The 71,848-nt window shown below is 37.5% G+C and overlaps 6 protein-coding genes across 9 annotated transcripts in view; 2 read left to right on the top strand and 4 right to left on the bottom strand.

Moving 5' to 3' along the window:
- The window catches only part of LOC127792808 (9-cis-epoxycarotenoid dioxygenase NCED2, chloroplastic), a 2,214-nt gene extending 795 nt beyond the window's left edge, over nucleotides 1-1,419 (bottom strand). Inside the window, exons 1-2 of the mRNA XM_052323408.1 lie at nucleotides 447-1,419; nucleotides 1-314 (exon numbers count right to left, since the gene is read on the bottom strand). The exon at nucleotides 1-314 is cut by the window's left edge and continues 795 nt beyond it. Coding sequence (XP_052179368.1) covers nucleotides 1-314; nucleotides 447-1,306 — 1,174 coding nt within the window. The 5' untranslated portion in view covers nucleotides 1,307-1,419. The remainder of the gene's footprint in view (nucleotides 315-446) is intronic.
- A 13,171-nt stretch (nucleotides 1,420-14,590) lies between these two features.
- On the bottom strand, nucleotides 14,591-17,787 carry LOC127793158 (uncharacterized). The gene is made up of 9 exons (XM_052323941.1): nucleotides 17,056-17,787; nucleotides 16,783-16,923; nucleotides 16,423-16,710; nucleotides 16,281-16,355; nucleotides 15,957-16,208; nucleotides 15,643-15,881; nucleotides 15,387-15,566; nucleotides 14,824-15,027; nucleotides 14,591-14,741 (listed from the first exon to the last, which is right to left on the bottom strand). The coding sequence occupies exons 1-9, from the start codon at nucleotides 17,785-17,787 to the stop codon at nucleotides 14,591-14,593; spliced, it is 2,262 nt and encodes a 753-aa protein (XP_052179901.1).
- Nucleotides 17,788-23,159: 5,372 nt separating this feature from the next.
- Nucleotides 23,160-25,522, top strand: LOC127792944 (F-box/kelch-repeat protein At1g30090). The gene is made up of 2 exons (XM_052323626.1): nucleotides 23,160-23,318; nucleotides 23,446-25,522. Exon 2 carries the CDS (start codon nucleotides 24,045-24,047, stop codon nucleotides 25,275-25,277), a length of 1,233 nt encoding a protein of 410 aa, XP_052179586.1. The 5' UTR covers nucleotides 23,160-23,318; nucleotides 23,446-24,044; the 3' UTR covers nucleotides 25,278-25,522.
- Nucleotides 25,523-25,949: 427 nt separating this feature from the next.
- LOC127792943 (cullin-4) lies at nucleotides 25,950-56,320 on the bottom strand. Its single transcript, XM_052323625.1, has 17 exons — nucleotides 55,911-56,320; nucleotides 54,135-54,250; nucleotides 53,710-54,056; nucleotides 32,117-32,297; nucleotides 31,729-31,851; nucleotides 31,327-31,614; nucleotides 29,724-29,849; nucleotides 29,293-29,394; nucleotides 29,142-29,195; nucleotides 27,927-28,033; nucleotides 27,761-27,821; nucleotides 27,534-27,665; nucleotides 27,259-27,396; nucleotides 27,082-27,162; nucleotides 26,780-26,860; nucleotides 26,575-26,655; nucleotides 25,950-26,303 (listed from the first exon to the last, which is right to left on the bottom strand). Exons 1-17 carry the CDS (start codon nucleotides 56,257-56,259, stop codon nucleotides 26,190-26,192), a joined length of 2,481 nt encoding a protein of 826 aa, XP_052179585.1. The 5' UTR covers nucleotides 56,260-56,320; the 3' UTR covers nucleotides 25,950-26,189.
- A 2,681-nt stretch (nucleotides 56,321-59,001) lies between these two features.
- Nucleotides 59,002-62,978, bottom strand: LOC127792817 (putative pentatricopeptide repeat-containing protein At5g08490). 4 transcript variants are annotated; one of them, XM_052323419.1, is made up of 2 exons: nucleotides 59,619-62,978; nucleotides 59,002-59,320 (listed from the first exon to the last, which is right to left on the bottom strand). In XM_052323419.1, exon 1 carries the CDS (start codon nucleotides 62,210-62,212, stop codon nucleotides 59,657-59,659), a length of 2,556 nt encoding a protein of 851 aa, XP_052179379.1. In that variant the 5' UTR covers nucleotides 62,213-62,978; the 3' UTR covers nucleotides 59,002-59,320; nucleotides 59,619-59,656. The 4 variants fall into 4 exon arrangements, with proteins under 4 accessions (XP_052179379.1, XP_052179380.1, XP_052179381.1 ...); XM_052323420.1 differs by having other exon boundaries at nucleotides 59,002-59,308; XM_052323421.1 differs by lacking the exon at nucleotides 59,002-59,320 and having other exon boundaries at nucleotides 59,570-62,514; nucleotides 62,645-62,978.
- Nucleotides 62,979-67,343: 4,365 nt separating this feature from the next.
- On the top strand, nucleotides 67,344-67,685 carry LOC127793157 (VQ motif-containing protein 1-like). The gene has a single exon (XM_052323940.1). The coding sequence runs from the start codon at nucleotides 67,344-67,346 to the stop codon at nucleotides 67,683-67,685; it is 342 nt and encodes a 113-aa protein (XP_052179900.1).
- The last annotated feature ends 4,163 nt before the right edge of the window (nucleotides 67,686-71,848 follow it).

Raw genomic sequence — 71,848 nt, 5'->3', positions numbered from 1 at the left:
CGAACCGGGATTTCTTGTTCTTGTCATAGATCACCGGCGAGCCACCCCCCACCATTTCTTGGAGCTTGAACACCACTTGCTGGTCCGGAATCACCACGTAGTTCTCAGTGATCGCGAAGTCATGAATCATCGTAGGAGCTTCTAAAGGAATCTCAACATCCGGCGACTTGGTTCCGTCTGCCGAGAATAGGAAATACTTGAGATACGGCTTCTTGACGACGTCGTAGCTGAGAGCGAAAAGCTCTCCGGTCACCGGGTCGAGCTTCGGGTGAGCAATCATGGCCGACCGGAGCTGGCCGTTAAAGTCGTACCGTCTGCATTTAATAAGAAATACATATTCAGAACAATGTATTTTTGCTAGAAAAAAAGAAATATTTTGTATTGAATTGAATGAATTTCGATAGTTAATTATCTACTAGGCTATTTATATATGGAGAAGTTTATACCCAACTGTCTCGAGATCGCCGGAAGGTGAGACTCGGACTTGGTAAGGAAGGTCCTCCTCCGACATGGCGAGGAGCCGCCGGTTGAAGTAGACCAAACCAGCGTTGGCCACTCCGGTGCCGTGCCGGTGGTTGACAAGCCCAAAAACTCCTCGAGCAAAGAAAAGCAAGAGCCGAGCAATACCGGAATGTCCATGGAGCTCGCCGATGGCCTTGGGGAAAACCGGCCGGCCCAAGCTCCGCTCCTGGACGAGACGGTGAGTCTCTGTGAACCGGCAAGAATAGCTGACCGAACCGCCATTGATTGTCACGGCATGAACCATGCCGTCGCCGTCGAACAAGTGGTGCCCCGCCGCTGGCTCGAACAGCGGGTTGGCGCCGTTCCTGACGTAAACCCCTCGAATGCAGTCGGGCACGGACCCGGAGACCGGAAGTGAGTGGTGGACGGGCTGCTCCGGCACCGGAGCGAAGTTTCCGGCAATCTGGACACGCGGGTCGGTGGTCTTGGGCAGCGGGCGGCGGCGCTCACTTGAGATCAGCGTGCCCTCCATCATGTCCAAGGCTTTGGCGGCAGCTCTTTGCAGTATATTCCAGTGCGGTGGCGTTTCCTTTTTGGGTATTTGATGGACATCGACATCAACTGGTTCCTTTCTGATGATAGTTGGCAACTGGTGATTTTTCTTGGGAAAATGAAGGTGCTTCAATGGAGATAAGTTCTGAACACAGTAGATTTTAATGCTTCTGGTGGGTTTCTTCTTCATTGAGATGGACTTTGAGGGGAAGCCCAAATCAAGTTGAGATGAGAGAGGCTCAGGGATTTGGGCCATGGCCCGTTTGCCTGCAATTGCTGTAGATGATGCCATGGCTAGCTATTGGGACTATTCTTGAGAAAAATATAATCTTTTTTTTGTTGTTTTTCTTTCCCTAAGAGAGAGAGAGAGAGAGAGAGAGAGATTTGGGTACAGAAAGGAGAGAGAGGAGAGGGGTATAAATAGAGAAAAAGTGGTGGGGGAAGAGGAAAGAGGGACACCAGTTACACGAAAGAGAGCGCCACGTGGTGGATTTGTGGAAAGGCCACTTTGGATTCGACGTATTATTTGGGGGGGGGGGGGGGGGGGGGGATTCATGGCTTTGCATACAAATTTGACACGAGCAATGGAAGACATACTTACATATATATATATATATATTTATTATATTAATAAGTACAAAACATCTATTTTTTTTAAATAAAACAGGTAAGCACGATTTTGACGAATTTTTTTTATGTCTTAAGCCTTCTAACACTGATATGTGAAGGTTTAAGACCAACTCTCAAGAAATTTTTTAAGAAATTGACTAAATTCAAATTAAATTTTTGTAGCCCGTACGTTACTAATCTTTCATTTTTTAAACTCAAAAGTATCGCTATTACCACTTAAACCAATTACAACATATGATTATAAAAATTATGTGTTGTTGAATTTTTAACTGAGAATAATACCAGGAACATATAGTCAGTAATGGGTGGTATTATTTTGTATAAAATCTACATTTTTATGTCATTACTCTTATAAATTTATAAAAATAATTTATAAATTTCATTTAACGCGTGACATGACTACAAATTGGCTGTTTCAAGAAAAAAAAAAAAAAAAGGATAAGAGAAGTCTCTAAAAATAAGGAGTTGAATTCTCCTAAGCAAAATGGGTTGGATCATCTTCTATAAGTGAACTTAATTTGATGCTATTTATAAACATGGGAATATATAATGTGGAGGTTTAATTGCTAGAACCAGAGTGTATTAGTAAATAAATATGTTATTTGGCTATTAATGTTAGATATACTTACTATTGATTATTTACTAATTAGTGATTGTTCACTATCATAATAAAGTCACTAATAATAATATAAATATTAATGTCTAAGTGCCACATAAAATGTTAAATCTCAGTGTCAAAATAGCATTTTAAAACCCCTCTCCAAATACACAAAACTTGCGCAACTTTTGCCACAGCATATATATATATATATATATATGACGATGACGATGACGAAGAAATTATAAAGCTTACAAGAGGTCTCTTATCTTGTATTGAATATATATATATATATAGCACATATTAGGTGTTAGAGATATTATTAGGGATAAGCATGATTAGATTAGGGAGAAATAATTAACTGGTTTGTTATGGTAAGTGAGGTAAATAATGCGCTTCCATTTTGAGCTAATTAAAAGTCTAAGTTACCAAGTGCACGGCAGCATGGATCACGTGCATTTCTTTAATCCCAGAAGTACTAAACGTTAAACTAAATATAATTATATATACATATATGTGTTGAAATTGAGAAGTCGATTATTGCTTTCTTCGCGAAAAGAAAAGATTGGACGCTAGCTAGCTAGCTACTACCAAATAATAATGGCAATTCGTGCGACCACCAAAGTGGTCCATACCATCCTTTTGTACGATGGGAAATCTCGTCGTCACCACCACGAAGCAAAATAATTCTGTAATAATTTTAATATTTAAGTTTAACAATTGAGTTAACGGAACCGATCGAGCTGGTCATTTTGGGTCAGTAATTAGTGGCAGTTGGTACGTAGAACTGATTGCGATTAACATGAACCAAGAAAGATTATTACTTAGTAGAATTGGTAGTGATCAATGCAGCCATAAGTCATTTATAAAAGGTAGTCGTAAGTACATTAATTAATCGCATATCATGCATCAAAATTTAAGATAGAAGGGTTGTTCGGATCTATAAAAGGTCCCTTCTCGTCGAGTCATTATGGGAAGTTAAGCAACAAGCTCGCCATTGCCATGGCCCCATGTGGGAAGAGGATTAAAATCTCAAAAAAGGGGTACCAATTAATATGAATGATGCTTATTTGCAGCTTATATATATATATATATATCATGGTAGGAAAATGTATGACATTTGGGGTACAGATCATCATGTGCCTCTTATCTTTTCTTTTGTCAACCATGATCTAATTTACTAATTAACTTTTGCATAGTCAAACAAAATGTTTACGTATTCCTGTTAAAAATACCTAAGAATTGATTGATACCTGTATCAATATAATAAGTTCAACATTCCTTACTTGAATTACAAGAAAAAGGAACCTACCAGAGAGCACACCAAAATCCTATAGCCTAATTATGATGCTCATTAATAGATCATTCTTTATTTTTATATACAAAAGTTCCATAGAATTCATTCTGAAAAGTAATAAAGTTAAGGGATATTCGGGCTCTTCTTGGGTCTGTCTTTTCAAGAGGGTTTGCCTACCTTCTGGTTCATGCATTCATCTTTAAGAAGCCAATGAATTCTAGTCAACCAAACTTCTTTAAAGAAATTAAAGAAAGTAGGTATAATGCCTCCTTTTAAGGTAGAAAGATGGAAACGAATAATTGAAGACCTTAGTCAAAAGCGTAATGATGTACAAATAAACAAAAATTATGCATAATTTTTATATATAATAGTGCGACATATTATATTAACAACTATATAGAATGCTTTTCAACACATAATTCATAATTAAAGAAAGTGTATCATTCATATTTTATTCTTACAATATTTTTATATGCGTTTTTTATCCTTTCTATACTTTATTTTTCACTCCAGTCATTTATATTTATTGGTGATAAATAATACATCATGTTCTTAACCATCTCATAGACCAATAAAAATATTTAGGGCCTAAAAATCAAATGTAACAAAAACATTTTTTTCTTTGTGAAATAAGATATATTTATTATGTACGTTGGGTAATTAATTAAGCATATGTCCATTCAAATTCAAGGAGACAGGGCAAATTGAGAGAGTTACAATGGGAATGTGTTTGGTGGCACATGGAAGGAATGGATGATGGGTGAAAGAATGATTACGTTGGGAACTTGATCTCACAAGGTAAGAGTATAAACCCAACAAGATATCATATGGAGCATGAACCTGGACTTTGAAAATTTTCATGCTTTTCTAGGTTGCGACGTGTGGCCGTTCACACGTATCATACAAAATTATGGAAGTACCACTTTACTGTGTTAGATTTCATTAGCGACAGGATCTGGTGACCGATCAATTGCCAGATAGAGAAATATTAAATCAATGAATTATATTGTAATCTGAACCCAAAGAAAACTATGGAGCTGGAGCTTCACCATCCAATATCCATCAAAGGTTTGCCTTTTGCAGCCTGGAGGCTAGATTGAGCAGTGGATGAAGAAAGAGAATAATTAAAACTCATCAAGTACGTACCGATTAAGAAAGCTGGTACTTGAGTTATCGCTATATATATATATATCCTACAACATATCGATCGACAAACTTAGGCAAGTTGTAGCAGTAACTTTCTACGACAAGCAAGTTGTTCATGCATCGGCCGGAAACATCGTACAATTTAATGGGGGTTTTAAAAGTTGGCAACACACATTGGCCGGCAAAGAGACCTCTCTCTTTGCTATGTCAGACACCCACTTCTACCACCTAAGAAGCCACATATTATCACCCCCACTACCGTCCGTCGTCTCCATGTGTCATGTCTTGGTCCCACAGAAGAAAAGTCTAATGGAGATTTCATCTGATTTAATTTGATTCGTCCATTTGTGCTCATATATACCCATAATGCAAGGGCCGAATGTCGTTATTCTTCAAAAAGTAATCAAATCCGTGATGGTATATGGAAGTATTAATGATCTAGCAAGTTATGGATGTTCCTGTGCTAATAATAATAATAATAATTATTATTAATTCATGTTTGATTATATGGTAAGCTTTTGGTAATGGTGAATGGTTACTTTGTTCGGTCATACGGAAGTGTATTTAATTCTCAAATAATGGGATACCTCTACGTGCACGATACTGCATTTTTGAATTCTTAGCACTCACCTAATTAAGAGATATTTATACTGTGATTTGAAACAGTATGGACACTGCACCACTGATTATATATTATAGATTAATCCTATATATATATATATATATATTTCAATAAAAAAAAAAAAAAAGTCTCCATGGAATTAATCCTTCGATCCATTTATGAATAAGAAAGTTTGGCAACAAATCACTTCCACGAGTACTGGCTGGCTCACATGAATTGTGTTTCTTTGATGCCTTCACGCAAATAAAGAGTGGATCAATGAAATGAAAATTTTGGTGATGCTCTCTGCCAAAGCCTAACCAACGCATAATAAAAACCATAACGTCATCTTAATTAATTAGCAAAGCAATTATGGGAAATAATGCATTAATTATATAAATATTGAATGAAGCACTAAGATATGCCAACTGCCAAGGGCTTTCTTTGGTTTCGCTTAAAATCATTGATTTGGGCTTTCAGAATAGATGTTTTCTTTTTAGGGTATTCTCATCTCCTCCTCTTAATTTGGGCATCTCTTGTTCCTAGATTTGATTAAGATCAGATATAATTTTGACTTTTTTTACTTTTTTGTCATAAATAAAAGATAGCGTGTTCGATTAATTTATTCAATTTATCAATCTTCATTGGCAATACAAATAACACTTCTATATATCTACTGGAAAGCCTAACCATTAATGCTATTATTTAGTTACAAAAATAATTTTTAGAAATGAATGCTATTATTTTTTATGAAAACATAAAACGTTAGAGCATATTTAATTATAAAATTAGAGTTAAAAATTAAAAAAATATTTTATAGCTGAGTAGCCCTAACTTTTTATTATTATTATTATTATTTTTTTTTTGGTTAGGAAAATTGTAATCAATTTAATTTAATGAACCCTCTCTCACTTGGGCTCTTGGGCAGAGAGGTTGATTCTCTGGAGTCAAACCACTCCAGCATCTGAAAAATGGGCCAAGAAATTCTAATGCTGGGCTTTGTTTACTTTAGCCACAAGCCCTCCACATGGGTTTCGGCCCATTTATCTCAAGGATAAGGTCCAGTAGTCCTACATCCACGTGAACAGTCCACTAGAGTTTGGGCTTGTCCAATCATTTATAATGATCGGCCTGTTTCTTCCAGTCCATCCTGTTCTTTAGGCTGTGTGTCTGAAATGTTACGTTTGGTTAGATAGAATGGGTAACGGAATGGGAATAGACATAGGATTTCTTTTTTTTTTTTTTTTTTTTTTATAAATTAGGGAATGGAGAATTTTTTACTATTAAAATGTAAAAAGTTAATTTCATAAGCTGTATTCAATTAATGTATCTATATTTTGAATGTTACTTGAATATTATTTATGTATTTGCTATTAAATAAATTTTTTGACAATTACATAAAATTATATTTTTATTTAATATATTTAGCTAAAAAAGAAAATATTTTTTAACATATATTTGATAAGTGCATATTTTCTAGAACTAAATATTATTGTCATAAGATTTTTTAATTTATATAATATAAAATAATATTTTTGTTAATTAATTATTTTTATCATTTTATTTCAATTAAAACGTATTAAACATAATAATGGAATGATTTAGTCATTCCATTTTTGCTTGCGCCAGACAGCGATGATTATTCCATTCCACTCCCATTCCCTTTTGCTAATTTCCCTTTTTATTTAAAATTATTTTATCCAACCAAACATGATATAATAATAGAATAAAATAAAATAAAATAGAAACGTCCATAACACACTTTTCATGCATCTAAACACTTTTAAAAAAAAAATCTATTTTAAATTGTATTTGGACATCCAAAAAAGATTTCCAACATCTAAATCTATCTAGAAATCAAATCTTTCTTTTAAGATTTAGTTGAATATTTAAAAAAAACCCTCAAAAGTTTGAACTATTCCACTAACCCATCTCCCATGTCAAGTCTTAGGGTAATTCTATTTAGGGCTGAATTCACATTTGACCAAAGTCAAATGTATAAAATCGTTTTTGTACTTTTCATAGAAAATAAACGTTTTTAACTATTCAAACAAACTAATTACACTCTATAGCCACTTTTATGTAAGATACCAAAAATACCCTTAATGAAATTTTAAAATAGAAAACCCTACTGTTATTAGTCTCATTTACCAAAATACCCTTATCTCTTTTATATAACCTTTCTTCTCTCTCTTCTTCCAAAATTCACGTTACTCTCTATCTTTTCATTGTCAAACTATCCAAACTTAGTCATTCTTCATACATTCAATCTTTTTGCTTGTTGGGTCATTCAATCTTCTTTATCAATTACAGCGACCTCACTGAAGTCCCATTCAACAAGTTTATTTCTCTCCAAACCCAATCTCAAGGTATTTATTCGATTTACAATTTATTTAATTTTTTTAAAATAATTTTTGTGTTCACATTGCTTATTAAGGTTGTGTAGAATGATTGTAGTTGTTGGCAAGACATATTTTGATACATATCATTCCAAATTTGCACTAATTTGGGTGAAAAAAAAAAAATCAAAACTGCACATCGTTAACGAGTTTTGTGGGCGATAACAGTTGATCGGGCTTAGTGGGGGAACAAAGCCCGATGGGTCTTAGTGGGGGAACAAAACCCGATAGGGCTTTGTTCCCAAACTAAGCCCGAAAGGGCTTTGTTCCCAAACTAAGCCCGATAGGGCTTTGTTACCCCACTAAGCCCGATTATGATTTTTGTAGCCCACAAGCACGATTATATATATTATTTTTAAAATAATATGAATATTTTGTTAAATAATTTAATATTATATATGAGTGTAAAATAATATAATTTAATATAATATATTTAATTTTATCATATTATTTAACAAAATTTCACTTCTTAAGCATTTGTGCCTAAATGTGTTATATTAAAATCCTCCAATATTTTTCATAAAATTTTTAAATATTTTTCTTAAACTACATATGAAAAATTATCATGACTTGGTTGTTGGTTTATAAGTCAAAAATCATGTTTAATTGTACAAATCAACTCTTTAGAAAAAGAAAATAAAATACAAATCTCAAAAAGCAAATAAACTTACTTACTTATAGTTATGACTTGGTTTAATGAGGAAATTAACCCGATTTGGGTGTGTGTGGATCCGTTACATCCATGGTAATGGTGAGACTAATTTTTTCCTCCTTTCAATCTTACAGCAATGGATTTAGTGCAGTTGGTTATCGTGTGGAACGGGGAATGGAATGATAATAAGTATATTGGGGGTAATAGGATGTGTGCGGGAATCTACAAAAATACGACTTTTACTCAATTGGTTGAGATTGTGTACACGGTGACAGGAATTGATAAAACAAGATACGACATCACCATTCATTTTGTAACGGAACATTCAAGTGAACTTCCAGCTACCAAGTTCCCTATCAAGGACGACTACGGTGTCAGGTTTATTATGTGCGATGACAGAAAATATAAAGTGATGTATGTTGATATGATTTGTAAAGATATTGGAGTTTGTAACCTACGTAGTGGTGGTAATCAAGATTCAGGTGCCGTTCCATTTACATCTGCACATAGTCCACTACAAAATGATGATTTTGGTATATATGGTATGGATGGTTTGTCAGATGACGCTCCAGACACGAATGATGATTGTGATAATGAAACTGATGATAATAGTGACGATAGCGATGGTGATAATAGTGATAGTGGTGGTGATGAAAGAGGAGTGAGTCCGGAGTACCCAGAAGTAAGATTTTCAGGTTCACAATTTGAGGACAACCATTTACAAAGAAACTGGATTGTTCCTGGTGTAGAAAATTATGCAATTGAGGAAACAAGACCCGAAGTGTCAATTCCATACCAGGGTGATCTTTTACACATGGGTGCACTCTTTAGAAGTAAACAGGAACTAATTTTGGCATTTGGACAATATTGTGTTGATGTGAAGATGGACTATCGAGTCAGACGTTCGTGCACAATTCGATTTGAGGCTGGTTGCAAGGATGTGAACTGCAAATTTATGCTTCGTGCAAGATGCAGACCTGGTTGTTCGTTTTGGCATGTGGTGAAATTTATGCCGAGTCACACGTGTACTCCGGATGTCTACGATTCACATTTTCGAAGTGTGAAGACTATTGTCATCGGAAGTTTGTTCTCTGAAAGAGTGACGAGTAGTGAATATACACCTAAAATGCTAATGGGGGAGTTGTTGGAGCAACATGGTGTGCAGATTATGTATACTAAAGCTTGGAGGTCTTTACAACATGCAAAGATACTTACTTATGGTAATGCGAATGAATCATATCAGCAACTACCCTCATATTTTCACATGTTAAAAGAAACAAATCCTGGCAGCATCACGGCAATAGAGACAGATGAAAATAATTGTTTTTTATATTCATTTTTTGCACTCGGAGCTTGCCTTCATGGTTTCCAGTCTTACATAAGACCGGTTGTTGCCGTTGATGCCACACATTTGAAAGGTGAACACAAAGGGGTGATATTCGTTGCCACTTGCAAAGATGGGGAGGAAATGATTTATCCCATCGCTTTTGGATTTGGAGATGGTGAGTCTGACAGATCATGGATATGGTTTTTGACAAAATTGAGAGAGGCTATCGGAGTGCGAGAAGATTTAGTCATTGTTTCTGATCGTCACCAAAGCATTGCAAATGCGATGAGTCGTGTCTTCCCTTCTGTCCCACATGTCTTTTGTTTCTTCCACCTTAAGCAAAACTTGAAGAAACGTTGTAGACAACGAAAAGATGTGATGACTGCATTCTACCTTGCAGCATACAGCTACACCACAATAGAGTGTGATACATACTTGGCAGAAATACAATCGATGCATCCTCAGACTCATCTGACATTGATGGAAGCAAGACCGGAAAAGTGGTCACGAGCATATTGTCCAAGAAGAAGATATTCCATGATGACCACCAACATTGCCGAGTCTCTCAATAAATGCATGATGAAAGCACGTCGGTTGCCTATAACAAGTGCACATGAATTTTTGAGACATATGCTTCAAAAATGGTTTAGTGATAGGCGTGCTGCAGCTGCCAGACTCGAAACCATTGTGACCTCCGCTGCAGTGGCACATGTCAATTTGGCGCATGCCAAAACATTAGACCGAGGATGTCGTGTAGTTCCTGTAATACAAGGGAACAAATACCTCGTGCAACATGCAAAGGAAGACGATGGGATAGTTGACATTGTTGCGAGTACATGTAGTTGTCGCAAGTGGGACATTGATCAAATGCCATGTCTTCATGCAATTGCTGTTAGCAGGTATCATGGTTTGACTTTTATTTGCGTCTTATGTTCGTAATTTAGTGTGATATGTTAACACTATGTGTTTCTTTGCCTTATGCGACAGTTTCATGAGGGTGCACTACCATATGCTTTGCCATTCATATTACACCGTAGATTGGGTCAGACGTGCATATGCACTTCCCATCAATCCTCTCCCTAACAAGACTGCTTGGATTCTTCCAGCGTACGTCAGACAGATGGTTATACTCCCACCTGTGCAAAGAAGACAACCGGGTAGACCGAGAAATGGTCGGATTCCTTCCATGGGGGAAGCTCGTCGAAGAAAAAAATGTGGAAAATGCGGTGAACTAGGACACAATAGTCTTGGTTGCCCTAATGAATGGACTTCCTCCATTGGAGAGTCGAGCACAGCCACTACTCCAGAATCCAGGGGCGCTGCTAGGGCCTCTGCAAGGGCAAGCCGAAAATGCAGCATTTGCAAAGAGACTGGACACACTCGTCGTCGGTGCCCTATACAATTGTCAATTCCAGGTGATGATAATATTATCAATGAAGAAAACAATCAATAGGCATTAACTCATTCAGGTATGATATAATGTTATCACAAATGTTATCACATATATTATCAATAGTTGTTAGATCGTTTGTGAAAAAAAAAAAACATGTTTTTTACTCGCAAAGTGTTAATGGAATTTTTTCTGACCATATATCTTTTGTGTTTCAGCAATGCTTAAAAATCACTGGCACGATACAAAAAGGATGACAACATCAATCAAATCTCTTTTTGTTGGGAGTTCAGTAATGAATATTATTTTTTACATTAATATTTGAAATTGGGATTTATTCATATTCGTAATCTTTCAGTTTCCTTCATCTAAACTCATAATTAATGATTAACAGCTTGTGTTGTAGTATATTGTTGAGTAGAGAACTGAGTATATAATGCAGTTTCAATGGCCTAGAAACAAGGGACACTTTGCTAAATTTTTTTGATATATGAATTACTAACAACATTGGACCAAGATGATGCAATGATAATACTAAAAAATTAGAGTGTCATTTCTTAACAATCACTATTATTTGAGACTACTACTGGGACCATCTTCAAAAAAAATTCAATTTAAAAAAAAAAAATCGTCCATCTGGTTTTGTTGGCCACAAAACCCGGCCATCGGGTTTTGTGGCCCACGAAACCCGGCCATCGGGCTTTGTGGCCCACCAAGCCCGAAAATGAAATTTTTTAATTTTTCTTGATTTTTCTTCAAATTAGTATGTTCCATTAGCACTAAAATGATGTCTTTTAATGTTATTTGGGTAAACCAGAATGTATATATCACAACAACGTCATTATTTTTCACTTTGTGTGAGGATGTCCATCTACCATCAACACAACCAACACATGATCACAATTGGTACTAATAATTGGACAAATGAAGATAATAATGCTATGATAATAAACTTGCTCAAAAATTAGAGTGTATTGTCTTAACAATCATTATTATTTGAGGCAAATAGTGGGAAACTACAAAAAAAAAAAAAAAAAAAATTCAATCGAAAAAAAAATCGGGCTTTGTGGGCCACGAAACCCGGCCATCGGGTTTTGTGGGCCACGAAACCCGGCCATCGGGCTTTGTGGCCCACGAAACCTGGCCATCGGGCTTTGTGGCCCACCAAGCCCAAAAATAAAAATTTTTAATTTTTCTTGATTTTTCTTCAAATTAGTATGTTCCATTAGCACTAAAATGATGTCTTTTAATGTTATTTGGGTAAACCAGAATGTATATATCACAACAACGTCATTATTTTTCACTTTGTGTGAGGATGTCCATCTACCATCAACACAACCAACACATGATCACAATTGGTACTAATAATTGGACAAATGAAGATAATAATGCTATGATAATAAACTTGCTCAAAAATTAGAGTGTATTGTCTTAACAATCATTATTATTTGAGGCAAATAGTGGGAAACTACAAAAAAAAAAAAAAAAAAAATTCAATCGAAAAAAAAATCGGGCTTTGTGGGCCACGAAACCCGGCCATCGGGTTTTGTGGGCCACGAAACCCGGCCATCGGGCTTTGTGGCCCACCAAGCCCAAAAATGAAATTTTTTAATTTTTCTTGATTTTTCTTCAAATTAGTATGTTCCATTAGCACTAAAATGATGTCTTTTAATGTTATTTGGGTAAACCAGAATGTATATATCATAACAACGTCATTATTTTTCACTTTGTGTGAGGATGTCCATCTACCATCAACACAACCAACACATGATCACAATTGGTACTAATAATTGAACAAATCAAGATAATAATGCTATGATAATAAACTTGCTCAAAAATTAGAGTGTATTGTCTTAACAATCATTATTATTTGAGGCAAATAGTGGGAAACTACAAAAAAAAAAAAAAAAAAAATTCAATCGAAAAAAAAATCGGGCTTTGTGGGCCACGAAACCCGGCCATCGGGTTTTGTGGGCCACGAAACCCGGCCATCGGGCTTTGTGGCCCACGAAACCCGGCCATCGGGCTTTGTGGCCCACCAAGCCCGAAAATGAAATTTTTTAATTTTTCTTGATTTTTCTTCAAATTAGTATGTTCCATTAACACTAAAATGATGTCTTTTAATGTTATTTGAGTAAGCCATAATGTATATATCACAACAACGTCATTATTTTTCACTTGATGTCCATCTACCATCAACCCAACCAACACATGATCACAATTGGTACTAATAATTGGACAAATCAAGATAATAATGCTATGATAATAAACTTGCTCAAAAATTAGAGTGTATTGTCTTAACAATCATTATTATTTGAGGCAAATAGTGGGAAACTACAAAAAAAAAAAAAAAAAAAAAAATTCAATCGAAAAACAAATCGGGCTTTGTGGGCCACGAAACCCGGCCATCGGGCTTTGTGGGCCACGAAACCCGGCCATCGGGCTTTGTGGCCCACCAAGCCCGAAAATGAAATTTTTTAATTTTTCTTGATTTTTCTTCAAATTAGTATGTTCCATTAACACTAAAATGATGTCTTTTAATGTTATTTGAGTAAGCCATAATGTATATATCACAACAACGTTATTATTTTTCACTTGATGTCCATCTACCATCAACCCAACCAACACATGATCACAATTGGTACTAATAATTGGACAAATCAAGATAATAATGCTATGATAATAAACTTGCTCAAAAATTAGAGTGTATTGTCTTAACAATCATTATTATTTGAGGCAAATAGTGGGAAACTACAAAAAAAAAAAAAAAAAATTCAATCGAAAAAAAAATCGGGCTTTGTGGGCCACGAAACCCGGCCATCGGGTTTTGTGGGCCACGAAACCCGGCCATCGGGCTTTGTGGCCCACCAAGCCCGAAAATGAAATTTTTTAATTTTTCTTAATTTTTCTTCAAATTAGTATGTTCCATTAACACTAAAATGATGTCTTTTAATGTTATTTGAGTAAGCCATAATGTATATATCACAACAACGTCATTATTTTTCACTTTGTGTGAGGAACAACTTCAAAATTTCTTTTGTCATTTTCAAGTTTTTTTTTTTCCTCTCAATCTATGGTTTCCACTAACACTAAAATGATCTCTTGTTACGTTGTTTGGGTTAGTTGAAGGTAGAATGCACAACAAATACATGATGAATTGTTCTAAGTACTAACATTTGACCAATATGATGTAATGATCTTCAAATTACCCCACAAGTGTGATTTAAAAATTTCGACAGAGTCTCCCCTGTTTCTTGGTCATCCTACCTGCATTAGAGACTCAGTCTCTATGTCCAACAATGGAATAACATGACAACATCACAACATTAGAGACTCAGTCTCTCTTCCCAACAACATACTGCCACCACAACCACTTATCCCTTACCCTCAACAACACCACAAACCACATTTCATCAAGTGAACAATACATAATTTGCTATTTGCTATACCTTTACAAAAATATATACAACATTTAAACTAGATGAAAATAAAAACACAAAACGAAGAATTTTCTAATCTATTAATCTACAAGTATACTACCGTACTATCGTACTATGTCTATACAAAAATATTCCAATCTGTCTCCGGAGGGTACGGACATCCACAGTCAGGTGCATCTGCCAGTGATCCTCATTATGCCTCAGTATGTCCTCGACGTATTTGATAACGTAGCACCCGCAGCTGGCCCTGTATTAGACATAACACACATTGGTAGCATAACCATATTTTCATGAAAATTGACTATGTAATATAATTTAAATTAATTTACCCATCCGGTTGTTGAGGCAACTTCTGAGGATCAGTATTCTCTACTTCCCAATCTCTGTCTAGCGTCGCAGTTGTGGTTACATGTTCATAATATGCAGCTTTCTTTAGTAGAATGGGTAAGAGGCTCACAAGTGGTTGTATAGCTTCGACCCTGCTCCTACGACTGTCTTCATTCATGGCATTGGAGTCATATATGACAATTCTCCTATCTTTCAAGCAAATCTTTAAGAGAAACCAGTGAGAATTCGCTACATTACAAGGGAGCAACACCTGTATTTTATTTTAATACGTTAGTAGTACGGAAATAAATAAATAAATCATTAAATGGAATGAATTAAGACTTACATAATCGACTGTCCACCAAGGGAGACTCCTGTCAGTGCGCCCGTCGACGAAACCGGTCCACTCTTCCGGGATAGATGCGATAGAAGGCGCAAAAAACCTCCTGTTGCCCCCGTACTCTTGTTCCCAAAATCTTACTATGGATGCCTGAAAAATAAAATAAAAATATTGGTCATAGACTAAATTAAATGCAAAAAAATAAAAAAAATAAATAAGTAGTGCAAACTCACAAAAAACGAGGTTGACATGATAGCGTAGTTTGTGTCATATTGACGCCGAGACTGTATACGTCTCAAGCAACACATGTAACTATCAATATGGTAACCCTCCAACCAGTTGGCCTCATTCTCTATGTTTCGGAGGTCATCCGGTGTTAGGTTGAGAATGAAACCAGTGTGAAGACTACAACAACCAAGAAAAATAAAAGTAAGAATATATTGTTGATGCAAATAGAAAAAATATAAATATTGTTACTTACCTAATATTTTCATTGGAACCTATGAACTCAATATAGCCCTCAGGGGGCACTGTCTCTATGTCCGGCGGGATTAGGTCTAGTACCGGTGGCGTCGAGTCCACGTCCGACCCCTCCAAAGCGGCATCCTTCTTTCTCCTTTTATATTTTGTTGGATCGGTGAAGGGTGGCCGACGAAATTGCGATGGTAATCTATCTCGCATAGGTCGTCTGTCGACCCTAACCACTTCCTCCTCCTGTAGCTGAATAAAACCTAACTGTTACAAAATAGTATTTTAGAATGAAGTAAAACATATAAAAGTAAATTTGGAACTTACTCTAGATGTAGATGCCTGCTCCTCATCGTGATGATCAAGATCTACCTGATCACCACCCTGGGACTGCTCATGAGCATGATCGCTGCGATCTAGGGAAATATGTGGGATGCGTAGATGAGCACATAGTGCTGCCTGCCCCCTCTCTAGTGATTCCTGCGCCCTCTCTAGTCTCAACAATTGTGTCCTCACCTGACCCATTTCCCCATCTATTCTCCGCAACATATCTAGAGTCTGTTTCAGCATCTCGGTGATCTACAAAAGGCAAACAAAAAATATATAAACAATTACAAAAATATAAAATCATTATTATAATAAAGATCATACCCCTGCCTCGTATTGTCTGTGATGTGAACTGTCAGGGAACCTTGCCTCCTCATTATCCTTCTTCTCCTTTCCCTCCTATAAAAAATATATAAACAATTACAAAAAATATAAATTAAAACCATTATTATAATAAAAATCATACCCCTGTCTCGTATTGTCCGTGGTGCGAACTATCAGGGAATCTTGTCTCCTCCTTATCCTTCTCCTCCCCATTCTTTTCTTTTCCCTCCTCATCTAAATGTATCATACCCGCCTCGTCCTCATCCCCGCCCTCGTCCTCATCCCCGTCATTCTCTTCCTCTTTTTCACCCCCTCCGCCCCCAAATTTATAGACGTCGACCCCAACCGAGTGTTGAGGGTTAAAAGATCTCCAAAAATTCGTTTCCCTCTCATCATCAGTGGGTTCAAGAGTCGGACTCGATCCTCGTGCCTGCAAAATTGTATTATATAGATAGATATGATTTAAAAATAAACTAAATTTAGAGGTAAGTTGCACACTTACTTCTTTCCTAAGACAGTCGTCGTAATTTTTTATCTGTGGCCTTTTTTTAGATAGCCATTTTCTGCATCTTGGAATGTCTGCTTCGGACAGTCTGACGGCCCATTTATTCTGAATCCATGGGAACGTTTCGATCAACCACCACTGTAGAAAGCAAAAAAAAAAAAAGAAATGAAAATAAAAATTAGAAAACAAAACAAACATTTAGTTACTATAGACAAATCATATACAATAAGGAATGAGTACGGCAAATCATCTACAATAAGGAAAGAGTACCTGAAACGCCCATACAAAACCATAAAGGTTAATTTTCTTCCCACCTTCACCAGTCAATTTTCTTTCTTTCGTGGCCAACCGGATGTAATGTTGACTCTTACTGTAGACATATGTACCCCAAGGGAACATCTCAAATGCTTGTAAATCCTCGGCCATAGTCCACAAGAAATCATCCACATGCCCACGCTCATCCTGGCCCAACAAAAACATGTCGACCACAGCAATGTAAATCAGTTTCAGGGCATCCTCTGAAACCATATCCTCTTTGGTACTAATAAGTAATTCAAGGTCGTCTCCAGTCACCCCCTTCTTATGTTGTGGAAATAGTCGAGCACGTAAACTCTCCGGCTCAATAGGTTTGGGTTCAAGGCTTTCCCTATCAATAGCCCCAAATCGGAGTCCACTAATAAGTATGAACTCCTGCCTCCCGTATCTGTATGGTGTGCCGCCAATCTCGAACCACATCTCATCGTGGTGGGCACTCGAAAATGTCACCTCCCTAAGTAGAACATGATATATCAACTGTGGTGCAGTCAAATGGAGGGACAAAGGCATCTTCAAGAAATGTCCTAATGGGCCCTGTAGGAATCTATCCAATAACTTGTATCGGTCTAGAGCACGACGCATCGCCTCAAGGTGTTTGATCCCACAATGAGTAGTAACTCGCATTCCGGGGGGTAATATTCGGTGAGCATGAACATAAGTAAATTTTGTAGTTTGTTGTTCAGCCATCTGTAAGAAAAAAAATACAAAAACAACAATTGTCTTAGCACATGTAAAAGCACAAGTAAAAGAAGAAGAAGCCCAATTGTCCCAACCTTATCATCGCAACCCAAACTTGATTGGGCTTTGTTGGGTAGCGATAATCGGGCTGTGTCATAGCCCAACAGTCGGGGGAGTCCAATTGGGTGTGGGGCTTAGTCGCGCCCGATCGGGCTTTGTCTGCAATCGAAGCCCGATCGGGCTTCCTTGGGTCTTCAATCGAAGCCCGATCGGGCTTCGATTGCAAACGGCAAACGAAGCCCTATCGGGCTTCGTTTGCAGGGAGAGGAAGCGCCCGATCGGGCTTCGATTACAGACGAAGCCCGACCGGGCTTCGATTGAAGACCCAAGGAAGCTCGATCGAGCTTCGTTTCTAGACGAAGCTCGATCGGAAGGGAAGGGGCTTCGTTGCAGACGAAGCCCGATCGGGCTTCGTTTGCAACGAAGCCATTGACGAAGCCCGTCGGGCTTCTACCCAGCGGGCTTCGTCGCGAACGAAGCCCGACCGTGGGACTTCGTTCGCGACGAAGCCCGGTCGATCTCCATGGTCGCCGACGACGAAGCTTCGTCGGCGACCATTTCCAGCATCTAACTATTAAAATAAACATTTTCTTACCTTTTTAGCCAATATGAGATCGATGTCGGCGGGTCAAGTGGCTCTTACAGCGGCGGCGGCGAGTGGCATCACGGCGGCGGCGGCGGCAAGTGGCTGTCACTGCGGCGGCGGGCGGTTGCTTTGTGAGGGAGATGAAGTGGGTGGGTGAAAGGAGTAATGGGGGGGGTTGAGGGGTATTTTAGTATTTTACTTTTATTGTGTTTATTTATTTATTTTGTTTATTTTTTTAAATAAATAATGGTCAAATCTGACAAAGTGGCTATTTCATGTAATTAGTTTGTTTGAAAGTACATAAACGTTTTTTTTTTTAAAAATGGGATAAAAACGAATTTTACATTTAAATAGTGATTATTTTTTGCCATTTCCACTTCTATTTACAACCATAGAATTTGTTCTATGTAACTATTCTAATTAAAATATTAAATTTTACTATTTACAGTCACACTTACTACTTTTTACAACCATTTACATACCAAATATACCCTTCACACACTCAACTCTCAAAAACTACACCCACGCGCATCAAACCCTATTCTTCTTCTTCTTCTTCTTCTATGACAGCGCCACCGACTTTGCTTGCCTCATCCAGCCTGTTGAAGTCCTCCAAATCGCATAATCAGTAAAAATTGTACCTTCTAGTTTAATTGATTTCATGGTAGATGTAATAGTGTTAGGACTCGTCGGAGTTCCCGACCGACGCTTGGTTAGCGCCCGAACCTGGGCGTTCGGGGGAACTGGCACCCCCGAACCCAATTGTTCGGGGGAAGCCCTGCCCTCCGAACAGCGAGTTTCGAGAGGCTGGGGCTCTCCCGAACCACGTTGTTCGGGGGAAGCCCCGCCCCCCGAACAGCGAGTTTCGGGGGGCTGGGGCTCCCCCGAACCACGCTGTTCGGGGGGCTGGGGCTCTCCCGAACCACGCTGTTCGGGGGAAGCCCCGCCCCTCGAACAGAGAGTTTCGGGGGACTGAGGCTCCCTCGAACCACGTTGTTCAAGGGGCAACTTGCAATTTTATATTTTATATATATTATACATATTTTATATTTTATAATAGTTATAGTTATAATAATTTATGTATATAAAATATGTATGTATATAATAGTTTATGTAATATAATTATGTATAATTATATATATATAATTATAACTATATATATAATTATAATTATAACTATATATTATAATATATAAAATATATATATATATATATATCTCCTGAACCTTGAGGTTCAGGAGAAATCAATTCTTCCGAACCTCAAGGTTCGGGAGAATTGATTTTCTATTATTTTATATTTTATAATAATTATATATATTATACATATTTTATATTTTATAATAGTTATAGTTATAATAATTTATATATATAATAATTTATGTAATATAATTATGTATAACTATATATATAATTATAATTATAACTATATATATTATAATATATAAAATATATATATCTCCTGAACCTTGAGGTTCAGGAGAAATCAATTCTCCCGAATCTCAAAGTTCGGGAGAATTGATTTTCTCCGAATCTATAGATTCGGAATTTCTTCAATCTCTCGAATTTTAAGATTCGGGGGATGGGGGATGCCCCGAATCCCAAAGTTCGGAGAAATCCAAATCGCTCGAATCCCAAGTTTCGGGGTATCCCCCAGGCCCCGAACCCCAGGGTTCGGGGCTTCAGGGAAGAGTATTTTTTAATTTTTAATTAATTTTATTTTTTTAATTCATCACTCCTCGTAAATTATGTGATTTAATTTATTCGTAATATATATAAATTATGTTATTTAACTAATGATCGATATTTATGATGTTATAAATTATGTTATTTTTAAATATAAATTATATAAATGCATGTTATTTGATAATATTGAGAAATTATTTTAATTTTTAAAAATATTAATAATTTTTTACTATTTTATATTGATTTACTATAGTTGCTGCTATTTGAAAAAATGATTGTGGCTATGGTGGGTGAGAAAGTGGGTGCACGCGCTTGAGGAGTAATGGTGAGTAGTTAATTTTCAACGATTTAAATGAGGGCAAATATGAGTTTTTATTTAAGGATATTTTAGGAATATTAAAAATAGGTTACAGAGAGTAAAATATGTGGTTTCAAATAGAATTTACCTAAGTCTTATTCAAATGTCTAATCTACCCTTAATAGTTAGTTTTCAAATGTCTCAATAAAATTTCTAAGACATCTTAATCAAAGCATATCCTTAATAGATTCTCTTTAGAAATTTGAACTAAAAGATTTAATTGTCTAAATAAAGACGATTTTGATTACCTTCTTAACAAAAAAAAAAAAAGGTTTCATAATCTCATAAGTCCACAAAATAGAATATATTAACTGTTTGTAATTGATATTTTTGATAAAAATGGATTTTTTTTTAATTTTTTTATAGCAAAACAAGTCAAACAAAATGATATTTCCTAATTTAAAAATGTAGGCTTTTTGTTATAGATACATCCTTGTTTTGATGACGGTTTATTGCACTTAAGAGTTTTGACTTTTTCATCATCTTTTTTATCTCCATCTCATTTTTTCTAGATTATTATCTTATCTTTTAACCTTATTTTTACAAATTTGTGATATTTTATGAATGCAATCTTCATCTACATCTTTGTTTTTGTTACATACAAATCTTTGTAAATTGTAGTGTTTTTCTATTGATGGAATTACTCGCTTAAGTGAGCAAATTTTTTATTTAGTGTGGGAGAGACTTGTTCTTAGTTACAAAAAGATTTTTATTAGTTTGGTAAGTGATTTATATTGTTTTCTAACCCTACTAAAAGGTAGGAATTCTATTTAATAAAACATTCAATATTATGAAGATATAAATCTCTTGTGATTAAGGAATAACCTTAGCATTTATCACGAAGGCTCCAATTATGAGTAAAGAAGAAATTCAAAACAAAGCAACAAAATGGATGGTCACTGATGAGCCTTGTTTGGACAAGGGTAGAGGGCATATGCACGTCCCAAACAGAAACAGCGAGGCAATGGAGGATGGGAGCCCAACCACATTCAATCATCCGCCCGCAACCAAACAGGGCCCCATTCGGAGAGATGGTTTTGGTAGAGTTGGGTTGTCGTCAGATCAGATCAGATCAGATCAGATCATTCTATGGATAAGCCTCACCCATCTTTTCCTACTCTCACATCTTTCTGTAATCCTACTTTTGCTTTACCTAATTCCAATCCCTTCATGCAAGCGGCTGTTAATTAATTAAAGGGCATACTACCAATCCCTTCATTGTTACTGGTCTACCTTCATTTAGCATGGTCTTAAGTTAAAATAACGAGTTCAGTTATAATTACACAGTATAAATATAAAATTACATACAGATCAGTGTGATTTGCTGATATTTTTAGACAAGAAATAATAATAATAATAATTTAGTCAATAATTATCCCATTTTTATATTATGCATCATCAGTTGTATGCTATAGAAGAAGTTACTAGAATGATGTTATTGTTTTTGGCTTTATGGATCATTTCGTGAATAAGGTCATGTATGAAAGGGTTGATGAGTGTCCATTTACAACTTATAACAGATGCAAGAAAAAGTGGTTTTTCCGGTCAATTATCAGCATTTAATTCTTGTAAGGATGGAAAGTGACCTCTTTGCAACTCCTTTCAAACTACGTCAACAAATGATTTTTTTTATTTATTTTTTCATAAAACTATCTTATCATCATCATTAAGTGTGCCTTATCCTCATAATAATATAAATTAATGTAAAAGTATAATAAAATAAAATTTTAACTTAAAATATCTTTTCTAACGAAATCCTCTAAAAAGTAGAATTAGGTATCAAAATTAAAACCCCAAAAATATCCTAAATATTCCCTACATATTTATCCATCCCCAAAAGAAAAAAAGGGCTATGTTCTCTGAATTTCCTTGAAAACTATCTCAAGAACTGGATAGAAAACTGGGGAAAGATTGGAACAGTTAGGGTTTAGGGCAGAAGGCATGAGTGAAATGTGTACATAACCAACTTTATTGACAAAAATGGTGTGAAAATTAAAGCCAGCGGTGGCTGTGACCTGTCCCTACCTGTAGTATTTTCCCTAATTAGTGGCCTAAAGTTGGGATTTTTTTTTATAACTATCTATCTTAATATATAATTTGTATATTGTAAGTGGTATGGTATGAATGAGAAAAAGCCAAATGCCAGTTATATGCGCACTTGTGGCTCGTGTAGCTCACGCTCCTCTCCAATTTAGGAAGGATTTCTCGCTTGTCAACATTATAAAATTGCTTTTGAATTATTAAGTATTAAATAGCAGTTGGTTTCTAAAAAATTGGGGTCCTGCGGACAGTTTAACTGAAAAAACATCAGACCAGCCGTCAGAGTATTTCACTTTCTACCAAACCATATCACTTTAGCCACTGCCACCAACCTTTCTTAAGAAACTAAATTTGATACATTAATTCCAAAAGCATTATTCAATCTCTAACAACACTTTGATATTATGATGATATATATGATTTTATATTAGTTAATGTTTGACTTACGTTCTTGATATTGAAGTTATTTCAATACTGTCGCCCTTTACATATGATTCAATTTTTCAGATCAGAAAATAGTTTTCTAAACTTTGTTTAATAGGGTAAATTAAAGAGGAGGGAATGGGAAAGGAGGAAGGAATAGAGAGTGGACAGACGCTCCATTAGCGCGTGGAAGGCATCTGGAAAGAGGAAACCATGTTTGCCACTTCCAAATTTGAGGCTGGAACTGAGCAAAAAATATCATTTATTTAGAAGAAGAAGGAGAGGAAGAAGAAGGGTATCCTGGTTCTTTTTGCTTCACAAGGGAGTCAGAGCTCTAATCTCATCATCAAGTCACCATCTTTCCACGAGCTTCATACGATTTCTGTATCTGTAAGTTCTCCTTTGGTGTTTCTCTCTCCCTTTCTGCTTCATGGTTTTCATCTCTAGGGTACTATGGTTGTTGAATTATATATGCTTTTACAGAGAATTGAAAACCCATTTCTGTTTTCCCTGTCAGGTGTGTTTCTTTTCTGGATTCGCAATTTTTGAACGAAATAGGGCGAAAAGTTAAGTTGTTTCAGGTGTGTATGCCTGGTGTTTTGAGCTTTTGGTGCCTTTTGCTTCCTTAGGAAGTTGCATAAAAGTTACAACTTTAGACTCTCAAAATTTGTGCTCTGAGAAGCGGAACTGGGATGAAAAGCTGTGTTTGGGCTTGGGGAGAAGGATAAAAGTGTTTAAAGAAGTTGTTTTTGATGTATATGAACGAATTTCAGTTTGGGATTTCGGAAAAGGGTTGTGCCTTTTAGTGTCTTGTGATGTTCATTGAGTGTATGTAGAGCTTTCCGTGGGGAAGGAACTGGTTCAGGATTGCAATCCAAGATTTGATGATTCTTCTGGGGTACAAGACATTTGGAGTTTGAATTCTTGAGATGTTTTAGAATAGGTGGATTTCTAACAATTGGGATTTCAATCCAATGTTGCTGTTTTGCTTAAGCATGCGCTTATTTTAGTTTTTCTGTCATAGAAGAACATAAAGAAATACAATAATTCCATACACTGAAGCAAGGTTTGCTTAAGAGTTTCTGAGGTTGTTGGTACTGTTAGATAAGGCAGAGGATGCAAAGGGTACGAGTTTCGTCGCACCAGGCTCCGGTGCTCAAGCTGGGGGATTCCCAAATGACATTATCCCCAAAGTTTAGGCTTGCTGCAATCCAGTCTTCTCTAAAAGATCCTTCTTTAGAGTTGGAACTGTCGGTGAGGGGAGAATCCCTAATTCCAGGCCTTCCCGATGATGTGGCTCTAAATTGCCTTCTTCGTCTTCCCGTCCAGAGCCATGCAGCTTGCAGGGCTGTCTGTAAGCGTTGGTATCTCATGCTTAGCAGTAAGGAGCGTTTCTTCACCCGGAGAAGAGAACTTGGATTTCACGATCCTTGGCTTTTTGTCTTTGCCTTCCACAAAGGTACTGGGAAGATTCAGTGGCAGGTTTTGGACCTTAGAGAGTTTTCTTGGCACACTATCCCTGCAATGCCTTGCAAGGACAAGGTTTGCCCCCATGGATTTAAATGTGTTTCGATCCCCCATGAGGGTGCTCTGTTTGTTTGTGGCGGCATGGTCTCTGACGTGGATTGCCCCCTCAACTTGGTTTTGAAATACGAAATGCAAAAGAATCGATGGACTGTGATGAAAAAGATGAACACTGCACGTTCCTTTTTTGCAAGTGGCGTAATTGATGGGATGTTGTATGTGGCTGGAGGAAACAGCACGGATCTCTTTGAGCTTAACTCAGCTGAGCTTAACTCAGCTGAAGTCCTTGATCCCACTGAAGGTACCTGGCGCCCAATTGCGAGTATGGGGACAAACATGGCCTCATATGATGCAGCAGTTCTGAATGGGAAGCTCCTTGTGACTGAAGGCTGGTTTTGGCCCTTCTATTTTGTACCGAGGGGCCAGATTTATGATCCAAAAACTGATAAGTGGGAAAGTATGGCTGCTGGACTGAGAGAAGGCTGGACTGGTTCGAGTATTGTAGTATTTGGGCAATTATTTGTCGTCACAGAGCATGAAAGGACGAGACTTAAGGTATACGACACGGATAATGATTCGTGGGAGGCTGTACAAGGACCTCCTTTGCCGGAGCAGATATGCAAACCTTTCTCTGTGACTTGCTTTGGCAGGAGGATCATTGTTGTGGGTCGTAATCTTCATGTAGCTGCGGGTGATATCTCTAGGCTGAACGTAGCAAGCAACTCTGGGAAAAAATCGAGCTTCTCTGTTCGATGGCGAGTGGTGAATGCACCCGAGGACTTCTGTAACTTGACACCTTCAAGTGCACAGGTTTTGCTTGGTTAATATGATCATACAAGAACCGTAGTTTGTAGAGGGAAGATAGATGGGCAGATAGCTGTTAGAATTTTCGATCCCGTGTACCAACAACATGTTGCCTCACCTATTTATCTTTTCCCTCATTTACTTAAACCAGCCATTGTGTGGGCACGAGTAGATGGTGTGAATCTTTTGCTTGCAATATTTTATCATGTGGTTGAATTGTTACACTGAGCATTTTATATGGAAATGAAGATCTGCACGTTGTTTTATTGTTTTGCAATATCAGCAGGCTATTTGTTAATTAACAAATTAGTGGGGCACAAGCTTTTGCGTCCTTTCCTTCTTGGACACCCAAGAGTTCTTGCCATGGGTCAGAAATTGTTCGCGCTTGTTTGTGAGTAAAAAGTCACAAGTTCAGATTGTAAGAACAATCTTTTGTTAAATCTCTTTATAAGACAAGAAGAGTTACATGCAACAACCACCCTCCCGACTCTCAGAGCACTGAGATAGGGAGTGTGGGAGTGCGTTGAATGTTTGAAACAACTGCATCCAGATAAAGTGCCGGGGGATGTGCTGGAAGTGCCAGAATTGGGATTATGTGAACTGAAAGAACTAAGGTTAACACCAAAACACCTTATGTAGCTGCTGCCTGATTTTCATCATGCCTGCAACTTTTCATTTTCTTCCATTCTTGAGTTAAACTGAAAGCTCAACTTATTTCATCTCCTTCATGCATCGCACAAGTAGCATAACTTTGAAGGTGATCACAAGTTTATGATTTACAATTAGTCTTTGGAGACAACAAAGATACAAGCTATAAAATTACTCTGTACGTGATCTGACATGGGATCGATAACATTGGACCTCCTGAAACAGAGATGCACTTTTTTTCTGTGTCATTTACAAGAAAGAACATATAATTCGAAAAAAGTCGGTTTAGGCAAGGTAGTTGTATATCTGAGGGTTGTTCTTGTCTCGCTCAAGGTACTCTCGATCGATGAGGCTTTCAATTCTCTTCTTCAAGTCAGCTGGCTTGATTGGAAACTTGAGCTGTGACAGTCACCAAAACAAATACACATTTTCAGCCATCCGAGTTCAATAATACTGACCCTAACATTAGAAAAGTTTTTTTAAAAAAAAAACATTAGAAAAGCCTTGGTTCTCTATATTGCATCCACCAACATTGATCGATAACAATTGGCTTAAGTGGTTAATTTTGAGCCTTCCTGGTCTAGTGGGATTAAGACTTGAGATTGTAGTCATTGTTGGGTAAATTCAATGCTTTCATAAGTAAAGTTAAGAAACAAAATTTGTTTGTCACCTGCTGGAAGAGTTCAGTTATTAGAAGCGTGTGACTTAGAACTTTCCTTGTCTTCATGATCCGAACAATAGCAGCATCAATCTGCAATTTGAGCAAATACTTAATTATCCATTTGAATCTGTCAAACTGTGGCGTTCTCTGAATCTATGATGCTTCTTTTATATATCTAAATGAATCTGGAAGCGATCTAGAATGAGATTAAAACCTGATATTGACGATCCTGAAATACTCTTTCAGTTGTGCTCGTATTCTCTTCCACAGTTTCTTTCATCTGTATTGCATTTACCTGTCCCAAATAAATTGAGTTAGCTTTAGAACCTCCCATGTCCACAGCATGAGAATGGCCCCCAATTCCAAATCCCATGTTGTGGTGTGGATTAAGTGGTTAAATTTAGAAAAGAAAGGAAACAGAATTTCGGTTTTATGTTTCATTCTGATACTAGCCAGTCTCCTTTCACCTAAAGTTTTGATCAAAATCTTAGCTACTAAATGTACAACTGGATTCACCTTTATACGGTAGAGAGGAGCAGTAAAACCTTCATTAAACAAAAATGAATCATCATCCTCCACATCTCTCCCTTTGGGCAACTGCATAAAACAATTTCTTAAGAGACAAACAGAAATCCAAAATTCCTATCCAGGAAAGGGAAAAGAAAACGTCCTATACGTATTAACCACACTCACCTTCTGAAGGACACGAACTTTTCCACAAGCAAGGGATTGCAAAGTCCTCCTCAGCTCCTTATCCTCGATGCCGGTAGAATCCTTAATATCTTGAAAGCTAAGCTTTTCAGCATCGTTAAACAGCATTAAAACAACAGTCTGTAGCACAACAGACACAAAGACCATCACCATAAGAGTTATAGAAGTTCCGACTTGTCCAGGAAGCATCAATAAAATTAATCAGAGGAAAAAAATCAATGCATAAAATAGCATGCAAGTGCCCAAATGAGGCCAACCTGAAATAGAGAAACTGCCAGTTCCTTTTTACCCTTGGGGAATTCTGCTTTTAACAGGCAGTGGCCTAATGAATTTTGCCACATTAATCGCCTCCCACTATACTTGCTTAGGTAAAACTCCTTAAAAATGTCCTGCATAACCAGGCAAAAGAAATGTTCCAGGTAATTATATAGCCAATATGGCATATGCATAGTGGGATGCAGCCATTCCTTGGCTTGTACCGAACCTGATATACATTGAGTTCGTGAGGAAGCCGAACATCCATTGGCGGATATGTTGGCCAGTACCTATGGCACAACAAAAAATACAAAAAGTCAGATTCCTTCAAAAACTGGCCTGGGCATTACAATAATCCATCCTAAGGAGTAACACCAAGTAAGATTGAACCCGACCCTGTTGTTAAAACATGGACACTCATCTCAATCCCTGATGGTAGTTTTGTCCTGGCTTGGGAAGATTGCTTGAAAGACTCATTTATTTCTTTTGACAACTCAATGTCCTGCAAAATCGTTCAATTATTACACAAAAATAATATCACACCTTTTTGTTGAACTTCCTATCCAATCATATGCAATGCTAGTTAAACCACGCTATGCAAAAAGGACCAGAATGATGATATAAAAACTAATGAAGACATCTGGGAATACAATAGCATTTCTTTTCAAAGCAACAAATCCAGTGATCAAAACACCAGAAACTATTTCTCAAGTGGCTGGTAAACTCAGCTACCAATAAACTGCAATATTCATATCAAACACGGAGAATAAAAGTTCATGATGTATTCACTTACATTAGACCGTATACAACTTTAACCTTGTACAGTTGTACTGGACATTTAAACTCACTATACTATCCTACATTATACCATCTCATATATTTTATTACTTAAATAAATTATATAAAGTATAAATTTCATACAATTTGTACCTCTTGCAAATTATTGGCTTGTCAGGAAAGCAAGATAGATGAAGCCCCAAGTTGGACAACTTCAAATGTATCTTGGCCTCCTCCTCCAAAGAAAACAAAGATAAACCCTATAGAAAGGTGGGAGGAGGTAAGAGAAATAAGTATGTCACAGCCCGATCAGTCCAGGCCAAATTAAGTGTTTTTTTTTTTTTTGTTGGCTGGGGGGGGGGGGGGGGGGGGGGGTTAACAGTAAGGTTTCTCCTTCGTGATTGGAAAGTCATGAGTTTGAGTTGTAGAATAGCCTCTTAGTATTTAAAAAGAAAAAAAGAAAAGGATTATGCAAAAAATTGACCATCCCCTGATCCTCATAAAGCAGGTTGCTTTGGGCTGTCATGCACTGGGGACAGCTTTTATATATACATGTGTGGATTAGTAGGACAGAATTATCAACATTTTGAGTTGGAACAAACAAGGTAAACAAGGCACGCTGTAAAACACAATGTATTACTATTAATCTATTAAAATTATTAGATTTAAATCAACTTCCATCTTTTCCGATATACTTGCACCAATGCAAGTTAAGAACCAACATTTGTGGTCAACAGCTAGAGATATCTGTAAAAATTATGCATCCTGAAGGCACTTTTCCTTTTTCAGTTTGAAATTGGCAAAAGAAGGTACATATCAACAAAGATACTCACTTTGAACATTCCTTCAAGTTTATTGGTGAACTGGCTGCCACACTCAGTTTTCAACTGTGACAATGAGGGAAACTTCTTAATATGATCAACAGGTGAATGATGTTTCACAAACAGACAAGACAGGAAAGATAGAAAGAAAAGCATCCTTCACCTTGGAAATCATGGACTTCTCCGCATCAATGGAAGCACTCTTTCCCAACAGTAGCCTTTTTGCCAGATCCTTCTTGTAGAATGCTTCAAATACATCCTTACCCTGGTTAACAGAACACAAAAGATGAGAGATTATTCGTTGCTCCTTTTTTTTTTTTTTCCCACTTCTCGGTGAGTTAGGTTGAAACCTACAAGCCCACCCTCATTTTAGACCCAGCACTTTTACAATGACATACTTTTACTGTTATAATTGATGTTATTGATAAACACTTGTTCTTAACAAACTAAAATCATTAAAAAAAAGAAGCAAAAGAAAATTCAATGAAAAAACATCCAGACTTTTTTTATTAAAAAAACGAAAATCATCGAACAGTATAAAAGCACCAAGTATAATTCAAAGGAAATTTCCATGAAAAAAAAATCCAGATTTACCTGTATAAACCTGAACAAAACCAAGACTCTGTCAAGCATACCCTCCAATTCCTCTTCAGATGTACCTTTATTTCCAGCACGAAGCTTCTCGTCTAGAAATTTTGCAATCAGCTCAGCAGGTCGGTTCTACAACAAATCAAAACATATTCTTAGTTGAAAGAACAATATTCAAGTTTGACCTAGTTACAAATATGCCAAAGATTATAATAATGATGATCCATATTCCTGGGGAATTCAGCATAAACAGAAGCCAATTTACACAACCAGGTTAGGTTATCCAAAATGAGCATCCTATCCTAGAATTTGAAAAATGACAATGGCTACCTGAATTATTCAAACACTATTGGTGACAAACAAGTATTGATTGACTAGATGCAATTATAAATTTTCTGATTCCCTAATTTGCTCTTCTAACATAATTATAAAAATAAAATAAATAATTAAGACTTGAACATAGAAACTTCCCAAGACAAGAGATTTGATACCATGTTATCACTTGATTTAAAAGCTTAAAACTGTTGAAAGGGTAGTTTTATCTTTTATACAATTACTTATATTCCACACAGACTTTTTTAGTTTTTTATGTGTGGCCAGATTTTCCTTCATAATTGGCAAATAAATGAACTAATAAATATCTGGTTGGCAATAAGATTTCAGAATAGGGTTTCTGTCTGCTCCAATACAATGTTAAATTATTGACTAGCAATTCATGTAAATCAAACTGTGATGGTTCCAACAATATTAAATGTCCTGTCCAAGCCACGGAACTCACCTTCAAGAATTCTAACAAATGATGATTGAAACAAGACTCAGAATTTTTGAAACATGAAAAGGTCATTTTCCATTTCAGCTGTGGTTGCAAGTAACCTACTATTAAAGATACGGAAGAAAGAAATAATAGGGAAAGAGCTCCAGTATCAAGATCTTCATTAGTGTGTAAACTGACTGCACTTGGACTAGTCCTATTTATTTTGTTTATTGAATCAGTAGAAATGTGTCTGGATGGTTGCCTAATGGTTATTAAACATTTTATAGTAAGCTGATGCTTTTGTTAAAAGCATATTCCTTAATACATAGAACTATTCTACTTAAACTTTGGTGATTAATAAATGGATAAGTATTTACAACTAGATTGGAGATGATCACTAATCTCCAGCGAGTGCAGTGAAGGACTCTTAACTCAACTGCCCATTTGATTTATTGTATCATCAACTTACTTCAATCTAAGCGATCTCATAACAAGAGTAAAATACCTCTCTTTCAGGACCAAACATGTCCCTTAGATGTAGCAGTCAATTAGTGGGCATTCAAAGAAGATATACACCCCTACTGAATGTGAATAAAAGAAAACACTCTCATCCTAATCTCTTTACCATGTTTCTTAACACTCTTCGAAATGTTCTTCTTCACATCCTTCTCACATCTACTTTGGGCAGATTGGTACCTTTTGGTAATAGTTTCCCCCACTTCCATTCCCACCAAACAAGTAAAAGTGTCTACCCCAAGATCATGGGGTTTTCCCCTAGTACCAGACAGCACCAGAATGTATCTAATGGAAAAGCACTTTGATCCGTGTTAAGAATAACTTTGAGATCATACTGACCTGCCGAAGATTAATGAGATGCTCAAACGAATCTTTGATAGTGTTGCAAAATGTTTCATTCTTAGAGAAGCTTTCTTCCCATATTGTATCAAGAGATGACTTAAATTCCAAGAGGCAGAACACCATATCTTTATCTTTCTCTTCATCCAAGACAATGCCCTGCCCAGTTCTCCGGATGTAAGACCTAAGGGCCTGCCTTAATGATTCGAGGGCATTGACCATTGAAAAGATAAGGTACACCCTCTGAAGATCCTCAGTACGCTTCCCATCCATCAGCATTGTGAAGCCCTGGACATACCAGTAAAACCTCAAGCAACAGAAAGAATGGTAACCTAGTGCACATAAAGTGCCTGCAAGCAATAACAAGATAAAGAATTTGAAAACTCAGATCATAATTTAAACCTTGTCAAGGATTGCAGATATATGGCGTTCAAGGAGCTGCCTTTCAGCAATTGCTACCAATGGCTTTCTCGTACTTGCGTCCAAATAAAGTAAGCATCTATCATGTTCTTCATTCAACCTTACCTGGAAGGATAAATTATCCCCAGATGTAAAAAAAAAAAAAAAAAAAAAAAAAACCCTCAAAATCATGAAATACAATTCAAAACAATAAGCAAGTGATCAATTTCTCTTCATTTAGGTGGTGTAAAGAAAATTACAAGGTGCAGAAGGTAGAGATAAAATAGAATAGTGCATGAACCTCTTTAGTACTTGAAAAGAAATAAAGAAGCAGCAAAATAGAAGAATCTTGAAAAGGGGAGAAGCAGTAAAAGAAAAGAACATAGCAAACCTCAACATGTTTCAAGTAGTCTGGAACATCAGATTGCTGCATGTATTTGACACCTTCAGCAGCATAAAATTCAGATGTGCGCTCGAGGAATGGCTTCTCAAAGCTCTCTGAGTAAATTCCTAGAGCAGTGAACATCTTCAAAAGATGGTTAAGTAGAGTCCTATCAACTGCTTCACCTAATCTGGAAGACCACAAGAAGAATGCAATTTATTATAATATGATTACAAGAAGAGTTTATACTGACAAGGGATGTTTTTATGCTTTTTCCTTAGCAATGCTTTATGCTTTATCAATGATTCAAATCGTCTGGCAGACATGCTTTGCAAGTCATTACAACATGCTAACTCCATCCAATAATATATTTGGTAGCAGAGAAAAAATGGGGGCAAGGAAATTTTCAACAAAAGAAAACTTTTGTTTCTCTTGTTTGGTTAGATGAGAACAGAAATACAGCAACATTGAATCTTAACCCACCAAAGAACTAAAGAAGGAAAATAGAAGTCCCCGCTTTCACACAAAATTTGTGCCGCACAAGTTTAAAGTCAGAATCGAGAACACATGTTCAAGGCATGGTAAGTGTTGTAGAGCTTAGGAAGAAGGGAAGGAGCAAATTTGGGAAGTCATATACAACATGCAACACATCTGGGCTTGATCTTCTTGCCTTTTACATTTTATGGCTGTTCACTCATTTTCTTTAATGCCTTTTTCCCTTTTTTATTCTTTGGCTAGAGAGGGACATGGGATGGGGGAGCATGCTTTATTAGGTTATAGTTAAGGTGGTATAAGCATTAGCTTTCTTCTTTTGGCGTCCTTTTGGTAGAACCCTCACAAAATTGATTGAATCTAGCAATCGAAACAATAGGAATTCTCTGATTACAGAAGCTTACAGCAGCTATGAACGAATCAAACCAAAAGAAAGCAAATATCGGCCTATTCGAGGGGGCCTTCTCTCTCCCACAACTTCTTCCAAATTTTCCAGCTGCCTTCTCTCTCCTTTCCCCCTCCCTTTTATATGTATTCCTTAGTCCATTACAGCCACGTGAGTTGTTATTCCCTCCCTAACTGAATGTGACTCTTCTGACCTTGAGTCATTTTCCTTGGCTGCCCCTGCTTCTCCCCTCCTTTTACGTCGCTGGTAAGCGTGACTAACAGGGGTCCTAACACCTTTATCAAGTTAGAGGTTAAGGTAGCACGAGCATCTTTATTTGTTAGGCACAGGATGTCTGGGTCCTGAAATATAGCTTCATAGATCTTTCTTGTTCAGAATTTAGTGGGTTAACTGTCCAAAGGCTAATTACTTGTTCATCAAGTTTTCACTGCCCCAAAGTTTGACCATAGTTATACAGAAGATGGTACGTTCTGATTTATGCTATGTATTTAAGTACGAGGTACACTATTTAGCTAGGGACACATTTGTAGAGGTAGGAATAATTGGCACGTCAGTTTGGTTCATGGTTTGCTTTGAATAATGTATTGGTATGCTTATTAAAATTCAAAGGAAAAACATTGTTATATTCATAAGATATTGTAATGAAAACAAGGTTCAACTTAACTAAAAGCAAGTCTGCAATAATATAAAACCGTGACAGTAGGACCAGAAACAGGGAAAAAAACACTGAATGTTAACAAATTTAAAGCCACAATCATCCTGAAAGCTTAATGATAAGGTGAATTACTTTCACTCCCAATGATTTCTGAGTTTGGACCTTTAAAGTTTTATATTCAGGATCCCCATTTTTGGCAATCCAGGTTGTGTCCCTCCCCTTTCCAATATGCATTTGTACCGCAATCAGAAATGCAGTTCTTTTTTTCTTTTTTTTTTGCCGCGGGGGGGTGGGGGGGAGCACAAATTGTGTAACTATTGAGTTTGACATTCCAATGATGTGAGTTTAACTTCATCCTTACGTTCCCCTCCTCATCTAACAAAGTAGCCAAATCCCTATCCTCTATTTACAGTAACTAAACCACCCTTTTTTCAGCCTCAAACTCTATAATGTACCCATCTAATCAACCTTAAGGTCCTTATGCTGTTTCTTAGTTTGAACCTTTGATTAAAACCATATCACAAAATGTAGTCACCTTCTAACCTCTCTATTAGTTAGCATTTGGAAATCAAGCAACCTACAGCTTTTCTTTTTTTGTCAGGTCAATGTCATCCTTTCCCCTCCTGCAAATCTTGAAATATTTTTGTGATAAAGCTCCAAACTTACTTTTCATAACCAGTCCAGGTGTAGGCAAATTAAACCTACTTCATATTTTTCAAAATTAAAAATAACATTTTTTCCCGCAACATTACATTTGTTTTGATCCTAGCCAAACAAGTACGTAAACTAAGATCTTCGAAGTAGTCTCTCAGATTCTTTTATTCCAGGTTTGCCCCATATGGCAGTCTTTTATATATAATTTTGCTTATCAAAAATAAAAATAGAAAAGTTCATAAACTACTAACTTATTTTCTCCCCTACTTCTTTTCTGCAGAAAATATTAGGGAGAAGAACACATCTTATTCATCACAGTGAACAGAATATACATACAGCATACTCCTTTCTGATTTCCTAATATGTACACTGCAATTAGGAAATTATATGTACACTACTTTAGGAAACCTACAGCTAGCTGTGAGAGAGAGAGAGAGAGAGATTTATTCTCTCTACTCAAACTAGGAAATAGGCTGACTTTATAACAAAGGAAAGTTAGAAAATACAAAACAGAATAATTAGTTGGCTGAATATTCTCAAAATCTCTACGCTCCCTCTCAAGTTGGGCTGAATATATTATTCAGAACAAGCTTGCAGCTTAAATCTTCAAATATTTTCCTTGGCAAGGTTTTAGTGAGAATATCTGCGACTTGACTGTTGGTAGGAGTATAGATAAGCTGAAATACCCCTTCTTCCAACTTCTACTTGATGAAATGCCTATCAATTTCCACATGTTTTGTTCGGTCGCAATGAACAGAATTTTTAGCGATGCTGATAGCAGATTGATTATCACACAATACCTTTACTAGTCTAGCAACATTCATTTTCAAGTCTTGTATTAATCTTCTCAGCCATGTTCCTTCACAAAATCCTTGAGCCATAGCTCTAAAACTCAACTTCAATACTGCTTCTAGAGACCACAGACTGTTTTTTGTTGCGCCAAGTGACCAGATTTCCCCACACAAATGAGCAATACCCAAAGGTTATTCTCTTGTCAAGAATTGAGCCAAGCCAATTAGCATCACTATATACTTCCACCTCTTTGTTGTTTTCCTAAACATCAAACCTTTGCCTGGAGTTAATTTTTGTAACATCCCAGAATTTTGGAGATAAGTGGTAATTAATAATTCCGGTATTTGGAGATGATTATTGAATAATTTTGGATTTAAGGGAAAATATTAATTTATATTGATTTGAAGAAATAGGTAAATATTTGGCAAATTCGAGGTATAAGTGTAATTATTAAGAGGGGGGGTGTGAGCGTTAATTTCTGGAAGTTATGGGGTTTAAATGTAAATTCTGAAAGTGGGCTAGGGATTACTTTAAAATTAATGGTGCGCATATATATGTTGAAGGTGGCTACAACTCGGGCAATGGTGCACATGCATGGGAAGGCAGAGGTGCACGGCTAGGGGGATTTTGCTGATTTTCAAACAAGGCTAGCCCCAAAACGACATCGTTTTGGGGCAAGGCGGTGGCAGCCTTGCGCAGCTGTTGTTGCGCCACATGGCATGGCCTCAGCTGCCCATTTTTGGCCCTTTTGAAGCCCATTTCGAGTGCAATTCAAGCAGGGAGTAGAGAGGGAAATAGGGAGAAGACGAAGGAACGCGTAGAGGAAGAAAAAGGGAGGAATTCTGGGAAAAATAGGGAATCTTGGCATTATTTGGTATTAAAAGTGACCAAGTAAGTGAGATAAATTATTAGGAGTTTTGTATGTTTAAATTATGAATTTTATACAGTTAGATTTAACAATTTTAAACTGTAATCTTATTATTTTTTGTAGAATGTAATACTTCACAGCAAGGGTGCAAAAGGGATGAGAATCGGCCGTTTAAAAGCAAGTTCCTAACTCTCTCTTCGTGTCCTTCAATCTCTATGCAAGTCCCTGTCATTTTATATATTTTATTTCCTCCTTTATCGTAATTCGATTCCACACATTAATTGTGTAACTACGCATGGCAACAATTTTATGATTTGTGCGTTACTTCTTGCTAATCGACACAGGGCTTTGTATCACCCCAATTCCTTGGGAATGATGCCGCTCCTGGTTGGGTTGGGTTCCAGACAAGTGTGCGTGTGCCAGTTATGGGTCTTGGGTCTTTGTGTGTGAAATTATTATTTATTTAATTCAGTTGATATTGTCGGTGTGTCAGGGCTGGGAACTGCATTAATGGGGGGTCATATCCTGCAAATGCTTGAGCGCGAGCATCTTAGGGTGCCTAGGGTGTGTCTTGCACGAGCACTATATTGAGTATGTTTTACTATGTGGGCAAAGCATGGCCTAATGATTGGTTTTATGGGGGTCTTGTATCATGTTTATGCTTATTACGCCATTGCATTCTTATTTGTGCATTGCATGGTCCTAATACACACGGTTATAATTATTACTATTATTACTTTAATGCCGAGTGAGAGTACCGAGCCTGGCCGGGTGATGGGAGTACCGACCCGAGAGAACTTTGGCTCAGTTTTTAGACTAGTTTGGGGGAATCCTAAGGGAAGACTTTTAGATTAGCTCAGGAAGGTCCCAAGGGAAGACCTAATTGGACATGAAGATCTATGTGTGACTCACGGGCGAAAGGACCGCCCCGGGAAGGCTTGGGATCCTGTGCTAGAGCACAGAGTATCGGAAGCTTGGAGTTCAGCATTGGAGCACAGAGTATTTATCGCTTGTCAATTCATGGCAATGACAAGTTTGTAAGGGACTTGGGTGTCGGTGTCTTCTATGTAGGCCTCAATGATCATTATGTGCATGTTTATTTATGCAGTTAATCTTTGTCTGGTGTCTCATGCTGTGAATGTGTACGTCTTGGGCACGAGGTGTGTAGGTTGTACGGGGTTATTCTCTCGAAGCCTTATCATGTATCTCTTGTATTCACTTGTTGAGTCTTGTGACTCACCCTTACTTTCCATCATTCCAAGTAAGGGAAACACTTGAGTTGGCGGGTTCATTCGGTGGTGTTGGGACCGGTTCGTTGGGTCATAGTGCCGTGTGTAAAGCTCTCCTGAAGATAGGGTCCTGGGTGTCTTTTTATTTTGTCAGTTTGTGAAGCTTAAGTATTTTGTTGTTAACCTCGTATGTATAACAAGTTGCTAGTTGTGTGTCAAGAAAGCCATGGTTTGTTTTGCATTGAGTTTGGTGCGAGTTATTGGCATGTGTTTCTGTTCTATATCATTCTATTGATGACCCTCTCACAGATCCTCTATACTAGCAGGGGGGCTCTAAGAGGCGGGTCGTTACAATTTTAGACACCTTAGAATGCGATACATTGCTTCCTTGCATTCTTATTTAAGATCATTCTTGAATTGACTCACAATACTAATAGAAAGCATTATATCTGCCCCCACGGCCATGGCATAGCAGTAAAGTGGATAATAGGAGCATCGGAGGTTCGAATCCTTGTGGCATCTTAGAAGACAAAATTATTGCTTGAAGTTAGTAGTAAAGTTGGAAGACAAGTCGTCCATGTGAAGGCAAGGTCATGGTGCGCCTTGTCATCCCTCTGGGGGTCCCGTCTGCACAACGTAAAAGTGGGGTCCACGAGGAGGATAGTCATTTCCCAAAAGTCTACTCCGAGTGTGTATAAGTTGTGGTCGCATTCAGATTTACCCAAAGGGAAAACCAGGGGGGGAGACTGCTCTCCCCAAGATTATTCGAGCCAAGCTCGAACACCTAGATCATAAAAAAAAAAACTATATCTGGTCTAATGCGTGACAGGTATAAAATTTTTCCACCAGTCGTCGATACCTCCCTTTATCAACTGGAATACTTTCCTTGCCAATATCTATCTTTGTAGTAGATTCCATGAGAGAGTGTACGCCGGTTTGCAACCCAAGATACCAGTTTCATTTAGGAGCTCTAAGATATACTTCCTTTCAGAGACTGAAATTCCATCTTTTAACCTTGCAATTTTCATGCCTAAGAAATATCTTAGGTTTCCCAAATCTTTAATCTCAAACTCCTTTGCAAGAACTTCTTTGAGGCATCTCATTTTAGAAAAATCATTTCTTATGACAATGATATCGTCCACATAAACAATAAGAATAGAAATTTTACCTCCTGAGAAATGTTTGACAAAGAGGGTGTGATTTGCTTGTCATTAACCATATTCATGCCTCTTGACTGTCTTTGTAAATCTTTCGAATCATACTTCAGGAGATTGTTTGAGTCCATAAAGTGATCTCTTTTGTCCACATACCTTGTTTTTTGTAATGTTAGTTTCGAATCCATGATGAATGTCCATGTAAACGTCTTCTTCTAGGTCTCCATTTAGGAATGCATTCTTCACATTTAATTGGTGGAAAGGCTAATCCAAATTTGCAAGCTAAGGAAAGCAGTACTCTGATGGTATTTAGCTCAGCCACTAGAGCGAATGTCTCTTGGTAATCGATACCATAAGATTGTGTGAAGCCCTTTGCCACAAGTTAGGCCTTATATCTTTCAATCTACCCATCTTCTCTATATTTCTCAGTAAACATCCATTTGCAGCCTATAAGATTTTTTCTAGATGGTAAATTTGTAATATCCCAAGTCTCGTTCTTCTCCAACGCTTGGATTTCCTCAAGAACAACTTTCTTCCACCTTAGGTGTTGAAAGGCTTCCTGAATGTTGTTAGGAACCTGCACCCTGTCCCTACTTGAAACAAATGCACTAAAGCTAAGTGAGAGACCCTTATATGATATATAGTTATGAATGAGTGTTGTGTGCATGATCTAACACCCTTTCTCAATGCTATAGGCCAATTGAGTTCATCATCAATAAGTTTATCATTGGAATTACCTTCACTTACCCTTAGATTCAAGTCAATGTCTTGGCCAGCCCTAAGACATGTTCGTTGTTCAATCCCTTCTTGATTAGATTTCCCCCGAGAATAAATTTGAGGTTCATTGGTATGGGGATGGGAAGGATGGTGACTGGTGGAAGGATTTGGATCAGGTTGTGGTGCCTGTGAACTTGAATTGGATGGACCAAGTTGCTGCTGCTGTTGTTGGCTAGAGATGAAAGGACTAGAAATGGAAAGAATGTGTCAAAACTGATATTCTTGAGAATTATTTAGAGTGTCCTCCTGAATAGCAATTTTGGGATAATAGGGCTAATTTCCAAAAAAGGTTACATCCATTGAAGTAAAAAACCACTTATATTCAAGGATTCAAGGTAATAACATTTGTGACTTTTTTATGAGGAGAGTAACCAAGGAAAATGCATTTGATGGATTTAGAATCAAGCTTGCTGCGAAATTGGTGATGGACATGAACAAAGGCAAAACAACCAAAGACCTTTAGAGGAATGTGTGAAAGGACCCGAGTGTGTAGGAAATATTGAAGAAGAAATTGACTTGGTGTTTGGTGGTTGAGAGTCCGTGAGGGCAATCTATTGATGAGATGGTGGCCATAAGAATATGGCTTCACCCCAAAAGTGTTTAGGGACATTAGAAGAAAACAAGAGTGATCTAAACACTTCTAAAAAATGTCAGTTCTTGCGTTTAGCAATCCCGTTTTATTGGGGTGTATCAACACATGAGCTCTGATGAATAATACCCTAATTTGAAAGATAGTCTCCAAGGATTGAATTGAAGTATTCCTTGGCATTATTGGTTCTCAAAATTTGAATCTTGGTATGAAATTGACTTTGAGTCATTGAATTAAAATTCTAGAAAATTTAACTAGCTTTAGACTTTTCTTTTATAAGAAATACCCAAGTAAGATGTGTATGATCATCAATAAAAGAGATAAACCAACAAGAACCAATAACATTTTTCACTCAAGAGGGCCACACATCACTATGAATCAAAGAAAAAGGATAGGATGTTGTGTAAATTTGGCTAGGATAACTATTCCAAATATGTTTAGAATATTGGCAGATTTTGCATTGAAACAAATGTGAATCTTTATTCTTAAACAACGAAGGAAACAATTTCTTAAGATAGACAAAATTGGGGTGTCCTAACCTATAGTGCCATAACATAATTGCATTGCTATTACCAGAATGAAAATTAGAGGGACAAACAGAACATTCTGAGGAGAAGCAGCTACTGGGATGAACTTGTTTGCTCTAGAGGTCATTCTTTTTGAGGAGATAGAGTCCGAACATGTATCAACACTGCCAATCATCTTCCTCGAAGTCCGATCATGAAATTCACATAGATTATTTGAGAACTTAGCCACACAATTATGATCAATAGTGAGTTTACTGATTGACAATAGATTGCAATCTAAATTAGGAACCAAGAGAACAGATTTCAGGATAAGATCCTTGGATAGAGCTATAGAACATGTCCCTACTACTCTTAATAGGGAACTATTTGCAATCTTTACAGTCCAATTTTCACCACAGGGTTTAAAGCTTGTCAATAGCTTGATATTTCCAGTCATGTGGTCAAATGCCCCTAAGTCAATAATCCACATAGTTGATAATTCACATTTAGCAGTGAAAGCACTTAGGAAATTACCTTTGAGGGCTATGGAACTAGAGGCAATCACTGAAGGCTGAGTGGTTTGTGATTGGCCAAACATTTTTTCCAGCCATTCCATCTGTTCCTTGCTTAAAAAATTTGGCTCTGGGGTTGTAGTGGTCTCCTCCATAGAGGCTATATTGCCTCAACTTTTCCTTTCATGAGTCGGTTTCCAATCTACTGGTTTGTCGTGTATTTCCCAACAAGTGTCCCTTGTGTGACATGTTTTATGACAGTGATCATACCAAGAGCGCCCCTTTTTTTGGTTGGTTGTTGAGTGCCCTGAGTGGTTAAGGCTGAATTTTCTAGACTTAGAGTGGCCATTTTCAGCATTATTTTCACCCTACTCTACTCTCGATGTACTTCAAAAAAGGCCTCCTGAATGCTTGGTAGGCATTTTGTACCTAGAATTCTCCCTCTCACTCCATCTAGATTTTTGTTCAAACCTATAAGGAACTTGTATAATCTCTTTTTTTCACCAATCTATTTGTATTTGGCCGCATCTTCCGGACACTTCCACTGGATCGTATCAAACTTATCCAATTGAAGCTAGTACTTGTTGAGTGAATTAAAATACTGGGGTAACATGGGATTCTCCCTGCTGCAGATCATCAAGCATGCTTTCAATCTCAAACAACGCCGAAGTATTTTTAACATATGAGTAAGCCTCCCTAGCAGCTTCCCAGATATCTTGTGTAGTGTCATATAGCAAATAAATTTCACCAATTTCATTAGTCATGGAGTTAATAAGCTAGGACATTGCCATGTTCTCGGATTTTCACATCTGGAACTTTGGGTCTTTCTCCCCTAGTTTGCTTGTGGCTCCAGTTAGGTAGTCATCATTCCCTTTCCGCAAAAGAACATCATGATGGATTGGGACCACTGGAGGTAGTTCTGCCCGTTCAACTTGTGACCAGTGACAGTAAATATATTGTTGTCAACGACTCCCGTGCTATTAGATGGACAGGGGATAATCTCCAAAGACAGATTGCTTTTCCCGACCATGTTGTGATTCACAAATCTGAAGGTTGCAGGAGTGAAGGATTGAAAGGCGGATGGCGTGGCGACCACTGCCTAGGTGTAGCAGTTGCTGCCGGTGTGCATACGACAGTGAAGGAAAGATAAGGGTTGCCTAGGGTTGTTTAACAAAAGAGAAGGATTTTTTTCCGCTCGGATACCATGCAGAAAATATTAGGGAGAATAACACATCTTATTCATCACAGTGAATGGAATACATATACAGCATACTCCTCTCTGATTTCCTAATATGTACACCGCAATTAAGAAATTATATCTACACTACTTTAGGAAACCTACAGCTAGATGTGAGAGAGAAAGAGATTTGTTCTCTCTACTCAAACTAGGAAATAGGTTGACTTTACAACAAAGGAAAGTTAGAAAATAAGAAAGTGAATAATTAGTTGGCTGAATATTCTCAAAATCTCTACATTTTCCTTCTCTCTATCTCAACCAAATGTTCCACTTATTTAATTCATGTCTCTCATATAACTAATAGGTATCAAAAGAATAGTGAAAACCCCTATCCATCCCACACCCATCTTTTTCCTCTTTTGTTTTTCTTTTTTCCCCCTTAAAGGTTCAGACGTCTGCTTATTGCATCCTTTATTAAGCACTAACACTATATTACTTCCTTTAAATAAAGGGATGCACCAGTGCAAACAAAATGCCTATAAAGGTACATGGAAGTTCACTTGAGAATTTTTATGGAGGTCAGAAGTCCCCCTACCAAAGTGACCTTTTTTTGTGTAGGCTGATTGACTTGGTGACATTTCCAAAAAAGGATAACGTGAGAAAGAGAGGCCCCCGTGAGACAAACTGGTGCTGGAGGCAGACAGACAGCAGTTGATCATATATCATTATTCAGTGGCTGATGACATTGGAATTTTTTTTTCACTTTATGGGTAAAGTAATCCCCAACTTCAATATTGGATCTTTCGCATTAAGTTTGTCCTATTAGTAGAGTTAGGGTCCTTGGTTAGTTATGGTTCTTATCTTTTGGCACGGCTAGTTAGAAAGAAAATAAAACTTTGAAAATCTAGAAAGTTCTCCCTCTGTCTTGAGTGAAATGTTCTCATTTCTCTTCTCTTTTGGTTTGGAAAGGTTTTATCTTACTCTACAGAGTCCTTTGTTAACTTTTTAAATGTTCTTTCTGTATGAGCCTTTGCACTTTTTTACTTATGTCTCTTTGTAAAGGGTTCATCCTTGTAATACCCATACCTTTTTGGAGAATAATTAAGGAATTATTAAGTGAAAAATTATTACTTTATGGAATTTTGTAGGGAAATTGCAGTTTCGGCAATGAGTCATAGGACCAAAAGTTTATCTAGATTACAGGTGGGTCCAGTCCAAGGACCCCAATTCCAGAATCTAACCTGGGCAAAGATAAGGTGTTATTTGGCATCTCAACGCAGAGACAACTCCAATTATGCAATAGGCCTGTAAAACGGATAACCCAAGAGAAAGATAAAAATACAAAGTAGATCGACATGCAGTATCAAATACTGTGGACACACCAAACAAGGGAAGTTTTATCTACAAGATAGTGATGTTATAATATGACGTGACTAAATATCTCATGCAATGATCAAGGTAAGGTGTGTATGACAAGGTATGCTTATGAAAGAAAGAATGATAGCTTGTTGGCTTGACTTTGAGTGATGGGTGGTTGAGTTGATGTAAGAAGAGTATGTGTCAAGCTCGGATCTGACAGTAGGTTTCCTTCTGTAAATTGGAAGGAGATGATGTAGGCAGGAAAGATTGAGAGAAAGAGAGATAGAGAGAAATTAAGAATTAGAACGAGAGAGAGAAAATTGAGAAAAGAGAGGGAAAGGAATTTGTGGTATAATCTTCACATAATTCCCCATCCTCAACCTTCTGGTATTTATAGGGAAGAATTACAAGCTGGCACGGCAATTAGTTGCTGCCCAGCACACACCCAACGCTTTAAAGGAATTTGAATTATTCCTTTACTGCTTTATTACAACACTGCCACTATATTGCTCTAATTGCCCTCACACCCTTGGTCTATGACAATTTCCCCTCCCTTAAAACATTTCTTGTCCCCAAGAAATTAAAGGAGGCTGGATATTCTTGGAAACCGTTGCAGGAGGTCAGAGAGATACTCCCATGTTGTGTTGTCCGGATGTAGATAAGACCATTGCACAAGTACTTGAGTCAATGGAGCAGTGTCGTTGTAGATCACTCGTTTGTCCAGCATGGCCAAGGGTTCACTTGTTTCTTCTATGGCTTCTAGTGGTGCTGGCAGTGTTCTACTAGCTAACTCTGTTGGACCAATAGACTTCTTCAGAAGCAAAACGTGGAAGACTGGGTGAAGTCCCACTCCCTCAGGCAGCTGTAGACGGTATGCCATAGGTCCCACCTTAGCTAGGATTTTGAAGGGCCCATAGAACTTGGGGCTGAGCTTAGATATTGGCCCTTTGCAGAACAAATACTGTTGGAACCTTCTGACTTTCAGATAAACCTCCTCTCCTTCTTCAAACTGCCTTTCTATTCTATGTTTATCTGCCATCTACTTCATTCTTTTATTGGCTAGGGTCAGTTCTTGCTTGATGGTGAGTAGAGCTTCCTGTCGGTCCTTCAGATATAGGTCAGCAAACGTTTCTGTGGGAGAGTAATGCATTACCGTCGAAATAATGGGGGGCAAATAGCCAAACAAAGCCTCGAAAGGGGTTCATTTGTGTGCGGTATGATAGTTGGTGTTATACCACCATTGTGCCAGTGCCACCCACCTACTCCAACTTTTGGGTTTGGAGATACATAGGCATCTAAGATAAGTTTCGAGATACTGATTGACTCTCTCTGTCTGCTCGTCAGTCTCAGGATGATATGCTGAAGAAAGGTGCAGCTTGATTCCCAACCCTTGGAATAAGGTCTTCCAAAATTGGTTGGTAAAGACCTTGTCACGATCGGATACTACTGCCATTGGTAAGCCATGAATTTTAAAGATTATATCCATCAGCTTCCTAGCTACTTCAATAGCTATGAATGGATGAGCCAATGTGAGGAAATGGCTGAATTTGGTCAGCTTGTCCACCACCACTAGTAGAGTGTCTGCTCCCTCAGATTTTGGTAACCCTTCAACAAAATCCATTGAGATAAATTCCCAAGCTTGTGATTGTATTTCCAACGGCTGTAGGAGGCCCGGGTATGGTATTTGCTCATGTTTGCACCTTTGACACGTAGTGCATGCCAAGACAAACCGGGTCACGTCTTTTTTTAATCCTTTCCAGTAGAAGAGTTGTCTGACTCGCTGGTAAGTGACATTGAGTCCGGAGTGGCCCCCAATGGGAGAGTCATGCAGGCTCTGTAGGATCTTCTTTTTCAACTGGTCGTCATCCCCAATGACTACCCTGTTTTGGAACCTCAGCAATCCCCCTTTTAACTGATAGTTCGAGTCAGAAGTGGCCTTTATTGCGACCTTAGTGAGTAAATCTCGAATCCAAGGAGTTTAATCATAGCTGTGGGTTATATCTTGCACCCAATCTGGAATTAGAGTTGAGATGGCATGGCAGGAGACCAAGCCATCCCTCCTGGACAGAGCATCAGCTGCTCTATTCTTTTTTCCTTGACGATAGAGAATGATGAAGTCGAAGCCCATCGGCTTGGTGATTCCCTTTCTCTATAACTGATTATGCACTCTTTGGTGGGCTAAGAATTTAAGGCTCTCGTGGTCGCTCTTAATGGTGAATTTCTTGCCTTCTAAGTAGTACCTCCATTTTTCCACGGCCATTAATACTACCAATAGCTCTTTGTCATAGATGTTGAGCCCCATGTGTCGTGGGGCTAGTGATTGGCTTAGATACGCCACCAGGGGTCCTTCTTGGCTAAGCACAGCCCCTATACCAGTATCACATGCATCTGTTTCTAAGACAAACTCCTTGGAGAAATCTGGAAGGGCTAGTGTTGGGGCCTGAGTCATGGCTGCCGTAAGAGATTCAAATGTTTCCTCTGCTTCCAGACCCCAATTGAAGCTATTCTTAATAGATTAGTCAGCGCCTTGCTCATCACCCCATAGCCTCTTATAAACCATCAATAGTATCCGATAAGGCCTAAGAAACCCCGTAGCTCCTTCAATGTTTTTGGTCGTGGCCAACTCTTCATAGCTTCAATTTTGTGGGGATCGGTACTAACTCCTTGTCCGGAGATGATATGGCCCAAGTACTCCACCTTTTCTTCTGCAAATGAACATTTAGACCTCTTCACATACAATTTATGGAATCTAAGGATTTGAAATGCCAACTTGAGGTGTGTTAGATGTTGAGCTAGAGTGGGGCTATATATGAGGATATCATCAAAGAATACCAATACAAATTTGCCCAGATAGGGAGCAAAGATGTGGTTCATTAATGCTTGAAATGTAGCGGGAGCATTGGTTAGGCCGAAGGGCATTACTAAGAATTCGTAATGTCCTTGATGGGTTCTAAAAGCAGTCTTAGGACAGTCAACGGGGTTCATGCGAATCTGGTGGTAACCGGAGGTCAAATCTAGTTTAGATTAAATGGATGTTCCGCTTAATTCATCCAGCAGGTCTTCAATAATGGGAATAGGGAATTGGTTCTTGATGGTTAGTAAGTTGAGCTGCCTATAGTCCACACGAAACCTCCACGTACCATCCTTTTTCTTAATTAGGAGGATTGGTGAAGCATAGGGACTTTGGCTTGGTTGCACAAGGTTTTTAGACAGCATTTCCCTTATAAGTTTCTCTATTTCTGCCTTTTGTATAAGGGAGTATTGGTAGGCTTTCAGGTTTACTGGTTCACTGTTGGGTTTAAGGTGAATGGAGTAATCAAGGATTCGGTGGGGTGGAAGGGTTTGGGGAGTGACAAACAGATCCTCAAATTCCATTAATAAATTGTGAATGGGACTAAGAGGATGTACCTAGCCGTTCTCCGCTAACAGTGACTTGTCCTTGTGTGAGACATGCTATTGATCTCTAGCAGCCTTCCCCCTAACATCTATCGTATAAATAGAGTGTAGTTATCCCACGGTGGTACTCCCATATTCCAGCAATTTCTGAATTCTTTTTCCAAATACAACCTTACATTCTCCAACTTCCTGATTGCCATGCAAGGTTACTTGTTGGCCTTCCCAGTTAAATGTGACCTCCAGGGCGTTGAAATCAAACACCAATGGACTTACGGTCTTCATCCAATCTACCCCTAACACAACATGACACCCTCCCAGTTTGAGTATTTTCAAATCAGCCGAGAACTCACACCCACTCATTAACCATTTGAATCATCTGCACCTTAGTTGGCTTACCATCTTAGCTCCATTGGCTATTAGCACTGAAAGATGAGGCGTTTCTTGTAGGTTGCACTACAGACTGTGGGCAATTGTTTCATCAAGAAACCTATGAGTGCTGCCACTGTCGATCAGCACCACTAAACTCCTTTTTCAGACCAACCCCTTCACCTTAATGACTCTACCAGCTGCCTGACCTTGTAAAGCATGCATGGAGATTTCGCCTCCTTCATTCCCTTCAAGAATCTCGTCATTTGCCTCTATCCCTGCTTCCTCTTCATCACCTTCCTCCTGTCCTTCCATAGTTAGGAGAAGTTTCTTACACTGATGACCATGCCCATACTTCTCTCCACAACGAAAACATAGGCCTAACTGTCTCTTCTAGTCCGCTGACAGGTTCTTGGGCTATACGATAGGCTAACTGCCCTTCCCCACGGGTCCTCCTCTCTGCCATTGTGAAGTATTACCCTTGTGATACCCCCTAAGGTTGTGCTCCTCTTGGTTGTTTTTGGATGATAGCCTATGCCCCCTAGCAAAGGTTTCCATCCATAGCTCATGCAGACAATCTTGTTCAGCTACTTGGGCCACCGTTGTAGGGAACAACATCTTGATTGTCGGCCTAATTAACTCCTCCAACCCACTGATAAAACTTGAAACAAAATATTCCTCATCTAAATAAGGATGAGACAATGAAAGTAAGGCCCTCAACTCCTCAAATCTAGTTTGGTATTCCTCCACCGTGCCATTTTGTTTTAATTTGTTAAACTCCTCAATGAAATCAGATTGGTTCTTCTCTCCGAATCTTCGGCATAATTGGCTAACGAACTCCGGCCAACTCAAATCCACCCTACCATGGCTCCAAGTTTGGAACCAGGCATCCGCCACATCATCTAAGTAGGAAGTAGCCATACATACCTTATCCCCTTCAACAATGCGATGCTGATAGAACATCAGTTCACACCGGCATATCCACCACCTCGGCTTATCCCGATCAAAAACTAGAATCTCCATTCGAGGACCAGAATGGAGCGGATTAGCCCCTCCATAGTTCTAGTAATTCATACCTTCTCCGAATTCAGTTGGATCTCCGCCACCTCTAGGCTCTAGAGGTCGTGGTCTGTTTATCGATGAAGCCAGGATGGGTGCAGATGGCGCCCTTGGGGGAAAATCTGTTGGCAAACTGACGTTCGATTGCCTCACAAACATGCTTAAAGTTGCCGTCAATTGCTGACTGAGTCCAGCGAATTCTTCCCGAATTCCATTCACTGCACGATCTAGCGATTCTATGTATTCCGATCTACTCTAGTGGATCTCCTCCTGCGTGTGCCTCATTCCTAACTCCATGGTCTCCAACCTCTCATCCACCTGCTCCTAATGATGTCGCAATCCAATTTCGATCACATCCAATCTATTCTCCAACTGCTTAGCGCGCATTCCGTCAGCCATTACCAACTCCAGGTCGTGGCTCTGATACCAAATGTTAGGCTCGAATCTAACAGTAGGTTTCCTTCTGTAAATTGGAAGGAGATGATGTAGGTGGGAAAGATTGAGAGATAGAGAGAAATTAAGAATTAAAACGAGAGAGAGAAAATTAAGAAAAAAAGAGGGAAAAGAATTTGTGGTATAATCCTCACATAATTCCCCATCCTCAACCTTCTGGTATTTATAGGGAAGAATTACAAGCTGGTGCAGCAGTTAGTTGCTACCCAGCGCGCCCCCAATGCTTTAAAGGAATTTGAATTGGCAGTTAGTTGCTACCCAGCGCGCGCCCAACGCTTTAAAGGAATTTGAATTATTCCTTTACTGCTTTATTACAACACTGCCACTATAATGCTCTAATTACCCTCACACCCTTGGTCTATGACAATATGGTCATGTAAGGAAAGTGAGGGATGTGTAAGGTGTGAAAAAAAAAGGGCATGCCATGAGATGTCTTGTGTAAAAAAGGGAAGGGGGGGGGGGGGGGGGGGGGGATTGTGGGTTTTCTCAAGTAAATTGGATAGACAAAGATATATATGTTTCAAAATGAAATAAATGGATATGAAGAATGGCCAAAAGATATTGTCCCCAAATGTGTGATAGCACAAAAGGGCGCTAGGATCTCATTTCTCTCCATTTTCCTTAACCAAAACAGAGAGAGAATCGGGGGCTCTGATCTGCTTGGCAGAACTGAAGGGATAACTTCAAAATTCCAAATCTCCCTCATTTTATTTTAAGTCCAAAATGTTGATTCTTGATTCAAGGAACTCCTTGGCTTAGTCTAGTGTATGAAAAATCAAGAATCAAATAAAGAGGAAATCAAATCAATGAATTGTGAAGGGAATACTGAACAGGTGTCAAAAAAAGATACAAGGTTGATTCAGAAACTTCGAAAATTCATAACTCACCAGTCTGAGCTCCTTTTTCCATCATTCTTTTTTTTCATAGAAACCTCAAATCAAGAAGTCCAAGGATCAAGAATCAGTTTATTTGGTGTCCATGTGAGGGAGATATAAATTTTTGAAGTTCAGTAACCATTTTGCTACCTACAGTCCACTGGTTGCTATCACCACCCTCTTTCAACCATATAATGCGTTCTGTTTGTCTCTTTAAATTTTTACCCCTATTTTTCTTAGGAAAATAACTTACAAAGGAGTCATTCAAAACTTGAATAATCTCATTTGAATCTCGGACAATTGAATCATGAATTTCCAAAGTTTCTGAACAGAACTTGTGTCATTTCTGGACACTTGTTCAGTATTTCCTACATGGCTCATTGATCCAGTTTCCTCTTTATTTTATTCTTTAGAAACTAGTCTTACAAAGGAGTTTCCAGAATAAAGAATCACCACTTCTGGACTTAAAATGAGAGAGATGTGGAATTCTGAAATTACCTTTTCAGTTCTTCAACACGCCCCCCCCCCCGGCCCTCTGGACTTAAAATGAGAGAGATGTGGAATTCTGAAATTACCTTTTCAGTTCTTCAACACGCCCCCCCCCCCCCCCCCCGGCCCTCTGGACTTAAAATGAGAGAGATGTGGAATTCTGAAATTACCTTTTCAGTTCTTCAACAAGCCCCCCCCCCCCCCCCCCCGGCCCTCTGGACTTAAAATGAGAGAGATGTGGAATTCTGAAATTACCTTTTCAGTTCTTCAACACCCCCCCCCCCCCCCCCCCCCCACTGGCCCTCTTCTCTCCTCCCTCTTCCTCTCTTTCCACTGGCAGGACCTCTCTTTCTCTCAGTTCTGGGTGAAGCAAACAGAGAGCAATGAGATCTTAGGCCCCTTTTATACCACTCGCATTAGGGGCAATATGGTCCTTTGGCCATTCTTCATATCCATTTGATATATATATATATATATTTGTATATGCAATAAACTTGAGAAAACTCTCTCCCCCTTAACACAACAACATTTCATGCCATGCCCTACATAACTTGCACATCCCTCACTTCCTTTACAAGACCATACTCTTCTCACACCAACACAACCGCCCATCACTCAAGTCAACCCTCCCTCCCTTAAGCCATCAAGTCACTTACAAGCCATCATTCTTTCTTTCATAAGCATACTTGTCACATACACCTTACCTTGATCAATGCATGAGATCATTAGTCACATCATGTTATCACATCACTATCATCATACAGACAAATTTTAACACATTTGGTGCGTTCATAGTATTTTATTCTGCATTTCAACCTATCTTGTATTTTGTCTTTCTCCCAGGTTATCTGTTTTACGTGCCAGCATGCAATTGGAATCAGCTCAACAACACGATTTCAAATAACACCTTATCTTTACCAAGGTCCCCAAACTGTAACCCTTACCTAGAAAAACTTATTGGGTCTCACGGCTCATTACCAAAACCATAATATCCCTAGAAAATTTCATAAAATAGTATTCTTTTACCTAATAATTCCTTAATTATTCTCCCAAAAAGGTATTACAAATCCCTCGAGGCATTTTGTTGAGAATACTATATTATCTTTTAAAAAAATAAAAGGCTGACAAAAAAAACAAAAGGCCATGCAATGAATGGATACATTTCCCATGGCTCCATATAATAAACAAAATCCAAAAGTAAACACTCCCCAAAGCCAAGTATACTTAATGGACTAAAGAGCCAAGCCTTCAATCAACCAAATTGTTTTGTGATCCCTAAAGTTGCTCTGTTTTGTTTTCTCTTCCTCTCCTCCACTAAAAAATGGAGCAAGATACCAAGCATTTCTCTTCCTATCCTCCACTGAATGATTCCACCAGGCAAGCTTTTCTCATGTCATATGGAATTAGCCAAAACATCCCAAAAATAATTTAAGATGTCATCCCAACTCCCTCCCTAACTTCAGCATAAGAGGAAGATACAAGGTCCAACCTTCAAAGTTCAAGCCTGCTGACACAAATAATACCAATTAACAGAAACTCGATGCCTCCAATCAACGTAGCCAGGATAAGGATCATCTCCAATATCGCATGCAATAAAAGAATATCGCATGCAATAAAAAAACCTTGGTAAGAGTTTCACATGATGGAATACTACTTCAACATGCCCATGACACAATGAACTCTAGGAGCTAGGCATGACCATGCCAATTTTTAAAATGACAAGGGACTTCTCTTGGGCCACAATGGAACCAACAAATAGCAAGCTGCATGCATCAAGCAAGTCCAATTTTGTCACTAGCAAGAATCAAATCCAACACTTTGAGCTCCCAGTTTATCTTTGATTTTATAATTCACACATCTAGGTTCATTATGCTAGGTTCATCATGCAATTGGATGATGATGACCGGCTCCAAGGAAACCTGCTCTTTTGCTGCCAAAGGGAATCACAATGACTTCACCTCAAATTTATTTTACAAGAAGAAGCCTACCCAGTACTGAATTCATGGAACAGCCTATCCCTCCTGAACAAGTTGCAGCAAAAGATCAATTTCCCAATCCTATGCACTTCCCCCAAGGAAGGTTCTCCCAGACTCACAAGAACAGTTAGTCTTCACAATCTAGGCCTTCTTAAGCCATTAAACTTAAGATCCAAAATATGTATAATTTGAGTATTAGACATCATATTATGTGTATTATATAACATCTAGACACCAAATATTATTATTACTTAGGTATACACTTGAAATTAAATAGTCCAAAAGAATTGATATTTCTGTATTTCATCCACATATTTTTTTTTTTTTTACTTCTTTCATACTTCAGAAGATTGGACTTAAGATTTGAAGAATTTAACTATGGAGCTATAAAAGCCATTACATTGATCGAGGACATTGACAGCAGCCTATAAAGACATACAAGCAGAATCCTAAAACTTGTGCTAAGGTCCAAGCGTTGATTTGGGATAATTTGGATGAAGGATTCTCCTAGGAGCTTTGTTGGACTTAGTTTGATGTTTTAAGCATTAAGATATTTTCGTCATTCTACATAATGCCTCCTAGCATCTTCTAGTAACTCTAATTATGTGTTTAGGTTTTATTAGTGGTCTTTTCCTAGTCTTATTATTAATAATTTTGGTTTTTGTTTAGCTTTCCCAATAGGCAAAGGATTTTTCTAACCCTAGTAAGAATAGCATTACTAAAGTTATACAAGTACCATTGTAATCTCTTCTTTTGGTAGTGAATTGAATAATTACCTTTAGTGTTCTCTAAGCATGTTATGCTTTCTTTGAATTATGCCATGTAATTCTAACCCTACGTGTGATGCCTAGAAGCTATTCCTACCTCTCTTCCCTAATCTTGAATTTTAAATTATTACTTTCGTAATCTTGCTACCAGACCTGTTTTCAACCCCTGAAATTCACCTTTTCAGCCTTCTTTTATCTCAAAATTGCAAATCAACCCATGTACATATCTAAAGCCTAGCCCTTTCAACAATTGTCCCTAGCATTCTAACCCTAAATAAGCCCCTAACTAATCAGTAGGTATTCACATAATACCAGATATGTTGTACATCAAACATGCTCTTATCTATATCATATCTAGCGGAAACAAGTACAAAAGGGAATAGAAAAGTTCATCTGACAAATCTTAGATTGGACAACAACAACGCTATAAAACATGGGCTTAAAAAGGAGAATTTGAGAGAGATAAGAGTAATTCCCACAACCATAAATAATTCCCAAGTGATAATTCTAAGAAAAATATTGAGACATAAAAGTGCTTGAGTAATCAACATATACAAGCATTACAACTGAAACCAACCCGAACTATTTGAAAACATGAGTAAATGTGATCCAGTTACTGCCATAGACAATTCAGTATTTCTTTTTAGTAACAATATTGGGTGTGCATAAGCGCACACGCATGACAAATATATCCACACTATACATAACAACCATAAAAAGAGCACAGGTAAAGCCAGCTAAAATCCAGATATCTAACCTATTTACTACTCTTGCTAATTATTACTCGTACTAAATTTCCCTTTCTCCAGATACCCTGGGGATTGCCATGTCAAACATCAAGCTGACCAACACAAGGACTGTCATCATTTTGCAACTTTAGGTGCTTAAAAGAAGAAGCACTCTTTTTTCATTAGGGTAAATAAATCCAGAGGAAATTATAAATGCACAAAAATTGTTTATTTAAGTCCATAGTGACAAATATTGGCAAAATTAGTCGACCAAAGATGTGAAATTGATTGGAAGTTGGAATTTAGACAACTTAAACAATTACCTTTCACTCTCAATCATTTTCAGAAGGCCAAATACAGTTTTATGCTCAACTTCTGCAGCTAGAGAAAGATGTTTTCGGAAAAGCTGCAAGCCCATGTCCCACAAAGAACGCACATTTGGGGTCTGTTTTACATAGGTCCTATCAAGATACAAGGCTATACCACGAATCATCAACATCTGGTCACAAAAGTCCTGCCAGCATTTCTCCACTAATGATAAGAAAACCACCAGATCTTCGCTTTGGCAAACCAAAGATTGTAGTGCAGCTGATACATGTGCTTCGCACTCCTTTTCAATCCGTTGATAAAGACTTCCCCCCATCTTGTGCAGGCAAAGATCATTGACAGCCTAACCATAATACAGTTAACTCATATTACAAGGAGCTTTTGCATCCAAAACAAAAGAAAATGATGTGGTAGAACCCACCTGATAAAGCTTCTCCAAGTCACAGGGATCCGGCTGCTTCAAGAATATGGCACTTACAGCAAACTTCAGTGTTGCCCATGTATTTTCCTCAAAATTTGTGGGCAGAGTTGGTTTAGCTTCAAATATGCAAAGAGAAAAGTTAAGCAAAATAATATGAGGTCCCTAGCATAAGGCCGTAGAATATATATATATATATATCAAAATAATGGACAACTCAAAGCTCTATTTTGTTGACTGAATTTTTTGTTCACAAATTCTATCAAGGACCTTTTCCATCAACAGAAACGGACCTGAATATCTCCAATTATACAACCTTTGCAATTACTTCTCAGCTCACTTTAAAAGATCCTTTCTAGCTTCCACAATATATATATTAGGGCATATAAAAATGCAGTACAAACAAAATATTTTGAACCACATTATGTGAAGTAACATCAACTATAAGGTTCAAGATACAAAAATTAACAATACTAATATTACATTTAGACAAACATCTGAAGCAAGTGTCAACATATTAATTCAAATGTGAGAGATGTGAGACACATAAATGCATCATCAAAACAAAGCTAGTGAAGATCCTTTATAGCTTCCACAATATAGTATGGCGTGCAAAAATGCAATCTAAACAAAATATTTTGAAGCAAATTATGTGAAGCAACACCAACTATAAGGGTCAAGAAACAAAAACTAAGAATATTAATATTACATTTAGACAAAAACCTGAAGCAACTGCAAATATATTGATTGAAATGTGAAGTAAATGCATCGTCAAAACAAAGGTAGCAAGTGTTGGTGAAGTATGCTGAAACAATCACCGTCCCCCTCTTAGAGAGGAGGTAAGGGAATAGAGAGGAGGAAAAAAGCATAGAAAGGAGAATGGGTTCCATCCACTTTTTTATGTTCTTGTCTAATCTCCTTCAATATGCCACTATGACAAAGCTCGAGGAAAGAGAAAAAATTATATAAAAAGGAAATAATAGAAAAAGATATGATACAGGGAAATATACATAAATCCTATGCAACACTGTAAGTAAATTGATTATATTAAAGATAATGCCAAAGAACAGGTGTTCTAAAAACTCTTCTTTTCAGTAACATTTTTTTATTAACTTCTTGTGAAAATCAATGCATCATCCACAGAGGTGAGGAACAGTGAGAAAAACAGCATCCTCTCTGTCCACCTCAAAGCCATAACAAACACATAGTAACAGAGGATGATGGAACACCTTGTCTTAATTGTAACAAGATCTAAACCACATTTATTTTAAGGGAAAAAAACAGATAAAAACAAACTGAATCTAGCCAAACTTGTCAACAAGACCAGACCAGATTATTCATCACACTATCCAAAATCTTAATTCCAACTGATAAATACTGAATTAATAGGGTCCAGAAACACAATATCCATTACACAGGCATCCTCAACCTCCATAATTCTTCACACCCCTAGAAGACTACAAAGCTAAAATCTCTAGATACTAATTCATACACCATACATTAAAATCCAGGAACTCCTAAGTACTAAGTTGAAACAGGAAAATTGGAAAAGAAAATACACAAATTAGATGCTCAGCAAAACCACTCAATCTCAGTTCAAACCCCTAAGAACAATATCCTACACGTATCCCGATCAAAGTATTTTCCAGATCATGCAAACCCCACATCCAACTTAACCACACTCAAAAAACCAGCAATGGATCAAAACAATCAACAAAAGGCACATCTTTACACAAATTTAAACCTAAAGGAGAAGAGAAATGGCGAGATTAAAAGCACCTTTGAGGAGCTTTATGACGAGCTTCCTGGCGGGCTGGGGAGGCGTAGCCTTTTTGCGGGACAAATTGGCGGCGACGCCGCCGCCGGAGACGACTTCTTCGGAGTGGTTGGGGTCTTCGATCGTGGGGGAAGGGCTGTCGAGGTCGGCGTCAAAGTGGAATCCGTTTTTGTTGTCAAGAGAAGATGAGACAGCCGGGGACTTGGCCTTTTTCATCGGCGGGAAATGGCCGCCGCGGCCGCCGGTACTGCTAGTGGTGGTAGTCCTGCTGCTGCCGGTGGTGCCGCCGGAGGTGGTGGTGGTGGTGTTGAAGGAAGAACGCTTGTTGTTGGTGGTGTTGGGCTGAGACATAGAAAGGAATCAAGAGCTCATTGTAAGAGAAGAAGAAGAAGAAGAAGAAGAAAAAAAAAAAAAAAGGGCAGAGACAGAGAAGGGAAGCGAATGGAAGCTCTCGATGATACATGAGAGAGAAGAGAACGATTTCACTATTGTCAGGATATTTTTTCCTATTCTTCCTGACTTATTTATGTTTCATTGGTTGTACATTGGACTGGCAAGAGCCGCGAGGGTTTTGGAAGAAGGGGATCCGTTGTATTGTATTCCATAAGGATATATGGGCACAGATCGGGTCGGGCAGGTTGGGTGATACCGTTGCATGTGGACTCTGATCCCCGAGGCTCACCAAACGTAGATCCGGATTTAATGTGGAAAGATCCTATTGGTAACGGACGGACCCGATCTATCTGAAGTAGAACCCCGGCCCAACGGCAGTGAAGCACTGTATCGGATCGGATTCGGGCTGAAGGGCTTTGTAGCCAGTCATTCGGCAGGCCTATAATAAATTAACAAATTCTTTTCATATTAACAATATTTTTAAAACTTTTATGGAGTGGAATTATAATGTCTCCTGAAAATATAAAACAAAACATAAAGCCATGTTTAATTTTATATTAATTTTTAATGTTGGTTTTTAACAAAAATATTATTTATTTTTTTATTCATTTCGAAGATTGGAAAGGTGGCTATTATGTATATATTTAACCACTCCCACTCGTTGAAGATGGACATTTCAATTATTTATTTGAAAATAAAATTAATTAAAAAATTTATTTAATATATGATATTACCCATTTTACATCTCTCTTTTATTACAGAAAAACAAAAACAAAAAACTTTACAGAAATTGTTTATGACCTCTCACTCTTTCATAAACAGCCACTGCTTAATACAATGGTTTAGTGGAAGTTAAAAATGTTCTTTGATTTAACATTTGTTGTTCCTTTAAATATTTAAGTTGTCACTTATTATAAAATTTATTAATTTAAATTTAATAGCATAACTGGGAATTAATCACTCATGAAGAGATTTTTCTACATGTCTTTAATATATTATAACTAAGCGACAAAACATGAGTATAGTATATCCCTATTTGATCATAAAAAATGAAAATATGTATATATAATTACCTTTATCATTCAAACTATAATGAGTAATGGTGTTATTATTTACCACGTTACTACCAATTGGATAATTATCATACCAAAAAAAAAAAAGAAACCACATATTGAATAATCTTTAGAAAAAAAAATAAAATTTGTATACAAATATATATTAGAATTAAAATGCTATCAAGATAACTTAAGGTTACAAGAAGGCAAATAACACACTAGAGGCTACTTTTCTTCCTCTTCCCCTCTCATTTCTCATAGAAAAAACAGATACTGCATGAGTGAAGTAGCTAAAGCAAAACTATCAAATTTTATGCACCAGTAATAGCAGTGACTTCACATAATTAAAGAAGTGAGAAAAGATTGATCAAAATGCCAATAGACATACAATTCAAGAGAATTGAATATTGTATCGTCAAGTTCCTTTTTATTCTATCTTCTTTTTCTCTTTTTTAAAATATCTATTATAACTGTCAACAACATATCAAGTCTCCCTACGTCGAGTCAATTTACATGAATTCTAGTTTGTCAATCATTTATATCTAATGTTTTATCTTTTATAGAGAAATATGCCTAGGCATATTATTTTTTGAGAACATAAATACATTAAGCTCAAGAGGAAGAAATGACAAGTCTACTTCAATTTGCTTCAGTTGTAATGTCAAGAAAATTGTCTCTCGCACCAAAAGTTAATTCAACCGGAAGGGATAAAAATAATGAAAACAAACAATTTTGCCATGTATGTTGTTCTGGAACCAAAAGTTTTATATCCTGTCACACATGTCAAACTAGATTTAAGAGGAAGATAGGGTAACAAGTGACCTTATTGCTGATAAAATCTTCTACTGACAATTTTTCGGATACAATTCTGCCATGTACTCTGTATTTGGTAATATGTAGATTATGTGTATCTCTTAGGCTTCCTAAAAAGACATTCTTGGAAATCCAATAGGTTTTGCCACCACGAGACATACATGAATTAGGAACTCTAAAAGACATTCATAAATTAGGAACTTCAATAGACATTCTAAACTTCTACTCTTTACTTTCAAATACTAAAACATTTATAACGAAGATATATTGGGCATCTAGATTTGAGGTTTGAGTACTTGATCACCATCAGTTAGAACAAAATTGTAACGGAATGGGATCAAATACAAGCTAAGTTGAATCTCAAAGAAAGACTTGTTGGATCCCTTGCACAGTGGGGGGGCTCCGACTATCTTCAAAGAAGCATCATTACCCCTTCTGGCAAGATCGGACGCTAGTTACTATTATGGTTTTCTTAACACTACAACAGCATACCACCAAACTTTTATCCTACTATGTGGGGCCAACTACATGAATTTTAATTTTCTAAAAGTAGGAATTAAGAAGCATAATACATGGATATTATGACCATCCCATTGATAATTCACCTAATTAGATAAACACAACACCTATTAACAACAAAGATAAAATAAATATACAGATATGCACGCTTGGTGTCCAAGTAAAAAATGAAAATGATCAAGCATGAATAGCATATGAACATGGACAGGATCAAATCAGACATAGGTAATGTCCTCTAGATGTCAAATCAGTGGCTTGTCAATTACTACCTTGCTCAAAGAAAGAAGGCGTCAAGAAGACTTTAGATCTACCACTTAAAGAAAGAAAATGGTGACTGAATATTGGATGTATATTGAAAAACAAAATCAAGGTTGGAAACGTTTAGAACAAAGAATTAAGGACTACACTATTAATGCCTGATAGGGCAGCATTGGAGATGCACCTAAGATAAACCCATGAAATGCTTGACATCATACTTTTTAACCTCAAGTGCAGGTTAGCATTTGTGTCTTTGGCTGACAGTACCTCATATATTCCAAGTTCAGAACAAGGTAGTCATTCAAAAATAGTCAAGGCTGTATGAGGGTGCTACTTAGCTCACCACCAAAATTGGGATTCACCTACAAAACAGGCTATGAATGAGTTGGCAAGGAACTGCAGGCATGAGCACTAGGTATTAACATCTATATGAGCTATATTATATTTTTTCACCGAAAGTATACCATCATACATTGCTCATTTGGAGCAGAAAACCATCTTAGTGACAGGACCAACATCAGGCTGTCCAATAAGATTCATTGTATGAGTCATGAGTCATGCAGAAGATCACAGATTGATTCATTTCTGAAGGATTCACATCCCCCCCCCCCCCCCCCCCCCCCCCAAGTTGTAAGATTCACAAATAATTGTTTCTGAAGAAAAAACACATACTGCTCTTTTGTCACCTCAAACACCAAAAGTTTTTTGAGTCAACCACTTCCCAATTGGAATGGTTCTTTGATTTGTTGATCCAAGACGGTTAATGTGTTGTAGATAATACTCCTTTGTGGGTGAGAACAATCTCCAGCCATGAAAACATTTTTCCTCTTCTCCACTTCAATCCAACTGCATCCAGCAGGTTTTTTAAGATCTCTTGTCCTCATAAGCTTTCTTATCTCAAGGACTCCATCCCATCTATCTTCTGCAGCATATAAGTTTGATAGTACCACATAGTTCCCAATATCACTGCTTTCAACTTTTAAAAGCTGGTCAGCGACAGCACGCCCCATTTCCACGTGATGATGGGTTCTACAACCACTAAGAAGTGCCCCCAAAACACTGGCATTAGCTTGAACGGACATTTTTGTCACAAAAGAATATGCTTCATTTATTCGACCTCCTCGAGCAAGGAGATCAACTACACACGCAGACTGCTCTACCGTTGGTTTTGTGCCATGCAACTTCTCTATTGAATCAAAGATCTTCACTCCTTCATCAACAAGGCCCGTATGACTGCAAGCAGATAATAGTGCAGTCAATGTAACATGATCTGGCTTTACACCCAACTCAAGCATGTGAGAGAACACACCAAGTGCTTCTACGCCCATGCCGTGCATCGCATACCCTCCAATCATAGCTGTGAAGATAACAAGATCTTTTTGACGAGTTGATTGGAAGAGCTTATATGCACAATTAATGCTCCCACATTTTGAATATGTATCTATGAGGGCTGCCTTCAAGTGAATATCCTGGAAACAAGACCTAACAACATATCCATGGCACTGTCTCAGCAGGTAGACAGAGGCAATTTGAGCACAAATAGGAAGGAGACTCATCATAGTCATGGAATCAGGCTTCATTCCGTGATTTTCCAGCTCACGGAATAGGCTCAGAGCTTGACCAGAACAATCATTTTCAGCATAAACTCGAATCATTAAATTCCAAGTGGTGAGATCCCTTTCTGACATGCTATGAAATATTTCTTGTGCATCATCATGTGAACCACAATTGACATATCCTGAGAGGATTGAATTGCATGTTACCACATTCCTCTTCCCTGATAGACTTTCAAAAATCTTTGATGCATACAGCATGTCACCACATTTGGCATACGCATCAATTATTGCATTAGCTAGAGTGGGTGCAACATCACCTAGCAAAAGACCGGACTTCAAACAAAATCCATGAGCCTCCCTAACCTTGTCAATTCTGGAAAATGTAGCACAAAATTGTATTATAGCTAATAAAGTTATAGAGTCAGGTCTTATCCTCTCGTCAAGCATCCAATGTAATAAATAAACAAACTCGCTTTCAAGCTGACTTTCTGCAAAGGCATCAAGCATGGTATTCCATGATATTAAGTCTCTCATATGAATTGACAAGAATGTCCTGAATGCATCATCTATATCACCACATTTTGCATAAAAACTTATTAGGGCATTTCCAACTGCTGCATTGTTGCTTATTTGTGAATGCTTGATAATATATCCATGGATCTGCTTTCCCAACTCCAAGTTACATATATGGGCACAAGCAGGAAGAATGCTTAGAAGGGTAACAGAGTCCGGTCCAACCTTCCCCACTGAGAAGAACTCGTGAAACAACTCCACTGCTCTCAGCCACTCACTGTTTAAGGAGTATCCAGAAATCATTGTATTCCAAGAAACCAAATCCCTCATTCTTATCCTCCAGAACACATGCTCTGCTTCCTTCATTCTCCCACTTCTTGCATAAAAGGTCACCAGAGCATTCTCAACAGAAACATCGGCTATCAACTCAGCCCGCCGCAGCACATAGCAATGCATCTCTTTCCCGCAACGTTGAGTGGCATTCTCTTTTAACTTACCACAAATGGGCAGAATATTTGCAATAGTTGCACAGTTAGGCGCCGTTGCTCCTCTCAGCATCCAACTAAACAACTTAAAAGCATCATCCATGAAATTGTTCTCTGCAAATCCAGCGATCATTGCATTCCATGAAACAACATCTTTCTCAGGAATTTCTTCAAACATAGCATATGCATCATCATGGACATCCCCAGATTTGGCATACACGGATACCAGAGCATTGCCCACTAAGGTATGAGATATTAACCCAGATTTTATTACATAAGAGTGTACATTCTTGCTTGCATCTAGTGCTCCTAAACGTACACACACAGGAAGGATGATGGCAACAGTTACAGAACTTGGGTTTGGATCCATGCCAATATGCATAGCACGAAACAATCTGATCACCTCAGTATCATGATTCCTAGACCCGGCAAAACCAGACAGGACTATGTTCCACATGACTGTATCGCGATGTCCCATTAGACCAAACAGTTTGTGACAGTCACCAAAAGCATTACACTTAGCATACATGTTAAGCAGTGCTTTGGACACAAGCTGGCAAGAAGTATGGCCCAGCTTAACAACATGGCTATGAAGAGCTTTCCCCAAATTGATGTCCGCAAATGCAGCACAGGATTTAAAAATGGCTGCAAAGGCTTGGTAATCAGGTCTAAAGGGCAGTGGATATCCTATCTTTAGAAGAAAGGGGTGCATATTTTTATTCAAATAAAGCGCCCCCCCAAAAACCAAATCAGCAAGTTCTTTTTACAGCCCTAGTAAGCCCTGAAGTTCAACCATCTTTTCCTTTCACTTCTATGGAAAATGGGCACTATAACTCATCTCTGCACCAGACAATTGAGAACAAAGGGATGGTCCGGATGGAAGGTGAACTGAATATAATTTAAGAATATTGCCATGTCTGCTTCCTGCAAACTGCAATTCTCTTCGGTGTAAAAGGGCACTGCAACACAGAAAATCAAATACGCCACGTCTGGTTGAAAAGAACCTGCATCTGTCTGAGAAAAAATGATAGTAGAATAGATCAAAATTGGGCGTTTTCCTTTTATGCGCAATATTTTGGCATGAAAAAACTATAACTACTGTCAGTGCAAGTAGCGAAATGAACGATGATACGCTTGACTCTACCGGCAACAACTGGATACAGTTACTCGCCAACCAAACAGCGGGATTGGGCGACGTACCCTTTTATCTTTTTGGCATTTCCGCAAATGGTTCGTGTGCGATATGGAACTAAAAGAAAACGTTGTGAAAGCAGTAGATAGATGCGCAAAATGTAGGAATAATCTCTTCCGTCGCCGTACTTCGATCAAACAGCTGATAAATTTCTTAACGTTTCAAAAGTTTAATTGGTTCAAAGTTAATTGATTTTATATTTGGTATACTAATCTAATTCCGTAATGTTAAGGCTGACCACTCTAAAAACAAATTGATTGAATGAGCAGTTATTTCTAACTAAAATCAGTTGTCATAATATAAATGGCATCAAACTTGTGATCTATACTTAGATTAACCCTGTTTTGGGGGGTAAAACCTTAAAGCCCTCCAACTTAGATTTAATTTAAAACCCTATTAAGATAAGACTTTAATGATTGAAATTATTTGAAAACTTGACTCATGACTATTCAAATAAAGAGCACGAAAGAGGGCCCTAGTTTAAGCCCACGCCCATAATTGGCTTGTCCAATTCATCTAGAAAATCAAATTTAACTATCCAAGTCACATGATTATCTCTAATATTGACCCTTTAGCCTACCAATATAAAAGCACAATTTCTTTAAGAGTCAAGTACAATATTTATTTATATTTCGAGAGCACAAGTCAAGTGATTGAATTATGATAAACTAAGATTCGTATTAGTAAGTTGTGGGTTCGATTTCTTACCTTACACAATAAAGTAAAACTCCACCTACAATTTATCTCGTCTACCGAAATTGAGACATGAGTGGCGAGAAACTGCACAAGAACTGTAATCCCAAATAGGACATTTATTACTTATTTATTACATTACTATTATATTGTTCTTTAACATAGTGATTAACTTAAGTGCTATAGAATTCATTAATTAAAGAGATAGGTCTTATTCTTTTTTTAGAGAAATAATCAGTCTGGATAAGTTTGAGCTCGAGAATTTTTAGAATTATTTCATAATCACGAATAACGAAAAGAGATTACAAATGTTGAACAAATTAAGTGGTGATTGATCCAAAAACCCTTCTCACAAAAATTACAAATGATCAAACTCATATATTTGGATTTGTTCAAACTCAACTCCAAACTCATATATTTGGGTTTTTAGGCGCGTTCAAACTTAACTTGATCATTTGAGTTTGCTCAAATTCATATATATATTTTGAGCGGAGCTTGACCTCAAGAATGCTCAATTTGTTTAAGCTTTAAAAAACTTGTTTTAAGTATTTTAATTGTAAACTCATCTGTAGCTTATTATAAAAATGACATATGTTTTTACTGTTTAAAATTGAGAATTTTTTCCTATTATTGATATTATTTAAAAATACATATTAAAATGCACTAATTATAATATATTTTACATAAACAGGCTAAAATTGAGTCTAAAACAAACTTTAAATTTATAGTTAATAAAAATGTTTGTTTAATATAAATGAGTTGAGCTCAACAAAATTTTAAATAAATAAACTTAAAATCATGCCTAAGCTCAAGTACCAGTCAAAACCTAACAAAATTCTAAACAAATAAGTTTTAAGAGGATGTTTGGCATAACTTATGCTTTGGCCAAAAAGAACTCATAGGATTTGTAACAACTTACTATTAATTCTTCTTACTTATTTGGTAAAGCTAAAAGAATTTATAAACCACCTAATTAACTTGTACACTTTTTCAATAACTTTTTTAAAAAATTGGTATCCCTAAATTTATATTGAATAGTTTATAGATTATTTTCAAAAACCTCTTAATTACCCTAATAAAAAAGTCAAAACCCCTCATCTAATAAGCTTTAAGACTTAGAAGCTCTTATAATTCAAGTCAATTAGACCAAACACCTCAACTTCATCTCTAGCTTGTCTTAATTTCTTCTTCACACCACATTTCATTTTCTATTCATATTTTTTTCCAAGTCAATGACAAAGTAGGCCACCTTAAAAACTAAATAAATAAATAAAATAAAATAAGAAGTTAACATGAGAGAGAAATACACATGTAAGCAAGACCCACAACACAAACTTGCCACAAACCTTAATATGGATGCATGTGCAAAATGTCTATGCTAATGCGAATGTATATTATTATTATTAAAAAATATATGGTAATATATTTGGATAAAATAGTGATGGAATAAAATTAATTATAGAAGAAATTAATATTGTATGATTTGTATCGATGATAAAAAAAATATATTACGTTAGCTAATAACTATTTTACATTTGGTGTATTAAAAAGTGATATTGTGAGTATTAATTACTTGAGATTATAAGATTAAATAGCACATGACTAAGTTGGCCCAATGTCTTCCACAATATACATTTATATATTTATATATTTTTGTGTATATATATATAGTTGGAAATTATTTTTTATTTATATAATTATATATATATTACAATTATATTGAAATAACAAAAAAAAAAATTTGAAAAAGCTCCGGCCACCATGGCCAGAGCTAAATCCGACAATGGGGTTGAGAGCGAGAGAATTTTTGTCAGGGAAGGAATTAGAGGGAAACAAAGTGATGGCTTGGGGTGGCGGCAAATTGGGCCAAGAGGGGAGTGAAAATAGAGACGGGGGAGAGAGAGATCGACAATGGCGATGCCGACTGATCTTGCAGTGTCGGCAAATCTAGCAATGGGAGATGGCAAAAATGGTGGCGGTGGCAAATGATGGCAAATCTAGGGCGACTAGTGGTGACGGCGATGGTGGTGGTGGGAGATGATGATAGATATAAAAGTGGTGGGATATAGAAGAACACTAAGAACAAGAAAGAGAATATGCAAAATGAAGACAGAGAGTTGAGAGAGTTTACATGCGAAGGGTATTTCAATCCAATGGTGTACAAAATGTATATCCCTTTTCCTAAATTAACTAATTCCAAGGGATTTACTAATTAAGCTTAGGTACCTTGTAGGGGTGAGCAAAAGTTCGGTTAAATCGAACTAACTAAATCGAACAAAAAGTTCGGTCGGTTGGGTTCGATTTTTCATAAAAAGCGGTTCGATTCAGTTATATTTTCTTTTAAAAATCGGTTATTCAGTTCGGTTCGCTTATTTTAATAAAAATACTCAAAAATCGAATCGAACCGGAGGTGTAGCAAATAGGCGAACCGAATCGGCCATACCGCCCTCCCTGCGTGCGCGAACCGAACTGACTACCGCCCTCCCTCACACACACAGGCGTGACACCCTATTTCGTCTTCTCTTCGTTCTTCTCTCTCTCGCGCGTCTTCTATTGTCTTCGAGTTTTGGCGATGGCGAAAACGAAGACTCTCTTCGAGTTCGAGTCTTCACAGATCTGGCAATGGCAAAGACGAAGAGAAAGAGGAAGAGGAAGGCTCTTCAATGGCAAAGATGAAGGCTCTTGCCTCTTCGATGCTTCGTAGATCAACACTGGCTGCCCATAGATCTTGCGATGGCGAAGACGAAGATGAAGGCTCTTCGTTGCTTCGTAGATTAGCACTAGCCGAAGGCTCTTCGCCTTCATCTATTCTCTCTCCCTCCACCATCCGTCGTTGTCGCCGATGGCGAAGAAGAAGATGAAGGCTGGAGATGAAGACGAAGACGACACCGATGATTTTTCGGTAAGTTTTTCGACTACTTTTCTTTTATATTGAAACTTTGAAACTTAGATCTATTAAAATCCAACCATTAGATGCTTTTAATTTTTGGGTTTGTGGGTCACCATGGTTGGGGGAATCCGATGATTTGTTCTAATCATCGGAATCGCTAGCCGGCTAGGTGGCCGGCAGTAACAACAAGACTGTTCTCTTGGTTATTTTGTGTTTCAGTTCGGTTATTCGGTTCGGTTCGATTAGCACGGTTTAGGTTTCGGTTAGTTCGATTTGTTGAGGTTAGTTGATCGGTTTCGTTCAGTTATTGCATATGATTCGGTTCGGTTCGGTTTATAATTTTTGGTCGATTCAGTTCAATTATAATTGATTGCTCACCCCTAGTGGTGCCAAGTATATATAATAATCTCTGTATTCCTATGAATTAAAATCATGTCAAATATTATATTAGTTATATTTGTTGTACGGATTCATTTATAAGGTTAAAATTTTGCTACGATATATGAGTGGGACCATATACCGAGTAGACCTAAGTATTTGTATATTAATATTGAAGTAAATCTTCCTTGCAAGGGTGAATATAATTAGTATAACAAAAAAGGTTAAAGGAAACAATTGAAGTCAACTGCGTGGAGGATAAGACGGTCACGAACAATATTAGAATAGAAGGTTTTAGAAACTGTACCAAAGTGTACGAGAAAGGAACCGTTCCCTCGCTTTTATTAGCTAGGCGTGGCGTTTTCGTTCATATATTGCGTGCTTAGCTAATTCATAGAATGCGTGCTTTGATCTTGACTTTGGTCCTTCTAGACTGCTACGATCACCCAGTCTTTGTTATTTGTTCGTATCTATGGGTAATCTCACCCGGTCAAGTGGTCCCTCCCCTAGTCCCTTCAATTTATTGTCCAAACCCCACCTTTTTCTTTCCCTCTTCCTCGACCAAGAATCCCATCTCTCTCTCTCTATATGTATAAATATATATATATATATATATATAAAGCCACACGGTATGTACTCAATTCAAAGTTCAAAGCTACCAGAAAACATAGAGCAATCCAGTGTGAGTCCATGGCGGCCGGACCAATCCCAGTGCAACAGCCTGCAGTCAAGGTGGTTTACATCGACACTCGTTACGTGGACGTTGATCCCCTCAGCTTCAAATCGGTCGTCCAGAGCCTCACCGGCAAGGACTCCTCCGCCGTTGATATTGCATGGATGACGACGGCAAACAGCTCCATTTCAGGGCAAAAGCGCAAAAGATGCCGCGGCGGTGGCGTTTCAGCTTCATCGGAAGAATACTGCTGCTCGTCGTATGATAAGGGGTTTGAGGGATTGTTGATGGAGCTGCCGCCGCGGCCCATGGAGGAGTTGCGGTGGCTCTGGTCTGAATCAAAATCCCTAGCCACTTAGTGTGTTAACCCGTGATTAACGTATGGCATGCAGTTCGTACGTAGTTTCCTATCTTGATGTATAATGAATTTATTTTGAAATAATAGAATTTAAACAAAATATTTTGTGTTATTATCGTGTTGGGTTGGGTGTAGCTATAACTAGAACATCAAATTATGAACCCAAAGGCAAGGTGCACCTCATGATTCATGACTCACCTTCTTAATTCCACTTAATAATTTACACTCAAATGTCTATATATATACATTATTTGTGGAGGTTATTGTTGTGTACCTATATATGAAGTTATTACTATTTGATTTTCTTCTGATTAAAACCCGATCCAATTCACCTCCATCGAGCCAGCGAACTAGTACATCATCTTAATTTTATGAGGAATGGAAAGGATGTAGGGGTATTCGAATTATCCGGCTACACCATGAGAAAAAAGTTCTAGCTCTCTTTTTCTCTGTTGTTGTCGGGTCACTGGTTTCCACAAGCCAATGGAAGGAAGAGTGGGTTTCGAATTAGCTCAAATAGGGGAGTAAGAGAGAGCTAGTTAACCATGAACCTGTGACACACAGAGACCGAAGCCGACGAAAGGGAAGCTTTCTGGCAGACTATGAGGAACGCCGAAGGCGGCGTAAAGGACAGGCTCGAGGGCTTGTTAAGGAAGGCAGCAAGGGCCGACGTTATTACACGTCTTATGTATTGCTGCTGGGCGCTGCAGCAATGGGAAGCATGCATTCAATACTATCAACAAGCATGTGGACCAAATTCACCAGATTATCCTGTGCTTGGTTGGCTTTTGCCGACAGTTTTTTTTTTTTTTTCTCTAAATAATTAATTCTCATTATACATTTATTTAATTTGTTTTAAAGGGTTTTGGTTTTGAAAGTACTTTAACGTGAATAACCTTAATGCGTACACACAAAATTTTCATACTCTTTTAATATATTTCACGGGACTTTTCATACTAAATACTAAACATAACTATTTCACAATAATTTTATATAATATAAGACAGTTGGTTTTCAATTTCTTTTTACACATTTTAACGTAAAAAATACATCAAATGGTTCAACATGCTTTAGTTGCACGTGAATAACTAATCCTTCGTACATGGATGCATGTCCCACAAGTGTACCTGTTGAAAAAATCAAAATAAACTTCAATTTTGGTATAGATAAAATAAAATTTCCCTTTTTCTATCTTTGATGTCATTCATCATCTTTCTCCCCTCCGAGTCAAGCCTACTCAAAGTCCAATAACATAGAAAGTGGTAGAGTTAGCAAATGGATCGAGCATGCCATAATATGAAAAGTGGTAATTAGTAAATGGATCGAGCAGCTCATGAGCTCGCCCACCCAACCCATCTTATCTTGACTCGGTATTGTAACAAACGGATCGGGCCAATCTTATCCCAAGAATGCAAGTCGTGTCGGGCCAATATTTTGTGGTTCGGCCTGACCCATCAAAATCTTCTAATAATAAATTCTTGTATTTAATTATACATTCTCACAACTTGACTCGGCCACCTTAATCTATTTATTAAGAGTCATAAAGCTATGTCAGGTCTCATTTTTCTTTCTCTGACCTGACCCACCTCTATTGCAGGCTAAATTTAGCTAAGTCCACAAAATGGGTGGGCCAAAGGGAGAGTCCCCAATCCATTTCAGCTCGCCATTTTCCAACTCTAGAAAGTGGCATGTGATTCTGACTCTAGGAGCTTAAACCCCACCTATCACTTCCAACTCTAGAAAGTGGCATGTGATTCTGACTCTAGGAGCTTAATTAAACCCCACCTATCACTAGGTGAATAGTTATAATCACTTTTACTAGTTCTTTCCCCAGATTTTGTGGTTTTAAAATCATTTATCTCATCATTAAAGTGTACGGATTTTGTGGTTTTAAAATCATTTATCTGATCATGTAAAGTGTACCGATCTTCTTAAGTAATTATCTTCATTTTAGAGGGACATTGAAGCTATTTAGAGCTCTCCCTCAATGTTCATGGGTTTTGTCCAAATTCTCTGGATTGTTATTGGGATTCAACATAGGAAATGATAGGATTTAATTGCCTGCTAACTATTTGTGTGTGCGAATCTATGTGGTGATGATTGAGTTCTTGTTATGAAATTGGAGCAAAAACGAATCATAATCAAATCAATCAATTATATAATAACACATAATTTATGTAAAAAATCTAAATTGATAAAAATTACGAGTGAAAATAATAAAATATCACTAAGGGTGTATTTGATTACATTATCTAGAATTTAATTTTAACTAATGATTACCTAAAAAACAAAAACCACCCCACCCCGTTGAAAAATGAATTTTATGAAAAGAATTTTTAAATGTTTGTATCATAAATAATTTTTTCATAGAAAAGTTAAGAATATTTGATTATTTTTATAAAAAAATATGTATAATAATTACACATGATTAAACATTTTCTATGAAAAATGTGTATTATGAAACAGGCCTAACTAAAAATTGATAATTTAAAAGTGATATAATTGTTACTATAATTCCAGCATATTGATCACCTATTTATAAATTTAAAATCATCTATAAATGTACACAAGAAAACATATCCTGATTGAAAGATGATTCTTGAGAATATTCCTTTAAACGAGATAAATCTCATATAAAATTGAATTTGATATTATAATCACAGCCAAATTTAAAGTCATAATCACGGTCAAATTAGGAGTCTCAATCTCAGTCAAATTTGAATTCCGGATCACAATTATAACAAACTCCATCTTGATACAAAATTCAAATATGAAATTATCTAAAAAAATTTCTTTCACAAAATCACAAAGAATTAATCTCCTGATAAATACCAACTAAAATTGCATAATGAAAAATACCACCCAAATCCACATAAAGTTTAATGTATTGGATATCTTCAGTCGCACTTAAAGGATAGCCAAAGATCAACTTCAACATATCTTTGCTTATCGTAATAACTCTATATTTATCAATATAAATTTCCCTTGATAACTCCACCTTCATCGAAATAGATTCGTCCAAAATCACACACATCTTAACATGCTATAGTGAAAATCAAGATATTCCAATCCAATAATAGAATATCATATTTCAAAGTGGCTAATACGAAGATCATATAACCTTAAATAATACCAAGCGATCCATAAACAAAATCTCAATTGAAAACAAACCAAAATATTGGATCTGGATAGCAACTCTAACAAGCAAACATATCTGAAACTAGGTGGCAAATTTGAAGTGGGTATGGAACGGGTCAATAGGTTAAACTAGATTTGGGTTGAGATCTAGGCAAGCTGAAATTGAGAAGCTTGACTGATTCAATAGCAGACAGAGGCAGGATGGGCAACGATTGACGGAGGCAACGATCGAAGAATGGAGGCCAACGTTCGAAGAGGTGATCAAAGGAGGTTGAGCAAGAAACACCAAAAGCAACGGGAACACCAAATTAGAGGAGGAGGCCGATGGTCGCGATGTAAGGAAGGCATTGAAGAAGATGACCAGAGTAAGTCGATGATGAGCTATGCCCGAAAAAGATGAACGATCGTGGTGGTCGTCGTCGGTGAAGGCAGATTGAGGAAGCCCGCTCAATCAACAATAAAGCTGAAACGATGACGTCATAGTACGAGGAAAGCCGATGGCAAAAGCAACGCAAGGTTGTGCGCGATCTACTCCTGAGGTTGGTCATGAGCAGGAAGAAGACCAAGCTGTGTGTGGCAGCAGCAAATGCTGTCGTCAATGGCGACAATGGTTGACGACAGTGGCAGTGGTTGCACGGTTGCAGCTAGCAACCTGTGTTCTAGCTAAAATTTCAAATCCAATGTCTAAGATCTGCCAACAGCTAATGGATTAATTTAACGGCTCTGATATCACTTTGTTATTAAATTGGATCGAAAACAAACCATAATTAAACCAATCAATCACACAATAACACATAATTTACATAGAAAACCCAAATTGAAAAAAACTATAGGTAAAAAGAATAAAATATCATTAACCAAATATTGGTAATATAAAAGTGATATAACTGTCACTAATTTCAAAACATTGATCAATTATTTATAAATCTAAAATCATCTATAAATGTACACAAAAAACTATATTCTGATCGAAAAATGATACATAAAGATATTCTTTCAAGTGAAATAAATTTTACATAAAATCGA

Source organism: Diospyros lotus, unplaced genomic scaffold (assembly GCF_014633365.1).
Source record: "Diospyros lotus cultivar Yz01 unplaced genomic scaffold, ASM1463336v1 superscaf1, whole genome shotgun sequence".
In the NCBI taxonomy this organism is placed as follows: domain Eukaryota; kingdom Viridiplantae; phylum Streptophyta; class Magnoliopsida; order Ericales; family Ebenaceae; genus Diospyros; species Diospyros lotus.
This window is presented reverse-complemented; position numbering and strand designations above follow the sequence as displayed.

What these genes read in the sequence shown, in the direction of transcription:
- LOC127792817 (XM_052323419.1), bottom strand. Translation starts at nt 62,212, where the DNA reads ATGCACCCCTTTCTTCTAAAGATAGGATATCCACTGCCCTTTAGACCT.
- LOC127793158 (XM_052323941.1), bottom strand. Translation starts at nt 17,787, where the DNA reads ATGGCTGAACAACAAACTACAAAATTTACTTATGTTCATGCTCACCGA. An exon ending in ACGACTGTCTTAGGAAAGAA is followed by an intron (nt 16,711 to 16,782) that starts GTAAGTGTGCAA and finishes ACAATTTTGCAG; the next exon opens with GCACGAGGATCGAGTCCGAC. An exon ending in ACGGACAATACGAGACAGGG is followed by an intron (nt 16,356 to 16,422) that starts GTATGATTTTTA and finishes TATTTTTTATAG; the next exon opens with GAGGGAAAGGAGAAGAAGGA.
- LOC127792943 (XM_052323625.1), bottom strand. Translation starts at nt 56,259, where the DNA reads ATGTCTCAGCCCAACACCACCAACAACAAGCGTTCTTCCTTCAACACC. An exon ending in CGTCATAAAGCTCCTCAAAG is followed by an intron (nt 54,251 to 55,910) that starts GTGCTTTTAATC and finishes GCATATTTGAAG; the next exon opens with CTAAACCAACTCTGCCCACA. An exon ending in GTCCATGTTTTAACAACAGG is followed by an intron (nt 27,822 to 27,926) that starts GTCGGGTTCAAT and finishes GTTGTGCCATAG; the next exon opens with GTACTGGCCAACATATCCGC.
- LOC127793157 (XM_052323940.1), top strand. Translation starts at nt 67,344, where the DNA reads ATGGCGGCCGGACCAATCCCAGTGCAACAGCCTGCAGTCAAGGTGGTT.
- LOC127792944 (XM_052323626.1), top strand. Translation starts at nt 24,045, where the DNA reads ATGCAAAGGGTACGAGTTTCGTCGCACCAGGCTCCGGTGCTCAAGCTG.